At 48.2% G+C, this 70983-nt stretch overlaps 2 protein-coding genes across 2 annotated transcripts; both read right to left on the bottom strand.

Moving 5' to 3' along the window:
- Window positions 1–25404: 25404 nt before the first annotated feature.
- On the bottom strand, window positions 25405–38166 carry LOC142027990 (A-kinase anchor protein 1, mitochondrial-like). The gene is made up of 10 exons (XM_075022137.1): window positions 36795–38166; window positions 34605–34738; window positions 33038–33164; window positions 32362–32492; window positions 30336–30513; window positions 29496–29646; window positions 28794–28861; window positions 27342–27415; window positions 26488–26553; window positions 25405–26346 (listed from the first exon to the last, which is right to left on the bottom strand). Exons 1-10 carry the CDS (start codon window positions 37432–37434, stop codon window positions 26287–26289), a joined length of 1629 nt encoding a protein of 542 aa, XP_074878238.1. The 5' UTR covers window positions 37435–38166; the 3' UTR covers window positions 25405–26286.
- Window positions 38167–53810: 15644 nt separating this feature from the next.
- On the bottom strand, window positions 53811–56567 carry LOC142027991 (T-cell activation Rho GTPase-activating protein-like; the record flags this gene model as incomplete). The annotated part of the gene is made up of 3 exons (XM_075022138.1): window positions 53811–53948; window positions 56050–56286; window positions 56501–56567. Coding segments are annotated over 3 exons (442 nt in total), but the record flags the coding sequence as incomplete, so codon positions are not given.
- Between the last annotated feature and the right edge of the window lie 14416 nt (window positions 56568–70983).

Raw genomic sequence — 70983 nt, 5'->3', positions numbered from 1 at the left:
TGACTACCGTATGTGGTACACACACAGTAATTTCCCGAGATTCCGCTGCAATTAAGATGTCATCTACATATTGTAATACAGTTCCCTGTCCATTTTCTTTTCTCCAAATCTCTAATTCATTCACCAGCTGATTTCCAAAAATAGTTGGGCTATTCTTGAAGCCTTGTGGTAGAACTGTCCAAGTATATTGTGTCTTTTGCCCTGGTTCAGGATTTTCCCACTCAAAAGCAAAAAGTTTTGTTCACTGGTGAGGGTAGTTAGTAACGTACACAGGTTTGCAACAACTGGATGTATATCTTGTACTCTCTGATTTATTGCTCTAAGATCCTGGACTAAACGGTAATCTTTTCCGTTAGCTTTCTTTACTGGTGAGATAGGTGTATTATATTTTGACTCACATTCTGTTAGCAACTTATATTTTCAGAATTTTTGAACTATTGGTACCAAGCCAGTTCTCGCTTCTAATTTTAAAGGGTATTGTTTAATTCTTACCGGTGACGATCCTAGATTTAGATCAATTCTTACTGGTTCCGCTCTCTTAGACCTTCTTGGACCTTCTCCTGCCCAAACGATGGGGATCACTGCATCTTCTATTTCTCAAGGTATCTTGTCCCTTTTGGGGTTTGTATCCTGTAACAACAAGGCTATGGCTTCGACATATTTAGATTCTGGGATTAAAATTTCAACTTCCCCATCCTTGAATCTGATTTCAGCTTCTACCTTTTCAAGTAAATCTCTACCCAGTAAAGTTTTCAGAGAATTTGGCAAATATAAAAACTGGTGAGTAACCCATTGTTTTCCAAGTTTAAATTTCAGGGATTTGAAAAATGGCCAGGTCTCACGAGTCCCTGTCGCACCAATGACATTTATGCTTTTGTTACTTAAATTTCCTTCTAGTGTATTTAAGACTGAATACGTAGCCCCAGTGTTGACTAAAAATTGTGTTTCCTCATCTCCCAGCTTTGCTTTAACCAGAGGTTCTGCTGGGAGAGGTTGCTCTGGTCCCCATCAGTCCTCTCCCCCTGCTTACTTCAAAGGCTTCTCTCAGCACAGCCACAAATACACTTGATTCCTCTTTCCTTTAACATCCCTCTTCCTTAACCCTTTCCTCTTCTTGACCACTGTAGCCAAACACACTACCTCATCCATTAACTTCCCTGGTCATTCAGGGACATGTTTAGAAAAATATTTTTATTGGTGCACATATCCCAGATTTCCACAAGAGTAACATTTTCTTCTAGTGTTCCTTCACATTCTCCTTCTCTTTTTCTAGGTCTTAGTTCAGACCCTGCACCTGATCATCTTTCTTCCTAATCCTTATCTCACTTGTAAACTCTTTGCAAAAGCGACTGCCAATAAATCAGCCTCTTGTTGCTTTGCTCCTCTTCTTTTTTCTCTCTTTCTTTTTCTTTTTTTTTTTTTTTTTTTTTTGTTTTTTTGTTTGTTTTGTTTCTGCTATCAGGGGCCATTTGACCCACAAGGACACTAATTGCAAGTGCATCATTAAAATTTTGTTAGCAGAGCTTGTCTGAGTCCCCCAAAATCACTGGGACACTCATCAGGTCTCTGCCTGCATTCTTGTACTTTTAGTTCAGTTTACCAATTTACCCCTAGTTCTCCACATGCCCTAATGGCTTCTATTAAATTTCAGAGCCCTGTCTGACAAACAGCTCAGTCTCCTACACCATTATAGTCCCAGTTTTGATTTTTTTTTTTTTCCCCCTAAACTGTTGTGCTAGTTCTGCTCAGGGAAATTTAACATTCACCCTTCTCCTTTTCTTACAGGGACATGAGATCCTAGGTAGCAGCCGCAGCCTCCTCCAAGGAAGATATCCTTGAGATTTTTTTTTCTTTTTCGGAGGAAGCTCTCCCCTCCCGGATCCACCTGTGACTCCTCCCAGCAACCACGAGAGGCTTTTAACCTCCCTTTTAGGCACCTGAGATCCCGGGTAGCAGCCCCAGACTTCCCCAAGGCACCCACCCAAGATGATTTTTCTCCTTTGGAGGAAGCTCTTTCCTCCAGGGTCCACCTGAGGCTCCCCGGAGGCATCTCCCAGAGTCTTTTGGCCTTTTCTTATAGGGACCTCAGATCCCAGGTAGCAGCCCTGGATTCTCCAAGGCAGGTACACAAGATGATTTTTCTCTTTTGCAGGAAACTGTCTCCTCTGGGATCAACCCAAGACTCCTCCCAGTTATCTCTCAGAGTCTTCCGACCTCTGCTTTCAGTACCGGAGATTGCAGCTACCTGCCTCAGACTCCTCCAAGTAAGTTACTCGAAATATTTTTTTCTCCTTTAGATAAATCTCTCAACTCTGCCAGCCACCTGAGACTTCTCCCAGGTATCTCCCAGAGTCTTTTGACCTCTGCTTTCAGGACCAGAGATCCCAGGTAGCAGCCCCAGACTCCTCCAAGTACGTTACTCCAGGTATTTTTTTTCTCCTTTAGATACAGCTCAACTCCGGCAGCTGCCTGAGCCTCCTCCCAGTCATCTCCCAGAGGCTTTTGTCCTCTGCTTTGCCTACCTAAGATCTCTGGTATCAGCCCCAGAATCCTCCAAGTAAGCTACCCTTGAGGTTTTTTTCTTTTTTGGAGGAAGCTCTCCCCTCCGGGATCCACCTGTGACTCCCAGGCATCTCCCAGTCTTTTGACCTCTGCTTTCAGTACCGGAGATCACAGATCAGATTCAACAAGGGTGTAAAGAGGGTCCCGCCGGAGGACATTTTGGAATCAGTCCTCCCAAGAGCAGCGGATCTGCAGTCAGGGACTCCCCCTTGGGTCGGGACGCCGCCCGAGGTAACTCCTCAAGGTAGAGAGCCCTCAACTTTTAGGTGAGTGATACGCGCATTTTGAGTCATCATTTTAAATTCTTAAGTCGGCTGTGTAGTATTAATTCCCCTTACATCACTGAGCCTGTGGTTTACAAAATGTTACTGGAGTTCTAACTAACTTTTTACGAAAGAATAAAGCTGAGCTTTAACACCTGTTGGATTTGACTGTGTGTGCCTCCATAACATCCCTTCGAGTGTAGGTTAAAGCTCTGCCAATGAGCCCCGTTAGCTCGTGAGCCAAGACCCCCTTCCCCCTTTGAGAAAGGCGAATCCCATCTGACACCAGCAGGCCTGGGGCCGTGCCGGCCACCCCATTATTGAAAAACCCAAAACTCTGGCAGTGACACCAGCCGCGACCCACGTATTAACAGACCGGGTCCGTCTCTTTCTTCCAGTGTTGCTGCCCGCAGCTGGAAGGAGAGAGGGAAAAATAAGCCGTGTTCCAGATTCCCCTCCCAACCATCCCAAGGCCCCGAAGTCTCTTTCGATCGCCCTTGGACCACGCATTGCAGCTTCGTCGCCACCCAGGCGGAAGAGCAGTAGTGGGCAATAGCCCGTGGGCTGTCCCAGGCTGGGAAGTTTCCCAGTGCTGCCCTGAACCTGGGCCCCTGGGAGGCAGCAGGCTTCCCTAAGAGGAGGCTCTGTCCGGCATCTCGGCCCCTCTGTTCCCCTCAGAAGGGAGTCACCCACACCCCTAAGCTGTCTTGGCTTCCTCGGGGAGGCGGTCGTGATACGGGGGTAGGCCTTTCTGACCGTGGCAACACCTCTGGCGCAGCTGGCCCGAGCTCCACATCCTCCCTGGACTGGCCTTCCACCTCCGGAGCCTCACACCTCTTGTTGAGAGGCACCTGGGAAGGTGAGGAGGGGGTTTGCCTGCTGCCCCCAGCCTGGCCTCCTTTTTCTTTTTTCCTTTTTCCTCTTCCCTTTCCTTTCCCTTTCCTTTTCCCTTTCCTTTCCTTTTCCCTTTCCTCTTTTCTTTTTCCTTTCCCCTTTCTTTTTTTCTTTCCTTTTCCTTTTCCTTTTTCCTTTCCCTTTCCCTTTCCCTTTCCTTTTCCCTTTTTTCCTTTCCCCCTTCCTTTTCCCTTTCCTTTTCCCTTTCCTTTTCCCTTTCCTTTCCCTTTCCTTTTCCCTTTCCTTTCCTTTCCTTTTCCCTTTCCTTTTTCCTTTCCTTTTTCCTTTTTCCTTTCCCCTTTCTTTTTTTCTTTCCTTTTCCCTTTCCCATTCCCATTCCCTTTCACTTTCCCTTTCCTTTTCCCTTTCCCTTTCCCTTTCCTTTTCCCTTTTTTCCTTTCCCCCTTCCTTTTCCCTTTTTTCCCTTTCCCTTTCCCGGTCCCCCGGCTCTCGGGTGCTTTCTGGCGCCCGTTTCTGCCTCGGGGAGGGCAGAGCACGGTTCCAGCAGCCAGAGGCTCTCAGAGTCCCGGGTGCGCCTTCCCCTTCCTGCTGCCTCCCGGAGCTCTGCCGGCGGGCTGGGCTGAGCTGAGCTGAGCTGGGCTGAGCTGGGCTGAGCTGAGCTGAGCTGGGCTGAGCTGAGCTGAGCTGGGCTGAGCTGAGCTGAGCTGGGCTGAGCTGAGCAGGTCGTCCCCTCGGTCCCACCTCTCAGGGCTGGTCCCGCTCCTGCCAGCCCTTCCCAGGGCCAGGCTCTGGCACGCCCTGAGGCTGCGTGGGAGCTCTCTCTGGGTCGCCACATCCCTGCTGGCGAGCGCAGAGGACGTGGCTTTCTGCTACCGTCGCCTGGCTCCTTCCCCCGGCCGAACTCCCCTCTGGAGCGGGCAGGGGCACGCCGCCCTTCCCCGCCAACTGCCGCCCCCGGCTCTCTTTGCCCGCTCTGGCCGCGGCGCTCCCCAGGCCGCTTCGGAAAGGGGTGGGGGTGGCGCTGTTACAAATAATCTGGTACGTTAAAATTTTATATAAAGTGGGTTCGATCAAAAGGTGAAGACTGTAGAATACAGGGGTTTGAAGCTCGCAATGTAGTCGTCGAAACTTAGGAACGTACAAAATGTGCTGTATACAGTCATAAGAAATAAGTAGTGTCTAAGATTGGTTAACCATAGAAACTTCGACCGATTGGTTAGTTTGTAGTGTTTTGTCCTAAGAAACTAAGAGAGATCGTTGTGGACCTTAGTTCTGTTGCTTAGAAGCCCCACTTTGATCAAGGTTCCAGTTAGTGGCATTAAGTAAGATTAACCAATGAATGTTTTAGTATAAGAATATTGATAAGGTGGTGTGACTGAGGGCCAATCACTAGAAACGTTAAAGTCAAGAATTAACATTGAATGTCCTTTTTATGTCAATCTAACACATGATGGCGAAAATCGTACTGCGCAGAATCCCATAAGAGAGGTCAACTCTCGGACAAAGTGAAGACGACTACGGAAGACCACCAGAGGGCTCCTGAAGACCACCAGAGACTTCACCACGCCTGCGTAAAGGGACGTTTACATATGCTAATGATTTGTCGGACAGTTGATGATTATGTATGACATTTCCCAGGCATCTAGCGAATATGTATAACAGGTGTGTATTTAACCTGCATGGTCAAACCAGACGGGTGCACACACGAGGTGCAGTGATCCCCTGTGTGCCCAGCGCTGCAATAAAGGAGTGCCTGCTTCTTAACTTCTCATTGCCGTCAAGGAGTTTTATTCCGGATTTCGGCAACAGCGCGGCCCCCGGGCCGAGACCTGCCGCTCCGCTCCGCTCCGCTCCGCTCCGCTGCGGGCCGGGCCGGCTCCGGGGCAGCTCGCCTCGGCGACCGACTGCCAGCCGCAGTGACAGCCGGGCAGCGGCCCCAGGCTGCTCCAAGGAAGCTCCCGGAGACGAGGGCTCTCCTCTGGAGGAAGCTCTCTCCGCCGGGAGCCACCCGCCGCTCCGTCCGTCCGTCCGTCCGTCCGTCCGTCCTCGGGTCCCCTTGTCCCGGCAGGCTGCGCTGGTGCCCGGGAAGGGCAGCGGGAGAGCCCCAGGGCTGGGCCGGGGCCGGGGCCGGGGCCGGGGCCGGGGCCGGCTCTGTCCTGGCGGCGACCCCCCTGTGGCGGGGGCACGGGAGGACCCCCTTTGGTCCGCCCCGGGACTGACTGACAGCGCTGCCCTCACAGCGGGGGGGGACTGACTGACAGCGGCGTCACGCTGCACAAAGCCCTGGGGAGCTGCCCCGGCGGGGGGGGGGGCGAGGCGGCAGACAAAGGGGGGTCCCTCGCCTCCCCTGCGACACACGGCCATGGGGGCTTCCTCCCCTGCACCGCTCCGCTCTGCCACGGATTGCCTGGGGAGGGGGGGGGTGGGGGGGGTCCGGGAGGGACACGGACACTGTGCATCTAGCGAGGTGGCTCTCTCTCTCTCTAGTGCAACTGTAATTGCCAACAAGCCGTAACAGCAACCATCAATCGGAGGAGCACCGGGTGTCTGTGTAGTATTTTCATACAAACTTATCCTCCCCAAGAAAGTAAATCGCTAATAAAGCAAAGCCAGCAGCAGGACAAGCAGCACCGGGGCAGAGGAGATCCCCCTTTTGGGGAAGGAGCGGGTAAGTAGCACAAAAATGTCCTGCGGGAGGAGGAAAAACGGAGAAGCCTTTCCCAGTTCCGACTTCCCTCACCCACGAGCTCTCCGGCCTGATCACGCTGACTTCAGCAGCTAGGAGCATCAAGGTCCACAGTCACCAGTGCCAGCAATACGGGACCGGTGCCACCAGCCCAGGTACCGCTGGAAGTGCTGTCAGATACAGAAAACCCTGTGGTAGGTGAGAAAGTCCTGGTTTAAATTTAGTCAGTTAGCCAAGACCAGTCCGATCGGTTCTAGTCTTCCTGTTTAACGGTGCCTCACCTGGAGCACCAGTGCCGATCCCTTCTGCTCTTCCTCATGGATGGTGCGTCCCTCTTGGCAGGAAAACGGACCGCTGACCCGATACAGAGCGACTGAGCGGTCAAAGCGAGGAGGGGACACCTCCTCAAAAGACCACCGAAGGCCAGCCGAGACCCCCGCGCGTGCGGAGAGGGCATCTGATGCGTCAGGGTTACACAATGCTAGGCACATGCACCAGATAGTTTGAATATGTATTAGGTAGGAGTAGTTTAATAAATTAGATGCAATTGTTACCGTATAAAAGGGACACAACTGATGAATCCGCCCTGCTTGATTTGTGCAAAGTCCACGGAGCACCCTGCGCAGAATAAAACAGTATCTCCTCCGCCTGTGTGAGATTGCTCTCTTGCACACCGTGTACCAAATCCGCTTTTAGGACAACAGAAGCAAGCGTGTGGCTTTTTCCAGGGTTTATGGGATGCCAAGGGGAAGAGAGGGAAGAGCTTGCTTGTTTCTGCTTGTTCTTCTTTAAGTACCTTTCCTTTTCCTTTTAGAAGGCGGCCACTGCTTTAAAGAACAAGGTGCTTTCTCAAAGTTAAAAGAATGCCTATCCCAGTTAAAATAAAAACCATTTTTGTTTAGATTTCATTAACCCATGTTCTTTATCGTCTAAAATGATTTTCCAAAATGGATGCGCATCTTGCCCGTAATTCTGTAATGGCATTTTCCGGACTGAGACATCAAAATGTCTTTGTGTGTAGGTTGTAGCCTCAGCCAGCCCAGCTCTTGCAGGGTAAAGGCCCTTTCTTATGCAGCTGCATCTAAGATCAGGGAAGTGGGACATCCTCCTGCTCCTGACAGAACCAGTGCTAAAGAAGATCAACTCATGGATATCTTCCCTTATTTATGGCTTGTTCTCCATCTGGTCAACTCTCTAGCCATTCCCTGGTCCTCACCGCTGTCCATCTCATTGTACAGCCCCCCAGCAGAAGGGACCGAAACCTGGTGCACTCCGCCTGTACCACGGTTTGTGGGACAGGACTGAGGAGAACGCCGTAAATGGAACCAGTTTCTCAACCCCATTTCTTCTTGGAGGGAAAGCATTCTTTCACTGCTGATGGGAGCCCGGGAATGAATACAGAGGCATATAGGGTGGATAATCCGTGCATCATGGTGGGAACAAGCCAAACAGACCCCGTGTTGCGTTATCATCTGACTCTTTTAGAACATCGCCTCATTCTGCCAGACACGTTACCCCATCAGACGGCCACACGTCGCTACTGCTAAAGTAACCACCAGTAACACAGTGTTACGTGTTAGACCAGCATTGTGCGTGTAGGTGCTGACGGTGCCTCAGCTCGGGAGAGGGCTGAAGAATGACGGTTTATTGCAAATGCGCTAGCGTGATGGCAAAAAGCTGCCTCAGCATGCCCTAGGCGCGTCTGAAATCTTAACTCCCAGCCTCATCCCACTACCTATCAAAGGCATAAATAATTACACAACTTGTAGCAGAGTGGTAAAAGCTAATCCAAAACATTTTCACCAATTTTGACCTTTTTAATGCTGTGAAGCATAGGGCAGCAGTCCATCCAAGACGAGAAACCTCTACTTCTTCTTCTTGGAGGGAAGGAGTGCTTTCTGCCAGGGTAAGACTGATTAAAGTAACACACAGTGCCAAGCCGATGCTTGTTTTATTAGAGTCTCATACAATGATTTTCAAATGTAAAATTCCCCATTTATGACACTCAAGGATCAACATCGTAAAGCTTGTCGCTCTTTTTTCCAAAACCTCTAGGTTGTGAAGAAAAAGACATTCTAACCCAACATCTTCAGTATGTTAATTTGAAAACGTAAACAAAGTAGAATTTCATTTTAAAGCATTTAATAGCGGAGACAAGCCATGTGTAAAGCTGAATTACAAAAGAAACAATACAACCCGACATTCATGCTACAAGTTTACCTTTCCACAACCAGTAGTACTTCCAGGTCAGTTCTTTCCAACAAAGAGATGCTGTAGTGGCGAGAAGATTATGCTGGGGAAACAACAACAACAAAACCCCACCATGCTGTACCTAAAATACTTCTCTGAGAATTGTAACAACAAGGTAATTTCTGTCCACCAGAAAGACACATCCCCAGCACAAAATAATACAGAGGAAGACCAAAAAAGTAGAGGAAACATAGAGAACAACCTGTGCCATAACGGTCTAGTCTCAATAGTTAAGGGGACTGGCATACATTATGATTAACAAGGAGTTTTATTCCTTCCAAAACCAACCCACCTATCAAACAGTTACTGCCAACGTTCAACACGGGCTGTGCAGTGAACAGACCACTCTTGTTTCGACAGCTTTAGAGCACTCCTTTAGTCAGCAATGCCCAGCAACTGCTGGCGGGGCTACTTTCATTTCAGTTTAAAATGGTGTCTTTGGGAGTCAGTTACAAAGGCCACAGTTGCTAAGCGGGCAAATAAAGGCCATACTTGCCTTAAGGGGACTGAAGGTCCCTCCCAGGAAGGCCCCTCGAGAAGGGGCAGTGTGTAAAAGTCCTTTAGAAACCGGGCTGGAGACGGCACTCCGCAGCTGATAAAAGCCACATCCTGTGAGGGCTGTGACTGAGGTCAGTAACACCCCCCCATCTCCCCAACCCCAACCCCCCATGAGGAGTTTTTTCCCCAAAGACAGCCCAGAAGAGGAACGTTTCCTGGGAATGCTGCACCTTACCACAAGACAAAAGGACACCCCTGAATGCTCCTTTGCCTTGGCAGACTTTTTTGTTTAACCACAGAAAAGAGGGACCCATTCTTCAAGAGAACGTAGAATCACCTGAACTGCCAGAATCAGGCACAGCCTCGGACAGAGCCAGGACTGCATCTGCTCGTAGCTGCAGTATTCGTACCTTCTCCAGAACCTGGACAGACCCCTTCCTTCTGACTCCACGTTTCCTTTGTTTACCGTTTGGTCCAGTTGCTGCAGTAGCTGCACCGCACCCTCAGCCTGACCGGTTCCTGTTCTTTGTTCAAGGTTCGATCCCACAGGCGCCCCTGTCAGAAACAGCAGCAAGAACAAAAACACAAGCTCGCTCTCTCCACACTCCCTGCACACCCAACGGCAGACCCTGAAACCGAGAGGTCGGTCCAGACTCTGACTGACATCACGCCTGGGAGCTTTCAAAGCAATCACAGTGCAGACTGGTTGGAGGTAGGCTCCCATCTCACAGCCCGGCTCTGAAAGAGCTACGTAGCCTGGCTCTGTGGGTGGGAATTGCTTACAGCCAAAATCATTGCTGACCTACTGCTCTTTGGTGGTTCTAATTCCTAGTCTCACGTGCTGGAAAATACCAAACACCACTTTTAAAGGAAAACTATTACCAATGTCATCCTTGCGGCTTTTGACTTCATATGACCAATTCGAATGAAACAAGCCAGGAATTCCTTACTTACACAAACTCACCCGGTTACAGCCCACAGTAAGGGATGCTGGACTAAACTCACGCTCATCTTCTTTGGAGGAATTCTGAAAGGAAAAGGAACCCAAGAACTTTCACACCATGTAAAATTCTATTCTACAGGAGATCTTTGTTTCTTTGCTTGCTTGCTTGAAGAACTAAAAGGCAGGGTCTGCTCTCTTGTTCTGTGACTTTATTTTCTTTCCTGCTACTATGAGGACCTTCTTCACCAATATCTTTCTGCCCCTCCCTCCTCAGGACGTTCCCAGGCCTAACATAAAGCTGGAATTCATTGACTAGACTTTAATATAGCAGATAGTGAAAGCGGGACACCAGCTACGGCACAGACAGACATTTTAAAAAACATCGACAGAGGTGCTGTGGGAAATAACAGCCGCTGGACAATACAGGCCCCTAGACATCAGCCCTGCTAAGACACACTCATAGGAAGCAGAGTAACAGGGCAGGGACAAAAGTGAAAAGTGCCAGAAGCAAGAGGTGAGCCAGCAATACCCATTCACAAGGCTATCAGCAATACAAAGGACCACAAACAACAAAACCACCCCGTAAGCTTCTTTAGGAGAAAGTGAAACAACTCTGTCACAGAGATAAGATAAGCAAAGAATAGATCCCTCCCTGATGGTGCTTCTCTTGCACTAAGCTCAGGTTCACCTGAAATTCCAGACTTTAGATGGCCAGAGATCTTTGCAGTTTAGTCTCAGAGCATTAACTAAGGTAGGAAAATTATCTGCAGTGACAGGCTGAGCGTCTCCCACTTCTTTCTTCCTTGGACTTCTACTGGTGCTCTTGGTAAGCAGAAAGATGCACAGGCTCAACTCCAGTCACCCTGACCAGACAGCCTCCTGTCAAAATCACAGGCCTGGAAGGCATTGGGATGAGAGCTGAAAATGCAATCTGTTTAAAAGCCATGCAACTGCAGCACTCCCACGCTCCTCCTTCTGAATCGACTGCTGATGCTGTAAAGTCAGTCCTACGCGTACTAAGCAGACAGATTTCCTTCATGTTTTAACGAGAGCCTTCCCTTTTCGAGATGCACTCTAAAACACCAGCTGGATTTGGATCCAAAGTCATACACTGCTCATAAACTGAACAAGAGCCCTGGAGGAATGACCAGAAGAATCCTGAGAAAGCACAGGGCGCTACTGAGATGGTTTTTCCTAAACCTGATCTTTCTTCTCATCCTGAATACCAAAAGAAAACAAATGGAAAGCAAACCAAACGGAAGGCGTGTCACAGAAGCACCTGGCCCTGATCTCCTAAGAAAGCACACGAGGGAGAGGTCATCTGCTCAGGATTCCATGCGGTGCTCCTGACATCTGGTCTGGTATTCATAAAGACACCAGTTTGTGTCTGGAGCTCCCTCTCAGTGTAACAGTGCCCTGACTAGTGCAAATTGCAGGTACGAGTCATGGTGGCACAAGCATCTCTTCTGGAGAAGGTTCTTCTCACCTGAACTGGTATTTGCCGACTTGATGATTCACTCATCATAGTTCCAGATTACCTGGAAAGAGCTCAGGACATGTCCTCCCACATCAGTTAACATAACAGGAGGTTACGGTGATGTCTGCCACCTACCACATCATTTCTCAGGGTCCAACATTCTAACCCGGAGCTCCAGCTTCCAAGGACCCTAATGTTTGGGAAATTCAGCCACTGTACAAGGAGCGGAGGCATTCTGGGGACAGCAGTTATGGCAAAGCGGGGAATGAAAAAAAGCATCTTTCAGAGGATGACCCTTATCCCACCAACAGAGTGTTTGGAGCACCTGAGGAAAGAAGCCAGAAAGGGCACGCGTAGAGAGACCTGTCGCTAATCCTGCAAAGGTAAGCTGAAGGGAAAAAAAGGGATACAGGTTTTGGAGACAAATCAGCCTACTTGTTTTAGAGAAGTTCTGTACTGAAGGCTCCTGAGGAGTTACCAGACAGTCTCCTTCCTATCTTGAAAATCCAACAAACCTGTCAAAAACCCCTCTTCTGAAAGAAAGTTTTGGGCTTACAACAAGGTGAGGGCTCTTTCAATACAGGAGTTTACCTGGGCAGGCTGAAGGTAACCATGCAGCTAGCAGCACCTGAAATTGCAGGCCACTGTACATGCAGGGGATCCCTGCTGAGCAATTATGCCCCAAAGATTGGCCCTTTGAAACTAGTCCTACAGCAGCAAGCAGGCAGCATGCCCTGGCCAGCAGGCACCAAGCCCACAGACGATATTTGCGTAAAGGCTCAGCCAGTTGTGGAGAGGTCCAAAAGGTTTCTGAAATGGGGGCAGCACGTCATCATGCAGAAACACGCAGAAACCTGGGCATCTGATGCAACTCTTCCCCTCCCAAGGAACAGTGGGAGAAGAAGCTGTTCCTTTTATACCACCAGGCAACTTCCTTTGTGGACAACCCCAAGAGGAATGAGTTTGCCTCCTTTGAGAAGACTCTCTCCAAAGAGCTGGAGAGGTAAGGTGGCCAGGAAGGCAATAGTGTGGCAGGGGTTTGAATTAAATGCAGAATGGCTATCAGGATCCAGAAAATGGATGAAATGCACTGGGAGGATGGGCAACAGCCAAGAGGAGGAGAACAGGGGGGTGAGGGAAGACCCTCTTACCTAAAGGGTGTGCCTAACAGCAGCTCTGTCAGAGCAGCCTTTTAGCTTGTGGGCTACAAGAGAAAGAATCTTGCCCTCCTGACAAGGTCTCTGGAGAACAGTGGGTTTAGAAAGCAACTGCCAATCCCTCTGGGACAATCCTGTCGTAAATCTGCCTTCTGAGGACATAGCGAGAAAAAAACATGACACTGTTTCAAGAAGAGGGAGATGCCTGCAAGGCCATCTGCACAGAGAAAGGACACTGCTGAGGAGTGGCAAGTACTCGCACCGAAGCCAGCGTCAAGGTGTCAGCACCCACTGTTGGCCCTTCATGGAGTTCTGCACAAAGGAGCATGTGAGGTAAAAGAGGACTGGAGTCTCTTGAGGACAAGGCAGGGCAACCTTCAGGTTCAGCTGCGAGAGGCTAAGTTCACCCCTAGAGCTTGTAGCTTCACAGTCAGAAAAGCCTGTGTTGGTTCCCGGTAAAACTCATCCCGTGGCTAAGTTTGATGAGCAGGAATCACAAATGTCTCCATGCAGGTGATGCAGGTGAAAAGGGAAAAAAAGTTACCTGAAGGCATTTTTATGCTTGCCACTTTAAGAACCTAGGACTAAACAGATGCTGTTGTCTCTGAATATTCTGTAGCTTATCGTTTCAAATCCATGCTTTGCTTTACTCGTATGGCAAACGCGCTCGGCTCCAGTTCTGAAAATAAGTCAAACGGGTAAGAACTGAGTTTACCAAAAGTCACAAAAAGGAAGCAATCTTGTAAATGGCTGCTCAAGTATTTCATTAGAAAGCAGGGTTTTAGTACCTCCCTCTAAGCCAACAAGACAGGTACCCTTAATCTGTATTTGTACTCACGTTTCAAAGTCTCATCTAAAAAATGACAATAGGCACTCACTCCAGTATTAGGCTTTCTGCTTTTCTAGGAAGCCCAACAAGCAGTTAAAGAGAAAAACAGCGTGACGTGACAGGGAAAGGGGCATGAGCAGCAAGGTGAGAAAGCTTGCAAATCCTACAAGATTACTGACACAGGGAGAAGGGCAGGTAGCAAAGAACCATAGAAAGGTCTTACAAGACTCGGTCGTGGAGCAATAAAATGGCAGAGAGGTACAAAGTGGCGCACGTGGGGAAAACCAGTCCTGGCTTCACACACAAAGGCTCTAGAGCTTCTCAGCTGAACGCTTGAAGCAAAATTTCAAACTACCGTCAGTAAAACCAGCCTCTTTTCCCACTGAAGCACGAAATCCACGCGCGGCAGTGAAACAGGAGCGCTTTTTACAGCTCCCATTACTCGATGCTCAGCCCGTGCAAGCGCAGTAGCCCCTCGGAAGTGACCGCTTTCACGGTCAGTGAAAGAAGGCAGGAAAAGAGCAGCCCCCCCCGTCCGAATTTAGGGTCTCCTAGGAACTCACTGCTACCGGCAGGCACCAAACCGCAGGCTGTAGCTTCAACCTGCCGATTTTAAGTCCGTACACACGCCTGCCTGCATGAAGAAACCTGGTTTCAGGCGACCGACAGGTACCTGCTTTCGAGGACGTCCTCCTTTCTCCCGGCCTAGGGAAGGAAGCAGGAGAGCCAACGGGACGCGACTGCTCTGGAAACGCCGCTGCCGACCTCCCTGAAGCTTGACAGGCCTCTTGCCCCGGGGGCTGCCAAGAACGCCCGGGCAGGACTGCGTCGCAGCCCGCCACCGACGCCAGGCTGTGAGGGAGGGACGGACACCCCCGCCGGCTGCGGGTCCCCGCGGGGACAGCCGGCAGAAACCCCTTTCTCTCCACAGCCGCACGTCTCCGCGGTGCCCGCCGGCCTCCGCCGGACAGCCACCAGCGGCAGGCAGTCCCCTGCTGCCCCCGCAGCCCCGGGGGCGGCAGGGAGGGGCCGGGGCTGGCCGGGCCTGCGGGGGGAAGGCCGGGTCCCGGCGCCCCGGCCTGCCGCGAGGGGAGATGCCGCCACCGCCGCCGCCGCCGCCTCAGCCCCGCTGCCGGCCTGCGAGGCCCCCGGGCAGCCCCGGCGCTGGCGACCGCCGGGCAGCCCACCGCTCCACGGACGGGGAGGAGCCCCCGCCACGGCCACCGGCCCCGCCGCGCCCGCCGCCCGCCCTTGCCTCAGGCGGGGCCGGGCCGGGGCTGCGGCCGGAGCGGAGCCGAGGGCAGCCGAGCCCAAACGAGATGAGCCGAACCGAGCCGAGCGGAGCCGAGGGGAGGCGAGCGCCGCCGCAACGACATGAGCCGAACCGAGCCGAGGGAAGCCGAGCCCAGCCGAGATGAGCCGAGCCCAGCCCAGCCGAAGGGAGCCGAGCCCAGCCGAAGGGAGCCGAGCCCAGCCCAGCCGAGGGGAGCCGAGCCCAGCCCAGCCGAAGGGAGCCGAGCCCAGCCCAGCCGAGGGGAGCCGAGCCCAGCCCAGCCGAGGGGAGCCGAGCCCAGCCCAGCCGAGATGAGCCGAGCCCAGCCCAGCCGAAGGGAGCCGAGCCCAGCCCAGCCGAGATGAGCCGAGCCCAGCCCAGCCGAAGGGAGCCGAGCCCAGCCCAGCCGAAGGGAGCCGAGCCCAGCCCAGCCGAAGGGAGCCGAGCCCAGCCCAGCCGAAGGGAGCCGAGCCCAGCCGAGATGAGCCGAGCCGAGCCCAGCCGAAGGGAGCCGAGCCCAGCCCAGCCGAAGGGAGCCGAGCCCAGCCGAGATGAGCCGAGCCCAGCCCAGCCGAAGGGAGCCGAGCCCAGCCCAGCCGAAGGGAGCCCAGCCCAGCCCAGCCGAGGGGAGCCGAGCCCAGCCGAGGGGAGCCGAGCCCAGCCCAGCCGAAGGGAGCCGAGCCCAGCCCAGCCGAGGGGAGCCGAGCCCAGCCCAGCCGAGGGGAGCCGAGCCCAGCCCAGCCGAGGGGAGCCGAGCCCAGCCCAGCCGAGGGGAGCCGAGCCCAGCCCAGCCGAAGGGAGCCGAGCCGAGCCCAGAAGAAGGGAGCCGAGCCCAGCCCAGCCGAAGGGAGCCGAGCCCAGCCCAGCCGAGGGGAGCCGAGCCCAGCCCAGCCGAAGGGAGCCGAGCCCAGCCCAGCCGAAGGGAGCCCAGCCCAGCCCAGCCGAAGGGAGCCCAGCCCAGCCCAGCCGAAGGGAGCCGAGCCCAGCCCAGCCGAAGGGAGCCCAGCCCAGCCGAGATGAGCCGAGCCGAGCCCAGCCGAAGGGAGCCGAGCCCACCCCAGCCGAAGGGAGCCGAGCACAGCCGAGATGAGCCGAGCCCAGCCCAGCCGAAGGGAGCCGAGCCCAGCCCAGCCGAAGGGAGCCGAGCCCAGCCCAGCCGAAGGGAGCCGAGCCCAGCCCAGCCGAAGGGAGCCGAGCCCAGCCCAGCCGAGGGGAGCCGAGCCCAGCCCAGCCGAAGGGAGCCGAGCCCAGCCGAGATGAGCCGAGCCCAGCCCAGCCGAAGGGAGCCGAGCCCAGCCGAGGGGAGCCGAGCCCAGCCCAGCCGAGGGGAGCCGAGCCCAGCGCAGCCGAGGGGAGCCGAGCCCAGCCGAGGGGAGCCGAGCCCAGCCGAGGGGAGCCGAGCCCAGCCCAGCCGAAGGGAGCCGAGCCCAGCCGAGATGAGCCGAGCCCGGCCCGGGCGCCCCCTCCCTCTGCTCCAGCTCCCCACGCTGCTCTGCACTGGCTGCTGCTGCTGCTGCTGCGCTGCAGAGGCAGCTGCATTTTGGGGCTTGGAGCGCTTTGGGTTCCCGCGTGAGCCCCAAGCATCAGAGGAGTTGGCCTGTACCTCGTGGCAGGTCTTGCAGCTGCTTTCAGGGGGGTCTGGGCTCTGCCCAGGCCTCTCGAGTCAACGTTGACTCTGGTGCCTAATGACGGTATGCTGGCAGTGGCCCTGGTAGCTCAGCCCTTTCTCTCCCCAGTTGCGATGATGTCAACAGGTTTGCCTTTTCTTGGTCCAGGCACCCTTCACGCAAAGATTCCCAGAGATTTTTTCATCCCTCCCCTACACACACAGTGGGATTCCTGGAGGGCCACAGAAATGCAACAGCAGCAGCGTTAGGCTCTTCTGGGCTTTGGGGGAGGAAACACCCTCATAGATAGCTGTCTGGAGCCTTTCTGGCAGCCACCTTTTACCTCTCAAACAGACACAACCGAAAAGCTCCGATGGTCAGTGACCTAGCCGAGCGATGATCAAAAATGCCCCTTTTTACCCCACAAAAGCCTAACAGCGACGTTTGTAGGAAAAACTCCCGCGACACGGGAGTTCAGCCGAGACACGGGCCCGTCGGGAGGAAGAGAGACTTCCTTTGTATTGCCGGAGTCGGCCAGCCACTTCATCCACCGTTTGTCCCTCGCCTTTTTTCCAGGACATCACTGCCAATGAGTTGGCATACAACGCTGGTACGTGTTGTAGAAACTTCCGCCCCAGGGGTTGTGTGCATTGGACTTCATCTGGATCTGTGGGTGACTGCTCGTTATCCGGATCATTATAAATCACCTCCAGCACGGCTAATTCCCTCAGGTACTGGATACCTCTCTGCATGGTGGTCCACTTGCCTGGCTGACACGTAACGTCTTCCTTGAAGGGGTATTTTTCCTTCACGCCTGACGGAAGTCCCCTCCAGAGGCTGAGGGCTCGTGTCTTTTTCCCAAACGCCTTGTCAGTGGCCCCTTCCCTAGACAGGGATCTCACCTGCTTGCCTTCCCTACCCTCTAATTCCAAGCTACCGGCCCGTTACCCCAGCAGCGGAGCAGCCGGGTAAAAATGTGCTCACCCGGATGGCGGCCGAAATCCTTTCGCGTATCTTGCAGCTCACTCAGGGATAGGGATCGGGTGATTATCTCGGGTTCTGCCTCTTTCTCCTGTTCTCATGATGGCCCTGGCTCACCTCCATCCCTCGCTAAGTTGAACCGATTTCTCCGTGTATTTCTTTTTCTGCATAGGGGCGACTGACACCGGCAGAGGTTGGTTCTCTGGTTCAGCTGCAGCGCCTGTCGCCGGGGTTGGTTGGGGTAGCTGCAGTGCTTGTCACAAGGGCTGGAATAGCTGCAGTGCCTGTCGGTCTGTTTTCCCTCCCTTCCTCCTGAGGGTGCTGCATAATATCGAGCAGTGGTTGGTAGATACTGGCCAGGGCCCAGCACAGTGCGGTAAGTTGTGCCGCTTTGGAACAGGCACCGCATTTTCCTTTCCAACGGTCTATCGCTTCACCAGGGTCCTGTAGCTGTTTGGGAGTGAAGTTCCAAACCATTGGAGGTGAGAAGTCCTCTAGATACCTGCCCGTTTTCTCCCACATGCCACGCCACCCATGACTATTCAGCCTTGGGGCAGATCTCTGCGTGGTATTCTTAAAAAACTTTTTTGGAGCCCTAAACAAGACCTGAAACACATTCGGGAGACATAGCAAGACGAGCATGCTGGCTTGAACACCCCAGGGATCTTCAAACTTCTCAAAAGCTGCTGTAATTAGCCTGAAGGAGGAAGGGGAGGTGAACGAGCGGGGAGAAAGTACCCCCCCCAACTTCCCCACAGATTGGGTGCGATTACCAACAAGTTCCGAGAGAGGGCGCCCGAGGCACGGGAGTGACGTCGACGCCGCACGCAACTACCAGCTTAACCTCAGGACCCGTGACGTAATCATTTTGCGAGTCGACGTCACCCAGGACAGCAAAATGATAGTCCTGAGCCCGCGCCCAGAGGTGATAAACAGAGTGCATGTAAGAACTTGCACAACACCGCCACGGGAACAAAGGAGCCAACACTGGGACCAGCGACTATTCAACTAATCTAAGAAATGCGTACAACAAATTCGTTTTAACACGCTCCGGCCAGATCTGTCGTTATCTCAACCCTTCGTGCCCCACGTTGGGCACCAAAAAGGACTGTTGTGGTTTCAGCCCAGCCGGCGACCAAGCACCACAAGGCTGCTCGCTCACTCCCCCGCCGCCACCATCTTTGTCCAGAAACAGGAACGAAGCCTCTCCCCGAGACTAACGTCCCGACGGTGCTCCACGAAATCTGGAGTCCCCTCGGACGCTGGCGGCAGCAAGCTAGGAAAATCCGAGTGCCAAAGCCCACGGAGTTTCTGCTCTCAGCTCCAGGAAAGATTCCTGTTCATCCGTAAGAGGGAAGCCAGCGTCACCCTTGCGCGGCGGGAAACAAGGCTTATCCGATCGACGCCGGAGCGCCGCGTGAAGCCAGAGCGCAAAGCTGGACAAAACCGGGGGGGCAGGGGGGAAAGCCCGGCCCGGCCCCTTGGGAACCCCGAGGGCCCCTGGGGAGCGCAAAGCCGGGCAGCTGCCCTTCCTCACGCTCCCGGCCAGCTCCTCCCTGGAAAAGCGGGCACCGGCCTCCTCAGCCATCCCGGGGGCCCGGCCGGGAAGACCCCCGCCAGGGACAGCCCCGGGCGGTGCTGCCCAGAGCCCACCCAGCCCCGCCGTCCTCCCCTCTGCGGCACCCACCCCTTCTCCCAAACGGAGCCCGAGGGGTCACGGCCCATGGGCCGAGACCAGCGGAGAGCCGCCAGGGAAACCGCCGCCTCCGTCCATCGCGCAGACGGGAGCCGCAGCAGCCGGAGAACGCTGGTGTACTGCATGCATAATTGTATCGTGCCGCTCCCAGGGCAAGCCCAGGCACCGCTTCGCGCGTGGGACGTGCCGCCCCGAGAGCGGGGCTAGCCCAGGGGCGGCGGGGACAGGCTGGCCAGCAGCGCCGAGCCCGAGGCAAAGTCTGCCGTGGGTGCAGCCGAGGGCTGGCACGGCCGGAGTCCTGGCTGGCCCTCGGCGCCTCTGCAGAGCGCCGGAGCCACGAGAACCGGCTCGGTCCCTTTGCGTCGGTGTCCATGGAACTGACTCGGTCCCTTTGCGTCGGTGTCCTTGCCACCGGCTCGGTCCCTTTGCGTCGGTGTCCATGGAACCGGCTCGGTCCCTTTGCGTCGGTGTCCTTGCCACCGGCTCGGTCCCTTCGCATCGGTGTCCTTGCCACCGGCTCGGTCCCTTTGCGTCGGTGTCCATGGAACTGACTCGGTCCCTTCACGTCGGTGTCCTTGCCACCGGCTCGGTCCCTTTGCGTCGGTGTCCTTGCCACCGGCTCGGTCCCTTTGCGTCGGTGTCCTTGCCACCGGCTCGGTCCCTTTGCGTTGGTGTCCTTGCCACCGGCTTGGTCCCTTCGCGTCGGTGTCCTTGCCACCGGGGCAATCGCTGCCTTCTTTTTTACCTTCTTTTAAATCTATTTTCACAGGTGCTGCTAATTTTGATTTACCAAGAATATTTGTTTCCCATACTGTAGGGATCACTGCAGCATCCACCTCTGGTGGAATTTCCTGCTCCTCCACCTTTTCTTGTATCATCAGGATTTCTCCCGGTTTTGACTCAGGTATTTTTTTAAAAAAGAGTTCTCCATCCTCAAAAACAATTTGTGCATTTAATTTGGATAACAAATCCCTTCCTAACAAGGGTATCGGGCATTCTGGTACATACAAGAATTCATGTGTAATTATTTTATTTCCAAATTTCAAACCCAGGGGCTGCAGGAATGGTCTGTTTTCTTCCCTCCCTGTGGCTCTTACTATGTTTGCTGGTTTTGTTCCAATTTCTCCTTTACAAGTATTTAACACCAAAAATGTTGCTCCTGTATCCACTAGAAATTTAACTTCTTTTTCTCCCAGCTTAATTACAACCAGAGGCTCAGCTGGGTTCCCCTCCAGTCCCCTTCATTCATCCAAAACCATCATTCTGGCTATCTCTTTCTGAATTACTCACCTTTCCGTGGTATCAGGACGATGGATTAGCCAGGGATGCTTTCAGGCAATTTAGAAAGCAACAGGAAGCACGTTTTTCGCCCACACGTAATTAAGTCGTGGGACATATTGCCACAGGATGTCGTGAAGGTCAGAAGGACAAATGGACTCAAAACACCATTACACAAATTCACCAGAGGTAGTTTATATGTGTCTATTAAGCGCAACACTGCGTGCAGCATTTGGCTCAGAAGTCCCTGCACTGCTCACAGATGGAAACCAGGAGCGTGTCGGGGCAAAACCGCTCTGTAGGAGATCCCTCTTTTGTACCTTTTGCCCAAATTACCTGGACTGCCAGAGTGGGTATGGGCCAGGCAGACCTCCAGTCTGATCGCTGCGGTGACCGGTCTCACATAGCAGAGCCCCAGCACGTCTGTCCTACAAGAACCGTTCACGTTTCCCCTGGCAAAAAGCCCAAGCCCTGACACTCACCGCGGCTGCCATCATCCCCGCTGTTGCCCAGTGCAGCCGGATTTTTTTCCTCTTGCTTTGCATTGTGGCTGGTTTTTCTTTTGAAGGGGGTAGGGAAGGAAGAGGAGAGGAAACAGAGGTGACTGGAGCCAAAACACAGCCCCGAGGCAATAAACTAAATGCAAGACACATGTTCTTTAATTCTAGCTCAGCAGCCTCCGACACACGGGCTTCCTAGGGACAGCACCGAGACAGGACCCGATAGATTTGTGTCACACAGTAGAAGGGAAGTAAAAATAAAGTTTCCATTGGATTCTTTTTGTTTGTTTTTTTTTCGGGAAAACCCACTGCCAATGAAGTTTCCACGATGGAACTGCAGCGCCAGGTTCCCTGCCGCGCGGCGAGCAGGCTGCATATGTGGCCGTGAGAGGGAAGGGGCCGAACCGCTCCTCGTGCCGGTGCTCCAAGTGCCAGTATCGGACAGGGGCACCATTATTCTCCATCTGCTCCAAAAACACTCTCTTTGCTCCTCCCCTCCTCCCTCACTAAGGAGCCTTTGAGTCCACGTGCCGAAGGAAAATCATCTCCGGGCTTTGCCTAAGGACTGGCCCCGCTGCTCGAGAGGGTCTGCCAGGAAGGTGCCGCTTGCCCCGGGGAGAAGCTCCTGCTGGGCTGCCCAGGGCAGGACGATGAGGGGGCAGAGGCTGGGAAGCAAGGAAGGCTCGTAGGAAGCACCCCTCATCCTCGGAAAGAGCCCGAAGAGGGGAGGTCTGGGCTTCCAGGGGCTGCTCGGCGGGGGAATGCCGGAGCGTGCCTCGCGGCCGGCGGGAAGCTTTCCCTGCGGAAGTTATAAATTAGGCATCTCCAGAGACCTCATTCATTTTACCCGTAATAAAATTACCACTTTTCAAAGGGGAAAACCCCTTTGAATGGCTTCAGTCAAACTAACCCCACGGGACGGCTTAGCTCAGATGCACGTATGCTCAATCTCAGGTTTGCGGGCAAGAATTATAGAGCTGCTTTGGGGACGTGGCTGATATTACAAGCAGTGTGACCCCTTCAAAGCCCACCCCAGCTACGTTCCTGAGGTCTGATGGGGCACAAAGCACCACCACTGCATCTCGGAAAGGAAGATGCAAATACAGCTACCTTGTTTCAACCTCCCCTGTTCCTTTTCTGACCTGTACTTTTCCCCCTGCTCTTTTCCAAGCAGTCCATATCCAACTCCCCCACCTCAGCAATGCCATTCACCCTTGTCCATAATGAAAAAAACAACAAAACCAAAACCCCAAAACAAAAAAACAAAACCCAAACAAAAAACCCCCACACACCTGAAGCTATTAATGCATCAGTTCAGGCTGAGACTTTTGATTTTAAAGAAAGAAGGGTTGCCTATTTGTTACTTGCCAACACCTCCTTATTTTGGTTAATCTTACCCTACAATGTTCTATTTGCTACAGCTTAAAAAAAAAATAGGCAGCTTACAACACAAATAGGGAACAGGATGTTTTTCCATGCTGCAGAGCCAGAGGAAAGCGAGGGACACAGAGCAGACAACAGGAGCGCTCCCCACACCAGCTGCCAGCAGTTACTGCCGATTCCTGACTTCGACACACCCCTCAAAGCGAGGGAAAACACCAGCTTCGAGATGAGTTAAACTTTGTCGTGAACAATATAAAGTAACACATTCACCCCCATGCGCGCAGACTAAATAGTCCAGGGCTGCTCTAAGCTCTTGAGGAAAAAAACCCCACCACTTCCAAACTAACATGCGTTTGTTTGAATCTGATGACTATGGACTGTATCTTGGAAAGCTCTCTGGGATATGGGAATACAGCTGAGGGAGACCCATTTGCTTCCAAACCCTAAAACTGCAGCATCTGCATTCCCTTGGGATGGTGCTACCACCTCAGGACTGTCGTTCTGAATTTTGTTCTTCCTCTTCTACTTTGACATTCAGTAAGCAAGCCTCCTGGACTGCAGCCACCCTGCTCCTACATCCCACCGGGATGACAACAGCTCCATTTCACCTGTTCAGCGAGACTCCAGCATCGGGACAGGCTTCAGAGCAGAAAAAAAGTCTGTTCACAATGAGTCAGAAGAGCACTGGTGTGAGGTGGAGAAGGATAAGACAGTACCTGCACAGTACCATGCTCGTGAGGGACCAGCATCTTCCCAGGAGGGAGGGGGCTGCGGCGTTACCCACCCCGTGCAGAGCTGCACCTTCCCTGCAAGCGGCTCACCCCAGCGAAGCCCCAGCCCAGCCACTTCCACGCTTTTATTATTTTATACTCCCATGTTCTGGCCAGGTCGCAGCTAGAGAAAGCTGCAACAGTTCTCTCCTCCTCACACAACCACTGACAGTTTGTAGTTCTCCGGCCCAGCATGAATCTAGCCCCAGGGGACAAAGCTTCCCTCAGTAAAGAAAAAGCTGGGGAGACAAATTCAGAAGACATGCAAGCGAACTCCTCTGGGCACTGCACCTGCATCAGACTGACACCGGAGCGCAGGGCTCTTCATTTTCTCTTGACCTTTCATCTCCAGCCTGTCCACCACGCCAGGCACTGGCAGGAGAGAGCTACAAGGTCACACCGCCCTAAGGCTGAAACGCAAACCCTCCTCAGGAGGTTGGCTCCTGCCCAAGAGAACTGGTTTAATTGGGGGAGACCTCACCTAGCAGGGAAGGTACTCAGTAAGGCACTGTTGGAGCTGCTGAACCCAAGTTACAGAGCTGAAGGACAGACAACCTCCTTCACAGATACATGGCAGCTTTTTTCCTCCCCTCGGCCAGAAACTCTGTCCGAGGAAAGACGACTGGCAGGCAATTTGAAACAGCAAATCCAGACAGGCTGCCTGCAACCGTGGCAGAGAGCTCAGCATGCCACACACACACCCCACTCAGGTGCTCAGGCTATCAGTAACGTTAACCACCCACAGTGCAAGAAGCCAGCTACCAAATTTCTACCTGGGAGATCACGCCTGAGGGTGAAAGGCATCCCTCAGCGGATACTGGAGCCTAGCAAGGACTGAGAAACCCTGTGAAGTGAAACCTTCTTCCTGGGGTGAGAAGCAGTAAGGATGGACATTCTCGAACTGCGCTAACGTCCAGACCCACTACTCCCCCACCAAAACCCCCGATGTTTTATTCTTCACATATCACTTGCCTAAGCAGCACCAAGTTGTAGCCAGAGCATCTATGGGTTGTACGTATACTCTGCAGTGAACCCAACGGATTTGTTTTAATCCTTGAGATCTGGAAGACCAGTATGTGGAACTCTGAACAACTGTGTGCGCATGTGTACACATCTACAGACCACCAAAGCAGTACTTTTGAGTTTAACACACTTTGCTCTGTGCAGCCCAAGCATAGTCGGTCCAGCCCAGGCCTTTGCTTCTTTTCCACACAGTGGAATACATTCTACTGCAAGAGTAGACTTTCCCAGTTGCAAGGTGCTCCAACACCAGGGTGAGGACAAACTGTTCACTAGGACACCAAATTGCACTGCTTGGCTTGGACAAGAAACCGGTCAACATTTTAAAGAGGGGATTTTATAGCCCGCACAACAGACTCCCAAGTTTCACTTTTCAACACACAAGTGTGGCAAAAGGGACAACCCCAGTCTAGAGTAAATGAATTCCACAAATATATAACAGTTTCAACAGCCTTGAGTACCGGTGCTCAGACTAAGGCTTTCTAATAAGTAATTCATCATAAAAATAAACCCAGTTTTCAGCTGGAAGTAAAAGGAAACCCAGGAGATTTGAAGCTTGACCTTTCTACATCTGTTGAAAAGCCATCAGGATCTTATCGGACCTGTTTAGCCCATGGAGCTCCCTTCCCAACCCTACATCGCAAGAGGTCAGGAAATGAAGGCTCTCAGTCATCACAGTTTGATTAAGATGGCTTAAAATTCGAGCTTTAATTGAAAGGGAAAGAAACATTCCAAAAGGATATATGTTTCATAGACTCAACTGAGTTACCAAATTTAGGTTTCATTGGATGTTATTGCAAACATGAACATTAAATCATAAGCACCGAATAGTAGAGAACTCAAAAAAAAAAAGATATAACCATACCATATCAGAAGGGATCGGACCAAATGCTTTTGTAGGCAACTATCCAAATGTGATGCACCAACACATTAGCTCAAAGGATGTAAGGACATCCCTGAACCCACCAGAAAAAACTTCTGAGGACTGACTACATCAACATTTTCCTGGCAAGTATCTTCTCTGCCAGCAATAAATCCCAGCTCAATACATATCTAAAATGATATACATTAGAGGGCGTGTGTTTAAGAGTATTAAGTTGGCTTAAATTACTTGAGCAAAATTTTAAATATGTAATAGAAATCTAAAAAGGAACACAAAAAAATTGAGAACACCACTGCAATATTAATGCCAAGCTGTTACTTTTTTTTTTTTAAACAGATCTGTACAGCAACATAGCAAAGAATGCAGTGATCACAATTCAAGCCAGACAGCAATCTAAGGGAATACTAATCCTGTATACAGCAGAGCTGAAACACTCCCAACATTCAGATGCTCCAAGTATGTTGGCTACCCTAATGCACTCCAAACCAGTTCTACCTACATAGGACATTTTGGTGTGAAAAAGTTTCTGTAAAGTTCCCTTTGTTTCCAGTGTTTTTCTTGTACAAAATATTACAATGGTTTTTTATATATATGTTTACAGACTTGCACAGCTAGAAAAATATAAACTACAATTGGGCTTGGCAATCAGTTCTTTTCTTTAAATACATGACATTTCAGAGCAAAAATTGTAGTGGTAACATACCCTGCACTTCAAGCATCTGCACAGAAAAGCTTTCTTCCTTAAGCGTATCAAGCCTAAAAACCATGACTGCAGTGAGACATGTGCCACAGTAAGTGCAACGAATGCAATTCATCTACCTCCTGGCATAAGGAAGACACAAGATGAATGTTATTTGTGCAGGTTAGTGGCACAATATAGAAAAATCCGTAACTAAACATTAAATTCCTTAATAACATTCATTAATTTCATAGGCAGAGCCTGTTAAAAAAAGGACAACCGTTGTAGCTTTTAAGAAAAGCAGACGCTAAGTTCACGGGGCTTTATACATCTTGAACAAAAATGCAACCACAGTTAACATTTCGGGGCATTTGCTAGCTTCAAGCAAGCCCCCAGGTATTAAGGTTTTTTCCATTCAACTTTTAAGTAGAGGCCGGGGAGGATTTTTTGCTTTAAAGCTACAGTATCTGTCATTATGGCTTTTAACACCCCAGCTTTCACCCAGATGAGGTACATGTTTCTAGTGAAATGGTAACAGTTGAGCAGGATGAGTTTCAATGGACCACAAAAATCCACACATAGGTGTAAACAGGTTGTCTTATGAAAGGTTGCCAAACCAAATTGTAACAGCGCAAAACAAGATTTCTTCTTTTATTTTTCTCTGTAGAAAGCGTTGTCGAGGCATCTAGGACGTCGCTAGTAGTTAAGCCACTGAGCAAACCCTCTTTCCACCAGACTTCTGTTTACCGACACCACCTAAAAGGAGGTAAAAAAAAAAGTAGAAAGGTGAACAAACTACTAGCAAGAAGCATCAGCAAGTTCCTAACCAGCAATAAAAAGTCTGCATAATCATATACCTTATCAGTGTTGAAAAAATAGGCATGTTAACATACCCACCTCATCTCCCGTCAAGTTCCACAGCTGTATCAGTGGCAGACCTGTTGCGCTGTCATAATTTGTGACCTGGAAACACAGAAGAACATTAGCGTGCAGCAATTCTGGTCTGAGCCGTGCAGGGTGCAAGGCTAGCATCATTCACTGCATATCAGATCCTCAGACTCAGCGTAGGCTCGTGGAAATGTAGCTCCTGCCACCAGGCAGCTGGGACACCCTGCTGGCAAGTGCGCTCTGGTCGCTCAAATCCGTGCCCTTGCTAGAATTAGTGATGCATTTGAGCACTGCACTAAAACCCAAGGAAGCTGCGAGATTGAGCGTCACAAGCGCTATCGGCTTCCCACTCGTCCCAACTGCCTTACGTGGACAGCTACAGCCACTGTCAGAGGCACTTCGGAAGAGGCAAGTGCCTCTTCGCTGAGACCAGGCACTGCATGCAGAAGCCTTTGGGATGCCCTTACTTCTCCCTCCGGCCAGCCAGAGGCCAAGTCCTGGATGTCAGTCTTGCAAAGACTGTTGAGACTGGCAAAGCAGCGCAGACCCAGGTGAATATTTGATCCGCTGGACAACAGGCCACTTTGTGCTCTGTAAATCCATCCAGGTGCCCTTCCTCTCTGCCCGCATCAGTAACAAGAGGGAATACTCATCCCTTCCCAGCCAGGCAGTCCTGAGTGGTCCTGGTGCCACACAAGGAAGTTTTCGGCGCCCGAGATTGCTCGACGAGAATCCTGCCCAGCAGCCAGGCTTACAGGCTGTGGCTTTGTTTTCGATTTTAACACGCACGGTATGCGAGGGGGCAGAGAGGACAACAGCAGCAGTCAAATTGGCAACCAGACTTCCAGGCAGCTCTCGTGTACCTGTGCCACTAGGACTGCGCCTTTGGTCATCTCACTAACAGCGGCGTCGGCTTCAGGTGAAAAGTGATCCTCGTCTTGGGAAAGAAAAGAGCAGGAGAAAACAAATGAGATATATTCTTCACAGGCTTTAAAGGCCAGAAGGGACTATTAAGCTAATCTTGCCTGACCTCCTACATAAGTTAGGCCAGAGAATCCTCACCTACTGTTGCTGTACGCATTTGCTGAAACCAGTCTATTAAGCTGGAGATCACACAAGTATTGTGCCTGCTGTGTTGCTGAAGGGAAAGGATGAAGTGCTTTCTAAAGCCACTAGCTCAGTTAATGTGAACATAAGTGGCTGATGAATTAGGAGGCTTTAAAGACAGAAAAGTCTACTTCTGCAGTACGTTTGAGCTGCCATTAGTATTTTGATCCTTAATAAACTAAGCTCAGGGGCCTCAGGACATTACTGACCCTGCACAGAGTGCAATACTGTGAACGGGAACTCCGAAGCATTTGTATCACAGGCCGGCTGGCACCTGAACAGTGCCAAATGCACTCTTGGCAGCTCAGGTCTCTCAGCCTGCACAGCTTACGTGGGCACTGTTGCTAACTCCACACCTGTAATGCAGCAGGAAACTCTTGTGTCCCAGGCAATACAGTTACAATCTACACTGCAGACCAGACATTTCAGAAGTATTTTCATTTTGGAGGAAAGTTGCTTATTTCCTACCAAATCACTGCAAAATGAAGTTTCTCCTTTGTGCTCCCCACCCTGAGACCGCCTCCAGCAGCAAGTGAACTCCTTACAAATCCCGAAGGAGGTCGATTACCTCAGGGAACATGGAAAACACTGACTTCTGCAAGAAGCAGCTTAAACCTCGCCATCCATCTACAGTCTTGGCAGAGCCTCCTGTACCTCCTGGTTAGAGCACGCATCTCTAACACCACTAGAAAAAAGGAAAAAAAAAAAAGGGGGGGGGGGGGGCAAACCAAAGCATTTCTAGGTAGTGACTGACATTCTTCCAGTGCTTGGAGGGTAGTCTTTTGAACACAGAATTATACACATCAGTCATTTTAGTAGGAAAATGTCAGATATTCATCTAGCAGATTAAAAACTAAGTTTGCGTTTACAGCTACTCTATGACAGAAGAAGGCAGAGTAGTTACAGCTGCTTCACCTGTACCCTGCCAGTCCTGCCAACTTGCTGTTTAGGAGAGTAATTCATTCTCTCCTCCACCCAGGAAAAAGCCTGAACATTTATCATCTTTCCCCTGGAGCCTGACAGGTTATGCCATGCTAGCACATTTAGAAGAATAAAATACAATTTTTCCAATCTTGCTCTAGTCACATCAGAGGCTGCGCTTGCAATAGGAGGGAAAAGGTTTAGACAGAATCATCGCTTGTACACAGTTGGTATCCATTTAAACCTGCAGGGGGAGCACCAACGGTATGTCTTGAGAGCTCCATTACCTGGGAGTGGCACCACGTTGTCTAGTAAAACTTCTGCTCCTTGGAAAGGTAGTGATAAAAAATCAGACCTTAAAGAAAAGAGAATCAATCAGAGTAAGAACACGGCTTTAAGTTTCTCCTGTATTCTTTTAGAGCAATTGATTAATCAATGTCACCTTACAGGAATTCAGTTTGAAATTGATGACAGTAAAAAAAAAAAATCAGATTGTTCTCCCAGCAATCTAAGCAACAGCAATAAATAGTCTGATTAGCACGCCAAGTTGGATTGGGCTCCAAGCAAAAACCACCTCCATAATGGAAGCTGTACTGCTTTTCTCCCACCTCTGGGGCACAATCAAGTATTTAATGGGCTTGTCTAAGAAAACCCCCATCCAATACAGCTCTCCCAGCCAATGGGGCTGGGGCACAGAGAATCTGAATCTTCTTTCTAGCTCATCAATTAACTACAATTTAGGGCCTCCTGAAGGCATCCTTTCACTCAGCTTCCACGCTGAAGTGGCAGAAGTTGCAATTTCCTCTCCCCTCCCCTTCGAAAAAGCCTTGCAAGAGCTTGCTGTGCTCCCAAGGAATTCACAGCTGCTGCTGAGCCAAACCTTTCCACCGTTTTCCGCTTCAGCTGTGGAAAAACCTATAAGCAATTCAAACGGTATATGAAGATTCAAGCCAGATATTGCCTTAGGCCACAGAAGAGGAGCTAAAGACCTGATTTGTCTGAGTGTGTCAATCTTCACTTTGTCGTATCCTCCATAGTCCACGTATCTGAGCTCCACTTCACCGGTCTCTTCGAAGTAGCTAATAACTTGAGCCCGGAACCATGCCCCATCCAGGCCTGGAGCCGCGCAGATAATGCCAACTGCAAAACACAGGAGTACAGAGGAGAAAGGCTCAGCGTAAGTGGATTTCCAGAAATTAGCACTTCAGGCATCAGTACTTATCTACTGAGAATCAACAGCATTTCTTACGCTGCCAACATCTTCTTTCACCACCACCCACACCCCCACCAGACAAGGCCTGCAGCTGGGACGCAGGAGAAGTGGGTTTTACTCTCAAGTCTCTGTCTGCCACTTCCATGCTGTTCTACCCAGGTGTACAGTTCCCTTCCAGCCTTCGGTCACTAACAGTGAGGTCTGTCCCCAAAAAGGAAAGTTAGCGCTAGTAACCCCCTTCCATGTGATGCACCCTCCACTTTACACCACGTGCAGACTGTGACACTATGAAGATTTGGGAGTAGTTCCATACTTTGTCAGCAAAAATACACCAGATGCCAAGTTGATTAGAAATAGCCTGAGATGGACTTTATCTCATTCTGAATTTCAACATGCAACTAAGTGGCTGGGGAGGTACTCTAGGGATGAGTGGGGTAAGGAAGAGTAGAGCAGCATCTGTAGTCTGCCAGCGGCTTAAAAAAATATGAAATGACAAGTGAACTATCACATTCTCATCCACTGGGAAACTTCCCAAGCCTAACTCAGTGGCATCAGGCTTTCGTGTGACCCTAGAAGTTTCTCAGCTGAACAATTTGTGAGCAATCACATTACATGCCTTCTACTGGAGTTGGCAGGGTTGGAATTTCCAGTTGAGAATAGCAGGCGTACATCTGCTGGTCGAGGCTACGCAGACCATGGAAAGTGGGGTGCGTATGCTGCTGTAGAAACATGTGCCCTGCATCGACTTGGTTTGCCACGACGACCTCTACAGAGACTCCGTCTGGGAGGAAGAGCTGTCATGTGGAGAAAAGAAATTCTCATTAGCGTTCACTGCAACACAAGCTTCATTCACAGCAACTCCATGTTCCACCAGCAACTCCTGAGGCTTACAGCCATGGGTGGAAAAGCCCTGGCACTCCGGTATTTCACTTCCAAAAGCTACTCACTGTTACTCCCTGCTGCTCTAACAGAAATCAGACTTGAGGCGGGGCCCGCCTTGCATACAAAAAGACTATCGGCATGAAGCAGTCGGAAGACTTATTTACCCAAGGGATCCGGGGAACTACAGGCCTGTCGGTCTGACCTCGGTGCCAGGGAAGGTTACAGAGCAGATCATCTTGAGTGCCATCACACAGCAGGTACAAGACAACCAGGTGATCAGGCCCAGTCAGCGTGGGTTTATGAAACGCAGGTCTTGCTTGACTAACCTGATCTCCCTCTGTAGCAAGGTGACCCACTTAGTAGATGAGAGAAAGGCTGTGGATGTTGTCTACCTAGACTTTAGTAAAGCCTTTGACAGCATTTCCCACAGCATTCTCCTGGAGAAACTGGCTGCTCATGGCTTGCATGGGCGTACTCTTACTAGGTAAAAAACTGGCTAGATGGCCAGGCCCAAAGAGTGGTGGTGAATGGAGTTAAATCCAGTTGGCAGCCAGTCACAAGTGGTGGTCCCCAGAGCTCAGTTTTGGGGCCAGTTCTCTTTAATATCTTTATCAATGATCTGGACAAGGGGATCGAGTGCACCCTCAGTAAGTTTGTGGATGACACCAAGTTGGGCAGGAGTGTTGATCTGCTCGAGGGTAGGAAGGGTCTCCAGAGGGATCTGGACAGGCTGGATGGATGACCTGAGGCCAGTTGTATGCAATTCAACAAGGCCAAGTGCCGCGTCCTGCACCTGGGTCACAACAACCCCACGCGGCGCTACAGGCCTGGGGAAGAGTGGCTGGAAAACTGCCTGGTGGAAAAGGACCCGGGGGTGTTGGTCAACAGCCGGCTGAATATGAGCCAGCAGTGTGCCCAGGTGGCCAAGGTGGCCAACGGCATCCTGGCCTGTATCAGAAATAGTGTGGCCAGCAGGAGCAGGGCAGGGATCGCCCACCCAGGGATCAGCACTGGTGAGGCTGCACCTCGAATACTGTGTTCAGTTTTGGGCCCCTCACTAGAAGAAAGACGCTGAGGTGCTGGAGCGTGTCCAGAGAAGGGCAACGAAGCTGGTGAAGGGTCTGGAGCACAAGTCCTATGAGGAGCAGCTGAGGGAACTGGGGTTCTTCAGTCTGGAGAAAAGGAGGCTGAGGGGAGACCTTATCACTCTCTACAGCTACCTCAAAGGAGGTTGTACCGAGGTGGGTCTTGGTCTCTTTTCCCAAGTAAGAAGTGACAGGATGAGAGGAAACAGCCCCAAGTTGTGCCACGGGAGGTTTAGGTTGGATATTAGGAAAAATTTCTCCACTGAAAGGGTTGTCAAGCATTGGAACAGGCTGCCCAGGAAAGTGGTTGAGTCACCATCCCTGGGGGTATTTAAAAGACGTGTAGACGTGCTGCTTAGGGACATGGTTTAGTGGTGGACTTGGCAGTGTTAGGTTAATGGTTGGACTTGATGATCTTAAAGGTCTTTTCCAACCTAAATGATTCTATGATTCTACATTTCTCAGCTCAGGCAGAATGGAAACTGCAGTGGAAGAGCAGGTAGGCAAATCTGATCTGTAACAGTTACATAAGCTGGACAGCAGAGAGCCACACAAAATCCAACTGGTTTTGAGGGCATCTGTGAACCAGCCACGTTGACGTAGCATACTATGACAGCAGCGACCAACAACAGCCTTCCACCCTGACATCAGCATAGCCAGCAAGCTGGGACTTACCCAGGCAGTCATAAGGAGGGAATGAAGCGTCAGTGGTGTTGGTGGAGGTAGAGCGTAGATGTTGGTGAGACACAGCTCTTTGAACTTCTTGCCAATCAGGCTCAGTACTTTTTCGACTTGTTGCGAAGAGCCTGGAAGACAAAAATCCCACAGAAAGTCTGTAGTACAGATATGCTGAGGACACCCCCACCCCGTGAAGTGCCTTCTGCGCTACATCAACGATTTAATTTTTAATAGATTGGCCATGTAACCTGATATCAGACCAACATGAGCAACTCAGGCCCCAGTTTCAACAGCGTTAGCCTCCAGTATGAACCCAATTCACTGGCAGATATTTTTCAGCCACAATTAATCTAACATCCTTCACAGTCAAGACCGCACTTGCTGATACACATCCCATAGCTCCTCCTTCAAGCCTGAAGGGATCCTTCAAAACGTGTTGGTTAAACTACAGCAGCCGAAGATGTTAAAATGCATTCTCACCTCTAGAATAAGAGGGTTCAAATGCCAAGGCACAGGCAACTTGGCATACACCTCTACTGTAACAGCACCGATTAGAAAAGTTTTGTAAAGCACTAGGCTCACAAAGCCACTAAATCTGTTTAAATTCCTTGCCCATCTAATTAAGGCCCCCAAGCTACATATTAGACCATGAATAAAGAGACATTCCGCTTACCTTCAATGTGACAGACTTGGGAGTCACGGAAATAAGGTAGTGTTGAGACATAAATTTTGGCACCAGACGATTGCCTCAAGAAGCTCATAAATTTTCCTTGTTTGCCGATCAAGCGGCCAACTAATTCCTTTATGAAAGTAACAAGAAAGCAACAGTCAGGAAGAGAAACATAGATCAAACAACACCGTTCTCTGTGGCTTATTTCACCCACATTCCCAGTTCCTGTAGCACAGGGCCAGGCAGAATAAGTATAAGGGAATGCTGGACCAGCGCAGAGTTCAGCAGGTCTATGACAAGTCAAGGTAGATACAGATCAGTAAGCACAGCTTGTTTTGATAGATCCGTCTTCGTATCTTGTAGAATGACACAAAGACACGATGGTTTTTACCAGGCCTGGTAAAAGCTACTGTCTTCCTACAGTCAAGTGAAGTCACGTCCTCTCCCAATCTCCTACCATTTCTTGTTTTAAAAAAGCATGCTACATGCCTTTTTCATTCAAATATGAAATACTAAGTTTTAGCAATTTTTAAACAAGCTAATTAGATTAGATAGGGAGTAGACAAATTCATGGGAGAGTAAACCAGGCTATCATGCCCATTAGACTGCAGAGTCCCAGGACAGCTGTGCGGGATGATGAAGAGATGTCTTTGCATGCCCTATTACTTCTACTCTTTCACTGGCACCTGCCACCACCTACTGTCAGAGACCAGGTACCAGAGCAGAAGTGTTGGGCCCAAGTCAGTATGGATAATCCTATACAATGTAGAGTTGGCTACTTCAAGAAAAGTGACAGCCTGTCTTCATGAAACACTGAAACATATTTTTCTGCTGTAGAACTGCTTCTTTAGCCTGTGTTTTACTGGTCCATTAAAATGCACGTTACACGTCTTCCCTGGGCTCACAGCATCCAAGCACTCGAGGCAGCATGCTTATCCTGCCGGGAGCTGCTGTCTCACATTACTGGCTGTCATTATTCGGGTCTGCTGAGCAGCAGAACTGCAAGAGCGATGCTGTGCAGGACAGCCACAGATGATTTTGCATACACAAAGCAGGGAAGAAGGTATGAACGTAGTCCTAAAAACACAGTCTCTCTCTCAACGCAAAAGAAAGCTCACTATAAAGACAGAGACACAGCAGCTCTACAGAATAGCTCATACGAGCATTCAGCTTGTGAGGAAGGGTTTGGACAGGCAGTTGAAACATAACCCTCCTACATAGCAGGGGAAAAAAAAAAAAAAAAAATCACCTGCCCTTAATAACTGTGTACCCTCAAAGCCTTCTGAATGCTTTCAGAGCATCGGACTAACAGATTGGGGTGGAAGATAATGGGGAATAATGAGTCCAGCAACCAACATTACCCTGGGCATAACCCTGACATGCCTCTTGTTTACAGGTGTGTACTGGCTCTTTGTTCCTGTTGAGTCCTAACGGGAGCTAAATGCTTAAATCCTCGTTGATTTGTTGTTGATCTCTCTGGGATGGCACTGAGCCAGTACCAGGCTGGAAGAACCAGAAGATGGCTATGTAGGGCAAGGCAGGATGCGCGAGCAGGCCAACGGCTGGTTACCTTTGGAACCTCTATCTCCCAGATAACGACGCCGGACTTGCTGGATTCTCCTCTTAGCTTAGAGTTCTGCCGACTCACTGTCTTCCTCATGGCACAGCCACTGTCCACAAAGTCCACGCTATTTACATCCAAACCTACAAGACATACAGACATGTCAGTATTCAGACAACCCACACAATCCAGCTACCAGACACAAGGCCATGAAAATATATAATTTCATAGAGAGGTGACATTGAGCTCTTCCTATGCATTCAGTTGGGATGATCCTGTATCAGGTTCTCTGGTATTTCAGAAAGGGTAAAGTCCCATCACACGCGGCCTGCTACAAGTTTCCTTTTATTGCTGGAGAAAAACCTGCACACCTCTGGGAATGCAACAGAAGGAGGCCCGAGTTCAGCAGGAGTCCTTCAAACATGGTGACACCTTATGCAGCAGCAGAGACAAGACACTTTAAGTCAAAAGTTACCAGCTGAACGAGAGCTATGCTAACACCAACACTGAGCTGCTGCTGCAGCAAGGTATTTTGCATTTTCCCCACATGGTTTAAACAGGGCTTTTCACAGGGAGTTCAGCATGCAGGGAGGGATGTGCAACCTATTCGTCTGCTCTTTGCATTGACATTACATTCCTGCCCCAACGAGGGTTGCACGGTGACCTGAGCACCAGCTGTGCCCACTACTAGCTGTGGTAGAGGATTGTCTCTTGCCCAGATTTGTCATATGCTTGAAGAAACAAGGTGCCAGAGCTGAGCTACGTTTTGTTCCCAAACCATCAGCCGATACCAGGAACATTCGTACTTGGGAAGGGGACAAACTCAAACAGCTTCCTCCTGGTCAGATCCCAGATACAGTCAGTGTAACAAGATCAAGAACAAGAACAAGGCTGATCCTTCCTCCAGATTAACAAGCAGAAACATGAAGATCCTCACTTGCTTGCAAGAATTCAGATTACCCAGTACAAGACCGAAGAGAAAAATAAGCCCAACAGCTGCCTCACATTTGCCACATCTTAATAAGTAACACAGCACAGATGCCTCGAAAGTCAAAGGCAAGCAGTGCAGCTGTTTGCAATAGACTTGCTAGACAAGGATGAGGATTTAAGTCTCACAGCCTGGGTGCGAAGGTCAGCTGTAGGACCTCTTATCCAACACAGCCACATTATCAACTTTACCTGCTATACGCCGTCTCCCTACCTGTCTCCCTGCAGAGCTTTCAGCCCTTGTCATCACCAGGCTCCACAACACACCGTTGTACCTTCTCATCGCACCAGCATTCACAACAAGGCAAAACCATTTTCCTCCTGTGGTTACTCTCACTAGTGAAAATGTTTTGTGGGTTTAATCCTTAATTGTTGGCAAACTCACTCCCCATGTCTCACAACAAGCAGCGTTCCAACTACTTTGTAGCAATTACAAAAGACATCCTGTCATTAAGGGCTGTTGGCGCCACAGGGTCCTATAAAGGATTTTAACATCCATCCCCAAGGTCACACGGGTTAACATTTGCTCAGACAGCTTTGTATTCTGCCAGGCACACATCATCCAGGATCTAGAAGGCAAAAGCAACGCAGAGACAGATGGGGGAACTCCACGAACATTGCTCCCTGTTGGGATTTCTTGGCATGCACCTACCCTTCCAAGCAAAAAGGCTTCAGGGTAATTGGTCTGCAACCAACTGATTTTATCACAGCTCGTCAGAGCACTTCCCTGGTTCATCCAACAGCACCTCAGAAACCTGCCTTACAGCCTCCTTTCAGCAGCAGCCCACAAACACAGATAAGAACCCAGTCCTTACTAGAGGCTGCCCGAACTGAAGCAGAAACCATTTGCATTAGCAGGTCTCAAACCAGCAAGGTGTTCAACAGCCTGGCCTACATCCAGACACAGCCCATTTCACTGGGCTACTCAAGCACATGCTTCGCTTTAGACAATAAGCTTTGTGCTGAATGCAGACCAGTCTGTTCAACCTTTCGTCGTATACCCTGAAGATCACCCAGCTAACACGGGATCCTACAGGGACGGGAATTCTGAGAGCAAATGCATACCCACCTGCACACGAGGCCTAAATATTCATCTACTGGCAAAGGTAAAGATGAAGAGGACTTATCTGAACATGTTCTGAAGCAGAAGGGTTACAGCACATAAAATATTTGTTCACCACATTTTCATGGGAGCATTTTCAAATCCCTTACCTCCTGAGCGATCTCCATCCACCTCTGCTGCCCTGCGACGCTCATGATTCAAGCCTGGACCATCCTCCACGATTCCCAAAGACTCTCGTGTCAGTGTCGCTGATGCTGATGGCCACTGATCTTGGTTTGCACTAGAGCTTGAATCCTGTACAAGGCTCAGCGCAGCACTGCCGTGACACTCTGTGCTCTTTGAGATCAGAGGGAGAGAAACACAAGCAGGGACACCGCTTTCATCTTGAGATCCTGTCGTTTCTAGTTTTTCACTGTCGTCCTCAAGGGTGCTGGGCTGCGTTGTCACTACTGACAGGTCTGGAAGGTCCTGTGAGAGATCTAGCCTCTCGTGAGTTTGAGACAGAAGAGAGGGCGTCGTCGACCCTGCTGAGAGCAGGGAGGTCGAGGTTTCGTTCTCTCGGCATTCCTCTTCTGACGAGAGAGGCAGTCTTCGAGGAACACATGCTTCTGTTTTGGGTGGTGAATCATTCTCTGGCGCTTCTTCCTGCTGCTCTTCTTCAGTGGCTATTGCTTGTTTATCGTGATAGCTTGCATGCTTTTTTCTACGGGAATAGATCCACCAGCAGCCAACAAGTGCCAGCACTCCAGGTATGGCATATGGGATAATATTGCGGAAACGTGAAGCCATTTTACAGATCCTTAGCAATTATGTCTAGAAGAAGAAACAAAAGCCATGTTACAATAGTCACAGGAAAGGTAACAGCAAGGCTAAAGTTTCATAAATGCCTTGAGGTATTTCTATTAGCATGAACAGACTCGTTTTCTAGCCACTCCTTAAATTCACATCTCTGCTCCACCAACAGACCACAGAACAAGATCCTGACCTAAGACTAGGAATATCTGGACATTTCTCACCATTACGCTCACCAATTTCACCTTATCCCACCTTTACATGTAAAACAATTTCACCTTCTTTCTCCTGCCTCACCTTCGCAGGTCAGTACTACACACAAGGACAGCATCCGGCACTGCAAGTCTCTCCAGCATCAGGCTGGGTTCACAGCACAGCGGTACCACCAGCACTCCGAGACACAGACTTGACACGCTGCAGGTCTCCCCACTTCTCTGCTTGAAAGGCAGCACCACATTCCTGAGAGTTTCATAGGTTGACAACACGCACTTCTCTAAAACATAATAGCTCAGTGAAGGTGAAGTGCTTTGCAAATGTTCTCATCCACAGCAACTGCGAGAGGCTGGTGAGCGGGCACACGACAGAAGTCTGCAGTTAAGTAGACGCTAAACAGCAACACGCAGCTACTCCATTTACTTTTATACACACAGTGTAGGAATTCCTAAACAAAGAACAGCTACAGCCTGATCAAGCAAGTGCCTCCCAATAACCAGAAGTGCCTCTACAAGATTTTGCAGCAGTGAAGATGGGAAATCTGCTATAGCGCCCTTACAACCGCAGTATTTATCTAGCAAAAGCAGCCCGGATAGGGACACTACTACCTAGGAACCCAGCTCCAAAGTTTGTTCTACATTACTATGTTGACAGCTGCTGCTTCTCTGACTTTCCAGAGTCGAAAGCTGTCTCTCTGACTTAGAAAGTGTGTGCACCCTTCCCCACCTGCACACCGCCGAGACTCATGTCCCAGTCATGCTCCTCCATTTACAAGCCTCACCTGGGTTATCCGAGGCAGGGCTGACATGCCTTTCCTTTTCCTTAAGGAAAGTCTACAGCTGGAACACAAAGCTAAACAGTTACCCACATCCCCAAAACAGCCTTGCTGCAAAGCACTTACAGTTTATATTTTCACTGAGCAGGAATTAAAGCAAAACATCACATGTCTGGTGATGCTTACACATGACAGATTTTTCTCCAAACAGGCCTCAAGAGCCTGTTTTTGCCAATGAGCAACAAAAATAAAGATTGTTTTCAGGAGATAGCAAAGTCCTAGAAATGGGAACCACGCACTGGAAAAGAGCATTATCTAGCTCCTCTTTAGAAGCATAATATTTCCGAGACAAGACAAGGCAATCAAGTCATTCTGTCAACTATGCTTAGTCTGTCTCAACCGGAAAAAAACTTGTTATCAGAGCAAGCCTCCTGACCACAGCTTCCAAATACAACTCTCCTTTAGGGCCTTGATTTTCACGACAAGCTGATTACATTCTAGCCGAGGGACAAAAACATGCCTCCCTCAGGCTCAAACCGAGCATCCAAGCCTCAGAAAAATTAATATTCTCTCCAGATTTCTCACCTCCTCCAGCCACACCCTCCCATGCCACAAGAGCAAATACACAACTTTATCCAAGCTAGCTCAGACGCCAGCCTTGCTTCTGTACTGTTTACCACGGAGTCCTAACGACCGAGGCAAGTAAATACATGACTGGCAAAAACAGGGACTAGAAAATTTCTTGCTTAATCCCAAATCAAAGGTCAGCTGCAGACATGACTTAAGAAATCCAGTAATATCTCCAGTATATCACAAAAGAGGTATTTACGTTGTTCTACAAAGAAAACTTGAGTGTGTGTTAATTGGACATTCATAGCTGCTTTCTTCTAAATCCAAGTTACTTCCAGCTGGCTTTACACAGTCAGGTAGCAGGGCTCACTGCTGAGGATGAACTTTCAGTTAACGGCAACATCTGAGATTTGGAATTTAAAAAAAAAACCAAAACCAAAACCAAAACCAACAAACCTATGCAATAATTTGGATGTTTGGTTTTTGGAACTTGGTAAATGGAAAGGGTGAAGTCTGTACATTCCCAAGACAAAAGGTTCACATTTATGCTCTCCAGCACAATGGCACATTGTGAGCCACTGCGAGTGCTCGTCTGCTGTCTGCTTAAGTTGTTATAATTAATGCAGAACCACCCTACAAGCTGTCTCGCAGGCGTACCACAAACTCAAATTAAAGTAGCTCACATAAGTCCATTCCGAGCAAGCTTTCCTGATTAAACAGACAGCCCTATTATTATCCGATTCCCTATTAAGTTGCACCAACTGTACAAACAATAGTCCCACACAATTCCGCAGCGCAGGAAGGCAGTAGCAGGATGCCCCACAGAGGGCCAGGCCTATCCCAAAGCCTGGCAGACAAAACAGTTCTAAGAGTCATTTTCAACATTAATATAATTTAAGATAAAGATCTTCACTCTTCTGTGATATTTAGATCAGTGGGGACTGGTGGATTAGCTGACTGCTCCTTGTGAAGCTCATTTAATTTCATGTTTTTAATTTGACTAATTTTAGCAAGAGCTGCATTATACTATCAGTGATCGTGTTAAATGGGAATTCCACATCCTTCCATCAGCTAGAAAGGGATGAAAGGCGGTGGGTCTGTACAAGATGCCAGCAGACACCCTAAAGCACCGGGTCGGCTAGGGGACAGCTAACACCAACAAACATCTCCTAACGTAAACGTGATGGGAAGACTTCATTGGCCTGATTTCGATACGCTGGTCACAATGTCACTTTTTACGTGATGCCTAGAAGATGACTGATTTTTAACCTGCTCAACCAAACGGTTGTAAGATGCAGCACATACTTCTCTTCCATTGCCTCCACAGGAGAGCTCCTAAAGCCCACGTGCCTTTTCCAACACGTTTAAGAGCGACAAAACCCGCTCTCCGCTGCCAATTTGACAGCCAGTTCAGGACTGCAGGGGCAATAGGATCATTTAAACACATGGGGGGAAGAAAGCCTGCGATTCTCCTGCCAGCAGCAGAACAGAACGTGGCAACTTGTCAAATCACATGGCTTTAAACACTGCCAAACTGGAGGGAGCCTGGCCCGACAGTCCTCGCACTCTCCAGGCAGGAGGAGCCAGCTGGAGAAACGCAGCAGCTCTGGAGGCTTTGGACCGGAGACGATCGGCTCGTAAGAGCCAGAACCAGTGCGAAGGGCTGGATGCCCCAGTGCCGTTTCCCAACACGCAGGGCCCCATGCAGTCCCGCACCAAAAATAGCGCGGAGCTCGCACACTGTATGCGCTCACCCCGCACCGCCAGCCACTTCCACTTCTTTCTAGCATGTCAGGAATCCGGTTTAAATGTCACACCTTCTGTCAAGGCAGGGCCAGAGAGCTGCAGCTAGGACATGAGACTTTTCCAACTTGCTAAATAATCCCCACGGTAGGTCAGGATGGGATTAAGACAGCAAGGGGAGAGTAGGGGTCAGTCAGCTCTCCAAATCTCTATCCTGACTTGATTTATGGAAAGCTCCTGGTAAAGACCAGGGAGATGAGAACAAGAATGAACGCACACCCTTGCCTACCTTAAAAAAAAAAAAAAAAAGCGCCAAGGACAGTCAACTTATTCTACTTGTTCACATTAGGGTCCCAGAGCAGTTTTAAGCCACCTTGTTTCCCTAGCCAGGACAAACAACCCTTCAGTATACACATCCTTATTAGGTTAGAAATGTTTGCAGCATGAGGTTCAGAGAAAAGCCAGATAATTCACTCTCAAGGTTCGAGAGGAGACTTCAGCAAGCACTTGCTCCGGATTTTCAGGGCTTTCTACACACAAGGAGGTCTGTTCTGGGGGCAAGCTGCTTCAAGTCTCTACAAGAAGAGAGACAAGTCCCAAGCGACTGAGCCCCGGTGCTCTGCAGGGACATACCCTACACTGCTGCCAGTCCCTGCCTCCTCCGCTCCCCTTCCGCCCCAGCGCTGGAGAGGTTACACTTCCAAACCCCAAAAGCAGTGGCAATCCAGGCTGGAATTAAAGGCTGTCCTGAAGGACCACAGAGCAAACGAGCAGGCAGCTAAATTGGAAATGTAGCTTCAACAGCAAGGCCGGGATGCCTCCCTACAAACCCTATAGTTAGTGATACAGCACTCAGGAAATAAATACTATCTGGGTGAAAGAGAACTGGACAAGGTTGGCACAGTTAAAACTAAATGGGACCACGTGGGCTCTTAAAATTTTCCATGCTAAAAATAACCAGTAGCACATGCTCTGCCTTATAGGAGACATAAGGAGTTGACAAAAACCTAAAGAACTGGAGGCCCTACCGTTAAGATTAAAATAAGAGAAATTACTGCAGAGAAACAGACATAGACTTACTTGATCTACATTTGGCGTAAGGCTTTTCTTTTTCCATTGAAAGTCCAACTGGCATAGGGTACTGCAGTATCTAAACCACAGCTTCTTTGCTTTTTCGTACAAAGATAAAGGAGGCAGACAGTCAGCCACAGAGGGACCACCTGCTGCTTCCTCTCTGGAGAGAGAGCCTCTCCAGAGTGAGGTTCAAACTGGAGAGCAAAGACAACTCCTACCCACTCAGGTTTGCATCAGAGGCTGACCTCAAGGGACACATCTGTGAAGTCACAGTGGCCTGCCATGTCACGGGGCTGCAAGCCCTTGCATCACGCACTCCTGATCACCAGGGTGTCAGTCGGCCACAAGACTTTGCAGCCTTTCCCGCACTCTTTTCCCAGGCCAGCCTGGTGTACCACCATCAAAACCACCATCACGCAGAGGTGAGAGCTGGCAAAACATGACTCAGTGGCTACAAACCTCCAAAGACAGGTAGGAGCCAGGCAAGCAAGATCTCAAACCGGATGGCGCTTATTTTAAAAAGAAGTGAACAGGTAAGTTTCTCTATACTTAAGTAATTAAAGTGCTCTGCAGCAATTTCTGCTTCCAACAGCAGCCAGCAGCACTGAAAGACAACAGCAGCAAGAGATACCCCTTAAGCAATACCGCCTTTTCCCAGCCCAGTTAACATGGGCTACAGAGCTCCAGAAACAGGCTCCTCTGAATTCAGAAAACTACTAATAAAGTCTCTCCACAACCTTAAAATATTTGAGAACCAACAGTCCTATTTGCAGCCGGATTAATTACAACATCAGTAAAAGGCTGAAAAAGCTGGTTGCTGTAGAGCAAAACAAGAGCTCTGGAACAAGAAACGCCACCAACACCGGACTGTCTTTTATCTCCAAGATAAAATCTCCTTTCAGTGTAATCAGCTTCACTGGTGTTCCCACAACAGCTCAGTCCCCTCCTTTGCAGCTGAAGCTGCTACACTGATGGCCCAGGCTTTGTTCGTATTTCATTTTACAGTCACGGCCAAACAGTGGCCCAGCACAGCTCCAGCAGTACCACTTCTGGGCCAAAGCAGGACTCAAAAGAGTTTCTATTTACACTGGAAAGCATGGGTTTACAATAAAAGTATCAACCTAGCCAAACTGTAGGGGTTTTTTTTACAGGTGTTTTGGAAATCACCAAGAAGCTCATATATATACAAACACCAACCACCAGCAACCCTCAGCACCTGCACTGCCTAAAGGATTAACGCAAGGCCCTGGGCTGATCACTCCTGCTATGCCATAAGTCACAGGTTACACTTTGTAACTAACATTAACCCTATCAGATTATCAAGCTCCTTACTGTACTTTATATCTTATTACCTTCCTGCTCCCATCGTTTCATTATTTATAGTTTCCTCAACCAAGCTAGAGGATTCACAGGGAGAGACACCATTACAGAGGAAGGCAAGATCAATTCTTCGCCGCTTTGCCAGAAAGGTATTTCAGGTACAGGAGCAAATTTCAGAAACTGCTTCTGTACCACTTTACCAATACCACCTTTACCTTTCGTGGCTATTCCTCAAGATACGGTGGAGGGTTGGTTTGTTGTTTTGTTTTTTGGGGGTGGTTTTTTTTCCAGTTTTGGAGTCTGCTCCAGAAACAGAGCCAGACCAAATGTTCTGCTTCTTCGAGCAAGCCAGGAGAGTTTAGCGCATAAGCCAGAGGCCACACAACCTTTCTATTATCACCCAGCTCCAAACTGCAGAGAAAGTCCTCTGATTCAGACTAACCCACTCTGTGCACAGGTATCCCTGACTGGGGAATGAACACTGCTTTTACAGCCAAGAGGCTAAGACACCAGTTGTTGCGATTCTTTCTTTCCTCCTTGACACACTTACCAGTCCAGATTCAACTCTTTTAAAAGCATTTTTCGTAGAAGACTAAAGAGAATCAGTCCTCCACAGTACAGGCAAAGCAGCTTTTATTACCTTTATAATCTACCAACACATTACAAAAGTTTTCCCCAAATCCAGATTTTATTGTCTTTCATTCTTTCTGCATTTTCACCCAGGTTGGAGAATAGAACAAGTTACTTTCCAGAATTTCAGAAAAAATACATCCAATACTTAGTATTTTGTGTTTGCTTCTACACCAATGAAGCTAATGCAGCCCTTGCTATGGGCAATGCTAACGAGTGTAGTGTCCACTACCGGTGCAGCTTAAAAATTAAAATTTAAAAGCAGCCAGCTAAGTCAAATGTCTGGCACCTACATCAATTGCCACAAAACAGGCATGTACAGCACTCAGGAGCAGAGACTAAACTAACCAAAGGCTTCCAATATACTCTGCACATTAAAAAAACAACAACAACAACAACAACAAAGAAACAGACCTGAATTTTCAAGGAGACAGAACAGTGAGGTTTACATCACGACACACTGATACTGCTGCAAGAGACAGTGAGAAAAGAGGCAGCACTGAGACCAAACAGGTATCCGGAGAACAGCATCAAGAGCTGTTCACTGGGAGGTTTACTGTGCACAGCAACAAGACCTTGATAAGCAGCTTCTCAAAACAAAAGCTGGACTAGACTTAAACAGAAAAGCAAAAAGCAGTGTTGTTCAGTTGGAAGCCTTGAACCCAGGGCTTGGCTTGCTGAGAATAAGTTGCAGAAGCACACAGAGAGGAAGAATATCAAATATTTGTGAAAAAGGCACTCCACGTTCATCTGCACCAGGAAGGAACAGCAAAGATTTCACTGAGAGTCATTTAGACTGAACGAGCAGAAAGATAACTTGTATGCATTAACAAGCTTGCAACAAGAAGTCACACAACATATTTGAGACCTAATCAGAGAGAGAGACAGGCTTCGCTTTGATCTGTGTTACAGTAGCACTGGCAAGCCCTGCCCAGGTTACACTAAGGGGCTGTTCTACACAGAAAGGCTTCCCCCAAAGACTGCAGGCTGCCTCAATTTTTTAAATCCAAACTGTGGGATAAATTACTATTCTGAGAATTTATAATTTTTTTAAAAATTGCTGTTGGCTTGTCAAAAATATGTTTTTCATACAGTGAAATATTTTCATTCAGATGCACCAGCAGCATATAGTAAGAGTTAGGGCGCAGCAAGTAAGGATCTTGGTTTTTTTGTTTGTGAGACTGCATATTAGGAATCTAGAAGAAGAAAACCAACCAGCTGGATAGAGAGGATAACTGGTAACATTTGTTTGCAATAAAGTTAAGTCTAAAATCCATTGGAAAAACCCCCGCAGTGGTTTGTTTTAATCCCTTAGTAGAGAGAAAAAAATGGAAATCATGTAGAAAGGTAGGAAATCCTGCTTGAAAATTTGAAATCCAGCAGATGAATTCCTCCCCAAAGTAATAAATATGTTAAAAGTAAGTTAACTGAACAAGAAATTCTTTGAAGCTTTAAACTGAGCTTCTCCTGTCTCTCTGTTCTTCTTCAAAATTGTATTTGAAATTTTTCAGTTTACAGAGAGATTGTAATCATTGTCTCTGAAGACACAGCCTGAGGCTGGAGCTTTAGGCTAAGATTTTATTTTCTATATATTAGCATTCAGAATGTTGGGGAGAAGAAAAATACCATTTTCAAAGTGTACATTCAACGCCATGTATGCAATTCCTTTACTGTCCACTGGTTTGTATAGTGTTAATTTACTGGCAAGTGATCAATCAAAATCATAGTGCACAAAGAAGGATGGAATCTTTTTTACTCTCTTCTACCGGTGCTGGAATTAAGCACTTCAAAAACTTTGAAAACCTAGAAAAGCACTTTTACAGCTTTATTCAGTAGGGTGAACAAGTAAGTGTTACAGATATAAGCATATGTCATATCTACTGAGTAAAAACATTTTTTTTGTTTTTCCTGGTCCTGAGAGGAAAGATATTCTAAATATACTGCTCACTAGTGTTGCCTATTCCGTAAAGCTCACATACTTTGTTTTCCACTAATATTTTTAAATGACACAGAAGTTACTGCTCTTCAGTCATATCCCTGCATTCAATTACACAAGAACCTCATTCATTAGGTGGTTGAGAAAAGCTTTGTATTTTAGACTGTGAAATGATGGTAATTAAATGACAAGGATACAGGAGAAAGTTTATGTTTGTATCTCTACTCTCTACCTTCTTTGTAGAGCAAATAATTAAAAATTAGAGCCTAATTACATACAAATGAAAAAATCCGAAGCTTTCTGCACTCCAAATAGGAATGCACTGAAATATCAATAGCTCATTTTATATAGCTGAAGTATTAGCCTCTACTTATAGAGCATTAAAATAAAACACTTCAAGCAGTTTGTGCTCTATTTGGCAGTCAAAAGATAGCTTTCTACATTGTTGATTAATAGGCTGGGATTCAACTATACAACTTGAAATATATTTCATTAGCAAAATATACAATGGTTTGTCTGTAACAAGAAAAGAAAATCAACAACAAATGCTGAACGGAAAAGCAAAATAAATATATTCTCTTTAATAAGATGTGGCAGGAAGAGGTAGGTCTAACACAAGTGTATAAAGCCCAAGAAGCTGGTTCTCTGCAACTTACTTGGTTCCAGACCCCTTTGCTTGTGTACTTTTCTCCTTCTCTTATCCTGTTTTATTCGCAAATAGTACTTTTTTTCTGTGAGCACTACTCCATCTGCGTAGGGCAAGTACATTCCATTACGTTGCTATCTCTGCTGAAAGGCTTTGTTCTTTTTTTTTAATGTGTTTTGTAACATTCTGTTACCTAAATGGGCACTGACACGTTTTTGATAGTGAAGGGGACATTGCAGTGGAGTACATTTTTCATCAGATGAAGTGTAAACCAAGAAGAATGCCTTTCCAAATGAATTTTTTTACCTCATACAATTTGTAGGTTTTATGCAGAAATTACTCTGTAAAGCTTTGTGGCCAGTGCTGGATCTGGAGCCAGACCTGAGAATCGTAATAGTCCCCACTGACTCTAAAAGCTGTGAACTTCATTTAATACAAGTCATGGACAATTTAGCACCTGGTGATATCTTTATCTTTTCTGCCCCACGTTGAATTCAAACTCGTAACCTGGAAGTAAAGACCCTGTTGTCAAATGCCTGTACCCTATATTCAGTGACTCAGTGTGAAATTAGATGCTTTACTTAAATTTTTGTATGATGCATGTAAAACATTTATATGGAATGCTACATCTTCCAAATATGCCCTGAGGAGTCTAAGAATAATGAAGTATAAATTGCTTTTAGCTTGAAATACCAATAAGAAGAAAAATACAGATATAATAGAGATTTTAATAGTAACTAGAAACTGTGGTGATTAAAATTGACATGACCTGAATGTCTCTATAGAAATGTATTTAAATTCACAATATTTTGCACTGCTGTGCCAAGGAATTAAAAACAATCTACTAGAGAATGATCCAACTTTTGCAGCTCTTGAATACTAAGGATTATGTTTAAGAAAACTGTGGCAAATGGGATTCTGTATCAAATCTGCACCTGCACATATGCTATGGCATGATGCTTTAAAAGCTTTGGTAAAAGTATGGAAATTTGGCTTCATTCTCAATTGACACTAAGGCGTGGTCATGTCTTGGAAGTGAGAAATATTTGGATGAGGTTAATAAATTCGTCCCTACTTAGAAACAGATTAAGATAAAATGGGAACATACTATAATAAGAATGGTGTTGTCACTAGCTTCATTTGATCCGAGGCAGTTAAATTACAGTGTGCCTTTCTTTATGAGGCAATTTTGCCAAGATAAATATTCTTAGTTTAGAATGAATTGTGCAGAAATTTGAATACATTGATCTTTGTTTTGAAATGAAATTACTGCTACTTCTAACAACAGAATCAAGTATCTTGTGCTTTCTTGTTAAAAACAAAGTAGAGTGTATGAGAATAATGTTAAAGCAAATTAATCGTGTCTGGTGGAGTAATTTTCCCTTTGAAGATGCTCTTTGTACACAATAGAAATGTTTCTCAAGACTGTCAGTTCTGTCAAAATTGTCAATGGAATTCATGCAATCAGTAGTAATAGCCAAAACCCAGAAATTCCATTTTGCAAGAAATAGGGAGGTTTGGACATCTGAGTCCACTTCAGATCTGATAACATTCAAATGTTTTCATGGAAAAACAGCACAGTGTTTGAGAGACAGATTTACATCTTTGTAACATTTGATGTGGTGCCAGAATGAATCTTCCATATTTTTAATGAGTGCCCTAATAGCAACTGTTGGCTCAGTTGAAGAGAGTCAGGCTCAGTCTCTGTCCTCTTCTACGTCCTTCTAAGTTTTTGGAGGATTAAACTTCTTTTGTTTACCCAACTGTAAAAATATGGTGTATGGTTTTATGTCCTCTAATAGTGCATAAACTCAACCTCCATCATAAAAAAATCATGCAGGTTAATTGTCATGTTATGATGGTCACCAAAATTATTACTATTATTTCCCTGATCCATTGCCTTTTGGACAAACCATTGCCTAATCCAAGATTCAGCATTTTCTCTCTTCTCCTTTGTGGGCTGCAGGAATGCACTTAAACTTCAGGCTCCAGCTTCATATCACTATCCAGATCCTCATTTTTATAATTAAAAAAAAAAAAAAAGAAAAAAAGTTTTATCTCTTAGACATTTTCTAATCCAAGGCAAAAAATTACGTATTTATACCTATTTTCATAATATGATTCTGTCATAAGAAAAAATTCTTACTCAAATCTGACCCAAAGAAAAAGTTGTCATTTCCAAATAAAAGTATGCTTTTTCTTTTTTTCTCTTCCTCCTCTTTCCTGAAAATTTGGAGCCCTAAATGTGATAACCATATGAAAATTTCATAATCCAGTGGATTATGTATTTTTAATACAATTTTCTTACCAGAAGCTTTACCATTCAGTGATTATCACTTTCCATAATGTCACTTTCAGAACTGCGGCACTCTGGCTGTGTTCCAATTTATAAAATTGAAGTGGCCACAGTTCACTAGTTTTTCTATGTAGGAAAGAAAGTTGTTAGATGAAGATGTGATAAATGTTGCTAAGTAATGGATTACACTGTATAAACCAAACAATAGTTGTTTTATGGTAGTTATTAAAACGTTCTATAAGCCTGTGCCCAGAATCAAAGTTGAAATCATGAATATTTTAAATTTTGCTGTTAATTTTAAGAAATCCCTGCTTATTGCTAGAGTACGAGAAGTTTGCTGAAAATATTCTGAAAAGAATAATAATAATATATGATAATATAAACCTACTTTAATCTTAATACCATGAAATAAATTTCTCAAATTATATCTATACTGGAAATGTGTGTTCACTGTAAATGCTACAGAAACATGTTTTTTTCTTCAGTTTTAAATTAGCATTTTCTTCTTCTAAGTAATAATTACAGGGGAGGGTTAATAGCTTTTCTTTTAAAGTATTTATATTATCCATATTTGTTGCTGTATTTCTTCCTTGCATGTTATGTTAGTTTCCCAGAAGAAATGTATTTTCTCTATTGTCCCATAATGTTTGGAGGGGTTTGGGTAATTGTCATCATCTCGTGCAGATTCCTTTAGCTGTAGCTTGAAATTATTTTAAAGTTGTTCATAGTATTTTTCGCATGTTTTATTGCACTGTAGCCTTAGTATGTGAATAATAACATGTGAGTTAAGGCAAAGGACTGATGCAGCGTAAATAGCAAACCATCCAGAACAGTCCATGAGGAGTTGATTTTGCCAACATGATGCTGCTTGTTGTTTTTATTTAAAACAAAACAAAACAACCGCAAACCCAAACAAACCCCAAAGTATTCATATGTGTTAAATTTTTTCACAGTAGCATGTTGGAGTACGTAGAATCTCTCCAAGTCAGACTTGCTTAAGGCCGTCCTCTGAATCGTAGTTTTAGCAGTATTCTGACGTGCAATACCGCACCTTCTGCTGTTTTGGGTGGTTTAATGCTGTGCAGTAGGAGATTAATTTCAGCTCTGAGGAGTGCTGAATCATAAAAAAATACAGGCGCATATGATCTTTGTCCTGGGTTCAGCTGGGATAGAGTTAATTTTCACAGGAACCTGGATGGGGCACAGCCAGGACAGCTAACCTGAACTAACCAAGGAGCTATTCCATACTATGTGATATCATGCCCAGTATACAAATGGGGAGTGGGCTGGGGTGGTGGCCCCCCAAAAATGGAACCTTGTGGGTTGAGATAAGGACAATTTACTGGGACAACACAAAAAGAAAAGTTACAACAACAACAACAGTAGTGATAAAAAAATATACAAAAGGAGTGACGCACAGTGCAACTGCTCACCACTCAGAACCCGACACTCTGCCACTTCCCCCCCCGGAAAGCCCAGGGCACCCCCCCAGCGTATACCCCCCGGTGTATAGTGTTACGTTTTGGATTTAGTATGAGAATAATGTTGATAACACACTTATGTTGTTAGTTGTTGCTAAGTAGTGTTTAGACTGAGTCAAAGATTTTTCTCTTTCTCCTGGCCAGCCAGCAAGAAGGCTGGAGGGGGACAAGAAGTTGGGAGGGGACACAGCTGGGACTGCTGACCCCAACTGGCCGAGGGGGTATTCCCTACCACGTGACGTCATGCCCAGTATATAAACTGGGGGGAATTGGCTGGGGGTGGATCACAGCTCAGGAACTAACTGGGCATCAGTCAGCAAGTGGTGAGCGATGGCATTGTGCATCACTTGTTTTGTATATTCCAATCCTATTATTGTTATTATTATTACTATCATTATTAGTTTCTTCCTGTTATTTCTTTCCTGTTATTGCATTCTGTATTCTCTCTTTGATGTCTTTAGTGTGTAAAAATGATACCCTCTTGTAAATTAAGAATAGTCAAAATATGCCACTGTGTTCCCATTTGAGTCACAAGATAGATGTTTCAGTATCGTGTTTGGTTCAGGCTTACGTGATGCAGTCCTTTGTCTCCTGAGGGTGCTGAGATACAGTCAGCAGAAAAAAACCAACCCCTGTACCTTGACATGACAAAGTCCCCATCAGTGATTCTCCTATATAGCATACTGGTATGGAGTTATTTGGAAAGATGCAGGAATGTTAGTGGAGGTACCAGGGAGAAAATACATTGAATTTCTCCCTTTTCTTACTAATACAAATAAGCTTACATCCCTGGAAAATATGATGTCTTATATTTATTACCATCAAGTAGTGAAATAGTAGCATGATGCCTACCTTTCTAGACTTACATGTAATATCCTTGAGGAATTTGTAAATGCTTTGAGTAAAAAAAAATCTGAAACAGGAATATTGCCTCAGTCATGAGGGGTTTAAATTTGCAAGTTTGTTCTTAATGCAGTAAAAAGATAGACCAGAGAGAACATTTTGTACCCATTTGAGTCATCTGCTTGTCTAGCTTTTTGATTTGTTGTTGACACTCTCCTTTAGTTAGAGATAATTTCCAGGCGATTTAAAAGCCTCTTTTGAATATTCAAATATTTTGAGGATTTAAAGGGTGAAAGCCCTGGAGGGTAGAGGAGGCCGAGAAAGCTTCTTAGTATGAAAGGATCACCTCCTAAGGGCCACTGAGATGATGAAGAGACTGGAGCATCTCTCGTGTGAAGAAAGGCTGAGAGGGCTGGGACTGTTTAGCCCGGAGAAGAGAAGGCTCAGGGTGGAGCTTATCCATGTGTGTAAATACCTGAAAGGAGGGTGTAAAGAAGACAGAGCCAAACTCTTTCTGTTGGTGCCCAGTGATGGGGCAAGATGCACAAACTGAAACACAGGAGGTTCCCTCTGACCATTAGGAAACACTTTTTTTTACAGGGTGCCCAGAGAGGTTGTGGAGTCTCCCTCCCTGGAGTTATTCAGAAAACATCTGGACATGGTCCTGGGCAAGCAGCTCTAGGTGGTCCTGCTTGAGCAGGGGGTTTGGACTAGGTGAGCTCCAGAGGTGCCTTCCAACCTCAACTATTCTCTGTGATTCAGTGCTTTAGTTTTACTCATAAAGCCTCTGAACACATCCCTGATGCCTGCCAGGAGGGATTCTGGGACGATGGATGATCCCAAACTCCTCCACTAGGATTCATCACAAAACAAAATCTACCTATTCCAGAATATCATACGGCAGACACAGTCATAAGAATAAAAAATATAATTTTGTTGTGGACATCAGCTGCAGGATCCCAGGAGGCCCAGTGGCTCAGCCAGGAAATCCAATCAGTAACAGAATATCAGCACCTACAATGATAGAGTCAGAAAGCACTGACAAAACCATAAAGGCAAGAATAGGCATGATTTTGCTCCCCTTTCTTCAGGAAATACAGTTGTGAAGGAATTGTTTATAGCCCAGAGGAGAGAACTAGCACTGGCATTGACTATGAGATTGCTTTGGCACCTTACCAACGTGGGTAATAGCCTGTTTAGAGACCTGTAAGTTTACAGAGGTTTACAGAGCCCCTTTGCTACGCAACAGGGCTCGACAGGGAGCCCCTGGATAGCTACGATATAGTTATTTCCAAACTCTGCACAGCATCATCCCTCCTTGTCCCTTCCAAGCAACCCAAGTTTGCAGGCAAAACACGCTCCCTTGGGCAGAGCAACATAGCTGCCTGGTATTGTGTTGCTTCCAGGACTTCAGTCACTCTTTCTGCAAAACACCATGCTGAGCTGTCTGGTTTTACCAGTTTGCACCTAAGACATCCCAGACGGCTTTGCTATCTAGTGGGCTGTGCATGGAAAAAAATGTGAAGGCACCAGACTAGAGCCCTTCTGTATAGTGACCAGATGTATTTGTCTTCTCTTTTTTGAATTTTTTTTCCCTTCTAACTTACCTCAGGTGAAATTTGGCCTTTTAAAAAAGTGCCAATATCTTAGAGTCTAAAGTGACTTGGAACAAATCCTTGCTGTGTATTTGGGATTCAGATAATACAAGGCAGTGTGAGGATTGCCAACTGACACAGACAAAAAAGTGAGACTTCATTTGCGTCTTTATTTAGGTAGCAGGTTAAATAGCTCAGAATTGGGACTTTCATGACCTTGCCAGGGTGTGCGCTTACCCTTGAGCAAACAGAACTTCAATAAATACAAAACAAAAACTGCAAAATTGGGAACGGCATTCTCCTCCTGACATACTTTTTTTCCAGAAGGCAGGTGCATGCTTCCTTTCTGGGGCCATCTTTGTGTATCATAGAAATAGTTCATATACTTAGACCAGTCTTCAGAGTTTTGAAAGATGGACAGAAGGGTCAAACAAACACCTAGGATTCTTGACCTTCCTGGATTTTTTCAGTTGTTGATAACCAAAAGCTCTTTTTCTCTCCTCCTCCTTTTCTCTTCTGGTATGCTTTCACTCTCCTCTCCACAGGCCTGTTTTCTCTTTCTGTTTCTTCGGTTTTCATTTTCCTTGGAAGACCCTGCAAGCCTTTATATTCCACAGTGCGATTAGATAGGTAAAGCCACGATCCACTGGAGTCAGTTCTTACTTTAACCAAAGAAAGCTCATTTTACCTTTCTTCCTCTGAAACACTTTTCAGTTCTTCTGGACATACCAGGAATTCTGCTGTGCTCTCTGGGGTTATTGGAGGCAAAGGTACAGGCACCTGAACCAGAAATGTTGAACTTAACAGGTAGCAAGACGCCTGGAGTAGTAAGGTACTTTTTTCCAAATTGCTAACTTAGCTCTTAAAATAAGATCCCTTTGGTTGGTTTGCATTATCCACATTTTGCACAGTCCCCTGTCCCAAAATAGACTTCATGAAGCTCTGATGAAGTAGGATCTTAGCCAAACTCCTCTGAAGTTGACAACTACACCCATGGCTGCTCAGCTGAGCAAATTCTAACAAACAGGATTGTCTCACAAAGTGCGATGGCAAACCTGCACGGCACTTAGCCTTAATTTTCACAGAGCTGCAGACTGACGACCTTGCTGTCCCTTTCAGAGTATTTTAGACTGTAGCAAGAATGACGTCCTTTCTTCAAAGCTTGCTTACAAACACAGTTTTCACACGGGTGTATGACACAGTTAATTTGTGAGGGCCATTCAGCTGGGAGCCTGCAATCCCGCTCGGGGCTCACAGGGGCTGCAGCAGCCACCGCACATTCGAGCCCTGGCATCCTGATGTGCAGAAGGAGCTGACGGGCTGCTCCTTGCAGGTTGGGGCACCACAGACTGAGGGGCCTCTGAGGGTAGGATAGAGCTCAGAGAAATGCTGGGAAAGGAGAGCAAGAAAAGGCTTGCCAATTTCTTTCTGCTGGGGTTTCTTCTGCCCTCCCGAGATGTAGTTCTGCTGCTATTCATTTGGCAGCAATACCAACTTCTGAGGTGGGAGCCTTTTCTTTTGAAATCTGCCTTTTTGTATTTGTCTTCTAGTAGGTATTTAGTTTGATTAAGTACATGCCTAATGCAGATTTGAAACAACCTTTCTGGTTTTTCTTATGTATCGTTCTAGAGTGAAAAAAACGCCCACCACCACCCAAGGGATCTAATGCCTGGAAGAGGCACAGCAGCTGCTTGGACCTGTCAGAAACTACTCTCATACATGAGAAACGTCACAGCGTTTGTCGACCTGACATACCTCTCCTGTTTCCGATTCCACTGCCATATCTACACCTGCTTCTTTGGGGAGGACAAGCAGAGACGGTGGTGTGTCCAGGAAGGCTTTTGACTGGTCCTCTGCGTCTGCTTCACCTGCAGGGCCACTTTGGTCTTCCAAAGGCAGCTCTGGAAAGCAAAAGCACGTGCAGCAATGTAACTTCTTGGAAGTGGACAACAGGTAAAGCAAAACCCAGCCAAAGCCTTACACCAGCTGTCTTCTTGGCCCTCTGATGCCCTGTTTTCTGTCACGTCTCCTCCATTGAATGGAAACGATTTGCAAAAGGACATCTCTGTCAGCAGGTTTCTGAACTCAGAGCTTCAGCTCATCTTGCAGAGCAAAGTGTTCCTGCCCCGATAGACAGTGTCCAAACAGAGGTGATGGGAGAAGCAGGGCTTAAAAGACAGAACTCAATGCCCAGCCCTGCTAGAAATGATGCTGAGGTAGGAGCAGCATTCGCAAAGCATCTCCCTGATGCAAGTGCACGTAGAAGGGCAGATGCTGAACGTCAGCAGTGATGTTTACTGTATGAATACCATCACTCTGGTCACGTGGGAAGCCTAACAATAGGAAAGCACTGCTGTCAAGTCTTGAGTGCTCGCAGCTCCCTCCATTTGCACAGGTGTCCACCAGGAGCACAGTATGGAACAGGAACACAAGTCCCCACCATGTGACAGCCCTCAGTTCCTCCTCATACCTGTGGCTCCGTCCGTGGGTGCTGGTGACTCCCTGGCTGACGGACAGGAGCGGCCATCCATCTCCTCCCCAAAGATGTCACTGAAGTTTTCAATCATAAACAGCAGCAACACGTTCACCTGCACACATCAAAGCCTTGGTCTCAACCCAGGTGCCTAAAAACGTATCACACAGCCTTTCCCACTGCTGACCCTTGCCTCTGCGCAGACGGCTGTTGCTGTGGGGCTGCTCTTGCAGGCAGCCACCCCACCAACATTTGTTGGGGAGAGGAGGAAACCAGGGACCTCTGAGCAGCCAAATTCTGATGGGCCGGCAAGGCTGCAGCCGGCTGCTCGATCCAGCGTACCTTCTCAGTCACCGCCAGCATGGCCTGGAGCGGGAGCAGGTCCTCATTAGGTGGGCTCAGGAGGTTTGGCCCAAGGCAGATGGCCAGGTTGCTGGTGGTCATTCTGCTGGTGGAGGCGTTGTGGCCGATGTGCTGGAGGAGGGCCAGCAGCTGCTTGAGGAGGAGGAGGTTGGCTCCAGGCAACTTCTCGGCCACCCTGAGGGAACAGGAACTCAACGTTAATAGAGCAGATGTTGCCCACAGCCATCCCCGAAGCTTGCCCAAGGCAGGTGGGAGCCAGTGGGTGAGTTGCACAGATTTCCAGGTGCTCTCAGCCAGCGGTCAGTGCTCCTGTGCCTCAGGAAGGAAGCACGGCGTTCCTTCCTAGATCCTGATTTCCCCCAAGCCCAGGCAAGGGAAGGCTCCCTGTCCATGCCCTTTCCCCCGAAATCTAAGCCCACCGCAGCAAAAGCAAGCTGTCAGAAGACACAGCTTTTTAAGGAGACCGTCCCTTTCCAGGCAAGTCCCAGGCCTCTACCAGTCCCTCCTCAACAGGCAGGCTGCTGCCCACACTTACGCTTTCAGCTCTTCAACCTTCTCCTCCTTGCCGCTCTTCTGCATCGCCGCCATCCAGTCCTCGTAGAGGTCTGTCACGAGGAGCTTGGCGGGGATGCTTCGGAGGAAGTCCTGCAATGCCAGGGGCTCCAGGTGAGCCTCTGAACACTCCAGGCCAGGCAGGAGCTCTTCCAGCTGCAGGTCAGAAGCGCTCACCTTCAAGATGACGGCCAGCAGCAGCGCAGGCTGGCTGCCCAGGTCGACGTCGGCGCCGTGGTCCATGGCCTCTCGCAGCTCCCGAAATTCCGTTCCGCTGGCAGCTCTTCGGAATATCCCTTCCGTCGATGGTCCTTCCCGGTGCAGGACAGCCAGCAGCTCCTGCAGGAGGGGCAGGAGGACAGTTGCTTGGCTGAGAAGCTGCCTTCCAACAGCAGTGACCAAAGCGCTGCCCCACATCCTGCTCCTTGCCCCCCAAAGCATGGTCTGGGGGTGAAGAGCCCAATCCCCCATCCCCAGAGCTCCTGGGGACAGCCACGTCCCCTCTGGAGCAGCGGGAGGGAGGGCTGGGGACCCCCTGCCCAGGCTGGCTTACCTGGATGGGCCGGGGCAGGGAGCCGTCCTCCCCGCAGAGGGCTGCCAGGGGCTGTCCAAAAAGCGCCCTGCCACAGCCGGAGCCCGCCTGCCCTGGCGCCTGGGCAGCGGCCGGGGTCCTCCGCAGAGCAAAGGGCCAGGGCAGCCCCATCCTCCTCCTGCTCCTCCTGCTGTTTCCTCCTGCTGCAAAGGAAAACAGAGCAAGAGCCCGTCAATGGAGACTGCCAGGCCGCTGCTCCCGGAGCCTGCCCTGCCTGCAGCGCGGTGCTGAGCAGTGAGGACGAGCAGGGAGCCAGCAGCTGGAACCGCGGCTCCAGCTCAGCGGCTCCATCTCGCAGGCTCCTGAGAGCCGGCGTGCCACCGGGACAGCCTGTCCCAGCCCTCGCCCTGCCCTCCTCCAAGCCGTGGGCAGCAGCAGAGGCTCCGTGTCCCCGCAGAACCACGTCCAGCGGCCGCTGCCCAGCGGGTGTCTGTGCTCGTCCAGGTGATGTCCTGCCTTGGGGTGCCGCACCTGCATGGCGACACTCAAGGGACAAGTGAGCACAGCTCAACCATTCGCAGGAGGTTGCCTTCCTTTCCAAAACTCACCTGGTGAGCGGCAAAGTCCGCCTCCCTTGTTCCCAGATGGGGCTGTCGGTGGCCCTTGCTTGGGATGATCCTGCAAAAATGAGATTGCGCTTAGAGAGCATCCCCGCAGCAGAAAGGGCCGCCGGCGAGCTGCCGCCCGGCACCAGCAGCCTGAGCTCAGCAGAGCTGGGACCCTGTGCCCTGTGGGGCTCTCTGCCCTGCATGGCAGGATTCCCCCCAGTGCCACCAGTGAGGATGTGCTGGCATTCCTGGTGGCTCCCCAACCCTCTCCACTCCCCGAGTGGCACCATGAGACCCTCCCCACAACCTCTCCCCACTTGCCGCACATGCCGGCACAGCCAGAGGTGGGCGAAAGGCAGCCGTTCTCACCTCTGCCTGGCCCTCGATCAGCCTCTCCAGGCTCCCGGCGCTGAATGTCCTCCACTGGGCAAGAGAGAAGGAGCGGAGGAAGGTGAGCAGCGATGCCTCTGCCGCTTGCTCGGCTGGAGGACCAGGGCTCGGGGACAGAGCCCAGATTGGGGAGACACTCACGGCGTGGCGGCGGCTCAGCTGCTTCTCCAGGGGTTTGAGGGAGGGGAGATGGGTCACCCGGGCTTGCTTTGCTCCTTCTGGTGTCCTGTGGACCGGGAAGGGACAGGGAGAGAGCTGGCTGAGTCCCGAGCTGCCCCTTCTCTCCTGTCAGGCAGCTCTCCCCGAGAGCTCCTGGCAGCTGCGAGGGCACCTCTCCCCAGCTGGGGAGCTGTGTTCTCCCATCAGGCTGCGCCTGGAGCATCCCCCTTTGGCTTACCCCAGCAGCGTGCCCACCCACAGCTCCTTCAGCGCCTGGGAGCTGCAGAAAGAGAGGAGAACCAGCATCAGGCCCCGCTGCTTCAAAGCCCGTGGGCAGAGGCGTGTTTGTGTGTAGCCCTGCGCCGTGGGGAAGGACACAGGGGCAGGACGAAGAAGCCCCGTGGGGCAGGACAGGGACTCTGCCCAAGCCCTGGCTCCCTGTGTCCTGCCAGAGCAGGACTTTTGCCCTTCTCTTCTGGGCACGGTTGGGAACCTCTCCCACCCAGCCACGGGATGTGGCACCACGACTCACCCAAAGGCGACAACGCATGAGCCGGTGGGCCAGACGAGGATGAGGATGTCCTCGTCGCTGCCTTCCTCCTCCTCTTTTTCCTCCCCTGCTGCCTCCTTTCTGCTGCTCAGCACCCACAGCTGGTCCAGGGCCAGGCGGAGCTGTGGGCGCAGGCTGGTGCCGCGTCTGCAGAGAGCAGAGAGGAGAGGCAGGCGGTGAGCTGGGGGTGTCCTCCTCGGGGTCCCCCCGGGCCGAGCCCTGTCCCCCACCTGCCCTTGGGACAGACATCGATGGGCGCATCCAGCACCAAGGGGCCGGGGCCTGGGGCTGGGGCCGGGGTGTCCCGGGGCTGGGGCCAGGGCCAGGGCTGGGGGAAAGGCAGCTGGGCTCTGAGGGTCTTACTGCAACTTGGCGATCACCAGTTCCTCCTGGAGGAGGAGAAGGCGTCTCTCGCTCCTCTTGCGGCCCCGGGTCAGCCGCACGTCCGCGCTCAGCACCGCCTCGGCGTCGGCGAGAGCCTCCCTGCAGAGCAGAGAGCGGCGGGCATGAGAAAGGCCGCTGCCACCGCGGGTCCCGGCCGTGCCCCCGAGGCACAGGGAGAGCTCACCTGGAGCCGCAGCAGCAGTTGGCCTGGCCCATCCTGCCCGGGAGAGGAGGACCCTCGCCGTGGACCGAGGACGCGGGCCAGTCGGCGACAGCGGGGATGGGAGGCGAGGTGCCGGTGCCGGTTCGGTGCCGCTCGGTCAGATCCTGCCTCCTCCCAGCGCTCCTGCGTGCCAGCACAGCTCCGTGCTGCTGTCTCTGGCGGCCGTGGGCTCCAACTGACCAACATTCCGAGCCCAGCGACCAACATTCTAAGCCCAACGACCAACATTCTAAGCCCAGCGACCAACATTCTAAGCCCAACGGAAAGTGGGAGGGGCACTGGGGGGAGAGTTCTTTCCAATGTGGCCGTCTCTGCCTGGCACTGGGGAGCCCAGGGCTCGACAGAGCAGAGGGGAAGGGCTTGGGACTTCTGCGGTCTTTCTTGCTAGGACCTTCATGCCCCAGAACTGTGCATTTCCCTAAGCCACTGTGTCTTAGTCACAAGTGTGTGGCTATCCCTGGATTCCCCTTGCTTGTCTATGTAGCACCCTTCCCATTCCCGCCCTTCATGCACATCTCCCTGTGCCACTGCGATGAGGATTAGAATTGTGTGGGTTTTCTCTAGCCAAAGCAGTGGTCAAATTGGGGAGGCTCTCTCTTGGCATGGGACAGTGAGAAAGAAGATGACCATGCTGATAGGGTGCAGATACAGTTTCCAACTTGGTAACGGTAACTTGGTGTTTTGTGCTTTCTGCATTGCTCTGTGTGCCTCAACACTTCACACTGCAAGAGAAAGGGAATGTCATGGTCTGGACCCAGACACCAATATGGACCTCCCTCCCCACGAGAGGGAGAGTCTGTGCAGCATCACACTTTTGCTCTGCCCTCATTAAGACGAAAACCACTTTCACCCTAGACGATTCGTCCCTGAGAAAGACAGCTCTCAGACCATGCAACACTAGCTGGGACAAACATCCTCTCCTGGATAGTGGCATTAAGATAGGCTGTGTATTTTGAACCGTCTGAAGGTCATTGAAGAATGGCCTTGTGAGAAGGTAATCTTGGTGAAGCTGTTGACGGGGCTTCTACGGACATGGGCTCACACACTAACAGACATAGCCATGTGCCACTTATTCTCTTGATCAGCTAAAATATATGATCCATTCGTGAATTGATCTCTTCCTGAATAAACCTCAAACTTCTAAAACAATGACCTAACCAGCTTGAAAAGGCCCCAGGACAGAAACTGAAGCCATAGTCTTAATGGTCACTTTCCTGAAGAGAGATACTGACTTTACAACCTCACTCTGGTTATAATCACAGGATTTATCTTTGCTGCTGCTGCTGCTTTCTCCTCTGAGGCTGGGATTTTGTTAGAGCTATTTTAGACCAGGTCCATGTGATGCAATGCTGACTCTGGTCAGGACTATTCCATGCTCCTGTCTAGAGGCTGCTGCTCACTGTTTGGAGGGAGGAAGGGAGCCTAAAACTTCCTATTTTATCACAAAACTGTCTTTTTATTGGTAGCCCAAAATATTATTGTTTTATGATCTTCTCCAAATAGAAAAATCCCTTACATAAGTCATTTCACCTGCAGCTGGTACCACTTTCACAGCCCTCTCGATCCTCTTCTGTGAGTGCATTACAGGTACGAGCACGTGGCCATCCCGTGGGGTAGCATGTGAGCAGACAACAGAGGGCTGAAGTCTTTGAAGTGGTTTGTTGGCAGGCAAAACAAGCAGGAGAGGCTTTCCAAGCGCTCATGGTGCTGCAGTCAGAAAAGCGTGTCAAGAAAATGTGTGGAGATGAGCTGCACGGTGAGCGTGGGGCTGCCTGTTCCCGTCATACCCAGAAAAGTTACTGTAATTTGTGGTTCTCCTATTCTGGGCCAGTGGGATGAAGCTGGGGTATAACCTTGAGAACTTAACTGGTCGGGAACACAGAGGAAGCAGTCAAGCACAGAATCTGAGAGAAGTGTAGTCCTGAGCATGTCCTTTATCAAGGTGCCTTGAAGACATTCTCATAGTACAGCACACAAAAAAAGAATTGGGCAGCACGTGGAAGAAGACTCAGAAGAATGCCAATAATACTGCAATTTACCATAAGAAAAGTTGCAATTTCAGCATTTCTTTCTGTTCTCTGTTCATTCTAGCACTGTTCAAGACAATCTGGAATGTCCAAGAAGTGACTGTGTCTGGTCCCACAGTTAGATGAAATCTCCCAGCTGTAAAAACAGCTGCTGCTGCCTATTTATCACACAAAAACATGATTTCTTGATGGTAAGTCTAGTTCCATGTTGCTCTTTGCTAATGTCAGCAGATGTTGATGTTAATATATACAGCATCAGGAGCAACAGAAGGAATCACTGTGGCAGCTGTATTTTTTCCTCTGCAATGAAGGGCATTCCTGCCTTTTATTTGGACTTTGTCTTCAGAAGTAGAAGCAATGCACTACAGTGTACAGGTTAACATCACTTCAGTAGGCTTTTGTGAGTAAATAACAGTCCCATAAGCTCTAACGACATGAGAAATGTGGGATGTGAACTAAATATGATAAACCACTGAGTACAATTTTTTTTGGTAAAGTACTTACACATGAAAACACCATGTTTTGGGATACAATTGACATTTTCCAGCAGGAAAAATTCACTGTGTGCAGCAGAGTTCCTGCTAGGATAGCAACAGTGCACACTGCGGTTACTCTTTGGACAGTTCATGCTAGCTCATCCTACAGAATGGCCGTCTTGCCAGGATGATTCTGACTAAGAAGTTTTACTGCCTGCATGCTCTGTTAAGTTAGCCCATATTTGGGTTTGTTTGTTTGTTTTGGTTTTTTTTTCTTGATGTTTGCTTGCAGTTGTGTTGCATTACAAGTTACAGGAGCCTTACATTGAAGGGAAAGAAAAACAATGTTAATGTATGAAGCCCTTTTTGTTACTCTAGTGAGCACTTACTTATGCCACTAATCCCATGAAGTTGCTTGCATAATTATGCAGCCAAGTTAGAAGTTACCCACATGAGTCAATTTACTCATGAAGGTACATCATTGCTAAGGACGATGTTGTTGTTCCAAACAAGGCAAGACAGTTTGCTTTCTCTCTCAGCACCTGCTCCTCAATAAATAGAAGAGGGCTGATCTGGAGTGAGAATTGCAATACAAACACCCAACTACCTGGAGTTTTGTTCTGCAGAACTAATGTTAAAATCGGGACTCATTCTAATTGGGGTCTGTCAAACAAATAGAAAGATAAGCCTTGCTTTTGTAAGACAAACATGAAAGAGGTTGATTATCAGGCCCGATTTCCCTTAGATAGTTCACTGCATCCCAGGTTACATACATCTTTTCACTTAGAAGTCTGGAGGTGAAGTGAATGCTTTTTTGTTTATTGCATGTGCAAGTTGCGTGTGCTTTTTTGTTTATTTATTTTTAGTTCTGTACAACACAATCATCTCATGTGGAACCTTGCAGATGGCTTTGCAATAGATTGTAGTGGGTATATACCCCCTTACTCTAGTCTCACTTCTAGATTTCAAGTTAATTGTTCTTTTGTATTCAGAAGGAGAAAGCTTGTTCAAATACCAACTGCAATTGCCGGGAAACTGGCAGGCAGACCTGTTGCTTTCTTTGGAGGAAAAAAAAGCAGCTAATTCTTGTATTCACAGGCAAAACATTCATAGCTTTTTAGTAGGTGATTTTTAAACTATAAAGACGTTAGAATTAGGTGAACACATCTTTGTTTTAATGTGCCTCACTCAACACTTTGTATTGTTATGTGTGAGGGATACATTTTTCATGGTCAAATTTCAGCTATGTTGCATGTAAATATAGCAGCATTTGTAAAAGCTGAGAAACACAGCATGTTCAAAGTTTCGTACAGATATGTGATGGTAACCTACCTTAATTGTCATTTTAATCAGTAAGTACATCCTCACGTATCATTCCTGAAGCAAGTGAAGTGAGGTGACAGTTAAATAACTCAGGCAATTAGACATGAAACACTGTGAAGTTTTCAGGTGGCTGCTTTTGTTTCATAAACCAAAATATCAGAAATCCATATATCCAGTCAACAAGATTTGATATAGTAGTTATTTATAGTTTATAAAGGGAAAATGGGGTTTATATGGAATATACACTTTAAGTGAATTCAAGGCACAAAAAGTTTAAAAAAAATTAGCAGAGGAGCTATAGGTATGTTACCGATGGATAAACAGAAAGAACATACATAGGTTTTTCCCCTTCATTTCTGAAGGAAGAAAACAGCTACAGTGCAAAGAAGGATGCACCGAACTAACTTACAACCAAGGGAATGTGGAATAAAGCAGCAGGAAAAAAACGGCTTTGTGAGACAGGGGTAGCAATCATCTTAAACGCCTAAGCATTTGTATGTGTTCCCTACTTTTTGTGGGTAATCGCTCATAGTGTAATAGTGTGTGTTCAAAATTCTATTCATCTTGTACTTGCATTTCACATTTTAAAAACTCATAAGCAAGAAGTTTTTTATTGTTCTCCTGCAGTAGAGGTGAAATCCAGAGGCTTACAAAAGTCAGGAATCTCAGCAGGAAAGAAGAAAAAGATCATTTGGTTGTAGTCTTTAAAACTAGAGTTATTCACTAAAGCCTTTTTATAAGACAAGCATCTAGAACACTTTTGTTTCACGGGAAAATACTAAAATCGGTAGAAGAATGGAAGTCTTTCAAGAAGGAAAGAAAAAAGGTGGTGTTGATGTTACCCAGCAAAAATTGTGATTTCTATCTTGGATCTTGTGGTGTTTGGTAGGGTGTTTTAGTCCTGGTTTTTGTATTGCTCAAAGTCTGTGAAAAAGCTATCATCTTATCTTGAGATACAGGCTGAAAATATATTGGCTATTGTAAAATCTCTCTTACCTCATTACATGTGGGATTGGGGGTATGGGTCTGATTTGCATTTCATGAATGTTTGGGGTTCTTTGTGTCAGGACAATATCTCACAAGGCCTTTCATGCTGAGTGCAGAAGGGAACCTGACTCACAGGTTCCTGCCCCACGGGGCTTCATCGTCCTGCCCCTTTGTCCTTCCCCTCCTCCTTGTCCTCATCCTCGTCCTCGTCCTCGCCCTCGCCCTCGCCCTCGTCCTCCCCCAGGCAGGCGGCCATGAGGCCTGCGGGGGCCGGGGCCGGGCCGGGGACGGTGTCCCTGCAGGGTCAGGCAGCAGGAAGGAGCGCCCCGGGGCATGCTGGGAGCTGTAGTCCTGGGGCACGGGGCTGCCGGGGGCCCTGGTGGTTCCCGGGGCATGCTGGGAGCTGTAGTCCTGGGGCACGGGGCTGCCGGGCGGCCATGTTGGTCTCTGCAGTCTCTGCTCCAGCTGCGGCCCGGCTGAGGTGAGGGCTGGGGCTGCCCGTGAGGCGAGCGAGGCCCTTGGGCGGGCGTGGGGGTGTGGGAGCCGGGCCCGGCTGAGGGAAGGAGAGAAGGGGCAGGGTGAGGGGGGTCGCAGTCCTGGGTTTGTGGGTTTCACACAGACTCCCTCTTCAGAAAACACAGCCTCTGTGTGGGTCAGCGGTCCCTGCAGAGCTTTAGTATTTGTAGCCGTTTTTATAAATACACAGCGGGCTCACACGGTGCTGTGCTTCTTGTAAACTGCATCGCTTTTATCCCGGCTACAGCCTGGAGGGAGCAAGTGCCAGCCGGCAGATTAAGATGGAGATGAATGCAAGCGATACACTTGCGATGGTGATCCTGCCACAAGGCACGCTGCGTCTTTGTTATAAGTTACGACGAAAATTTGTATGCCAGCCCGGGGATAAACCAATCCAGGTTTATTGTAGCAAGCAACAAGCAGGCAAAACAGCGCTGGGTGGCCGGGGAGTCTCCGCTCCACCAACGGCACACACCTGATGTGGTCACGTGTTTGACAGTTAAACAGTTAAGTGTTACATATGTATGGGAGTTGCAGGTACGCCTATACATATGCATGACCTATTCCCGCTTTGCATTAAAATTAATTCCAAGAGGTATTACAATTAGTTCCGAGAGGTATTACGATTAGTTCCAAGGGGACACTCCCTCAAGTTTATCTATCCAAGCCACGGAATCGGCCTTGGCCGGTTTCTGGGACCAGTTCCTTATTTTCTCAGAAAACTGCTCTTGAGGAGCTGTATGATAAGGTAATCAAGACTGGCTCATCCTGCTTACTTAGCTCAATATCTAGTTTCTGCACTTGTTACTGTGGTTATTACAGTTAAAAGCAGCTTAGTTACTAAGTTGTAGAGATCAATATATTTTAACAATCAACAGGTTTGATGAACAAATTGGTTATGCAAAGTTTATTACAATTCCCCCTTTTTGTTTTTCTTATTTTGTTCCTCAAACTGGGCAAGAGCTTCTCGAGCTAGGGAGAGAAGGGGAGTTTAACAATTTCGTCTTCTTCTAGGTGCTTATAGTGTCTTCTTATCAACATTAGGTGTACAGCTTCTAATCGATTTTTTATCAATCCAGTAATTCTATTCAATATACAAGGTGCAAAGGTTAATATTAACATTATGAGAACTAGGACAAAACTAAAAGCCTAAGTTATGTAGACATGGGTCTCTGGGTACGAGTTGACATAACGATTGATTAAAACTTGGGGCCCCGGTAGCAATTACTTGCTGTAATATCATTTGATCCTCCCACCTATAGAGCGTCCATTTATAAGGTTGGTGGGGGTTCCCTTTACCCTGGGTTATCCCTATCAGCATTAGTAACAGTCTTATCATCCAAATGCTTAATCTTAAGTTCAAGAAAAGTGGTGTACCCTTACCCTTGCGACAGGTATTCCGAGGTTGTTGATAATCATTTTGGTTTTTGTCTTTACCCCTGGTGAGAGATGGGAGACTTCGGGGAAGCTCTGAGGACGTTTTGTTTGGGAGTAATAAGTCAAGAGGCTCCGTGAGCCTTCTCTGGAGGTGGTTCATCAACTTTAATCCGAACAGCAGTACGTCTCTGCCTTCTTCTCTGCCTACTCTGTTGCTTAGAGCAGTGAGGTGTACCATCTTCTCGGCAGCAGTCGTATTCTTCAGGGGAACCTCCTTTATATTTGATTCGCTTTGACTTATATGCGTCCCAGTTTTTATCCTTCACTTTCTAAGCTCCCCACCCCACTCTGACCACTGTTCGTCTGCAAGATATTGGCAGTATTTCAGCCTTCGTTGAACACGGCTCGTTGGCGTAAAGACAACACCTCTCAGGGTTTATGCCTTTAGCAAAAATATCCCACCACTCTTTGGAGTCCTTTGTAATTTTCCCGGTTGATACTCCCACACGTAATGCTTGCTCAGTTAATTCCCGTTTGTAATAATAACATTCGTGGCAAATACCACTAGAGGGGAATACCCATAGGAGCAATGTGTGCACCACTTTTCTCTACAGAGTTTACACCTGTAACATACAAAGGGATAACATATACAGTGAGGATCTTTACAAAAGATAGTCTCACTCATCCGCTTTTCTTCGGAACTTAATTTTCAAGCTGTCAGGGTCTCTGGTCGCCTCCCAGTGAGAATTCTGCATTGGTCTTTTGATTCTGCTTGCACGAGTCCATGCTCTTTTGGCAGTCCGGACTGCAGGATCTGTAGTAAGCAGAACAAGAAACGGTCCCTCCCAACAGGGAGTTAGAGATGATTCTTTCCAAGTTTTGATCAATACCTTATCTCCAGGCATAATTTTGTGTATTGCAATATCTAATGGTGGCCTCTGCACTATCAGTCCCTTCTTTATTAGTTCTTGCCGTCTCTTCATGAGTTTAATGATATACTCCTGTAAGAATTTTTCTTCTATCTTTGGGTGTTCAATCGGCATTTCTAGGTCATAGGGCATCCCCTATAACATTTCAAAAGGAGAGATCCCAGTGTTTGCTCTGGGTTGCGTCCTTACATTTAATAGTGCTAATGGTAAACATTTTATCCGGTTCATTTTAGTTTCAATGATTAATTTAGTCAAATGTTTCTTCTACTATAGCTTGTAGGCAAGTAGGCCATCCCCTACTAACTGGATCTAATAATTTGGAAAAATAACCTACAGGTTTCTTTCTTCCAGCCCATTCTTGGGTTAATACCCCAAAGGCTGTTCCTCCTTCTGCATTCACAAACAAATAAAACGGTCGTTTAGTATCGGGTAAACTTAATACCGGAGCATTTACAAGGTCAGCTTTGAGGCTTTCTAGACTCTGTTCATCCTTCTGAGTCCGTTTTATTAATCTTACTCCTACTAATTTCTGATACAAAAACTTCACTTTGTTGCTGTAATTTTCAATCCCTTGTCTACAGTACCCTAAAAGTCCTAACAACTGCCTTATCTGTCTCTTGCTTGTTGGTGCCTGGAGGGATAAGATACCATTCACTCGTTCAGGATCTAATTTCTTAGTTCCCTTACTCAGCCAGTGTCCTAAGTATTTTACTTCCTCTTCAGTAAAGTGTAATTTAGACTTTGAAACCTTGAACCCCTTCAGGCTTAAAAAGTTCAATAATCTAATGCTCTCATTTCTAACAGTCTCTTGATCTTCCCCAGCTAACAACAGATCATCTACATACTGCACTAAAGTTACCTCTGAGGTTGATTCAAAAGTTTCTAGTACTTGTTCCAGAGCTTGCCCAAACAAATTTGGTGATTCTGTAAATCCTTGTGGAAGTACAGTCCACCTTAATTGTTGTTTCCGGTGGGTTTCTGGATCTTCCCATTCAAAGGCAAAATAATTTCTACATTCCTCCTTCAAGGGGCAAGCCCAGAAGGCATCTTTCAAGTCTATAACACTGTACCACTTCAATTCCGGGGAAAGTTGGCTCAACAACGTATACGGATTAGCTACGACTGGAAACCTGGTAACAGTTCTTTTGTTTACTTCCCTTAAATCTTGAACTAAGCGATAGGAGCCATCTGACTTCTCTATGGGCAGAATGGGGGTATTGTGTGGTGACATGCAAGGTTCTAATAATCCCTGCTGTAACAACCTTTCGATTACAGGCTGTAATCCATGTCTACCTTCTTGTGCCATGGGATATTGTTTGACTCTAATTGGAATTTCCGTGTTCTTAATAGTGACTTCAAATGGAGCAATGTTTAATCGTCCTACTGACTCTGGAGTGTACCACACTTCGGGGTTAATTTTAGCTTCATCCTCCGTTGTCAAGACACACAATTTTACTGCTATTTCTTTGGTTTTTATTTCCAAATTAATTTCCAATTCAATCATTAAATCTCTTCCCAGTAAATTAGATTCTGCTTCAGGTACCAACAAAAAGGATCCTATTCCAAGTCGAGATGGAGCTTCTATTTTTACTCCCTTTATTAGTGGTACCTGAAACGGTTCCCTTTTTGCTCCTATTACTTGTAATTTCTCCGAGGACAGTGTGCATCTTCGGGGCACTAACTGGACACTAGATCTCTCTGCCCCAGAGTCCACAAGGAACTCTACTTCTTGATGCTGGGGACGTAATTTTAATTTTATCAAGGGCTCTGTTTTCTTAGGGGTCCCCAGCAAATAGATCCCCTGACCCCCCTAATCTTCTTTAAGCATTTAGTGGGGGTCTCATCTTTCTTCTGGTGTTCACTAAATGCTTTATTAATATTCTGTCCTCGAGGAACAGATTCCTTAATGCCTTGAACAATTATAATGCGCAGATCTGCCATATGAGTTCTATGTTCTGCATTTTGGTTATCCCAGTTTGGCCGCTGTAGTGGCCATTTAATATCTGCGCCTGGACCGTGTTGGTGCTGCTGATCCCAAACTCTCATTCCTGCTCTTCGAATCATTTCCCTTTCCTCTGTTGTGAATAGTATACTTAAAATTGCCTGTAACTCTTCCCAGGTATATATATATTAGGACCCAAAAACTGGTCCAACCTTTCGGATACTCCCAAGGGGCCTTCTAAAAGGTTCCCCATCTCCTTCTTGAATTCCCTTACATCTCCGGAATTCAAAGGTACTGACACAAATCCCATGCCAGGCTGTGGACCCCCTATAGCTATTTCTCTCAAGGGGTATAATCTTTCTTCTAACTGCTTTTCTTTCTGGTCTGACTCCTCGTTATTCCCCTGTTCTCCTCAGGGGAACTCGGAGGGTCTAAGTCTGGGGCTGGGGCTGTCGGGGAAGAGGAGGAAGGGGGGGGTTGGGTCAGGTGCGAGTGTAGGGGGAACATAAGGGGGAGGAGGTGTGGGAAGTTCTTCGGGGTTTTTAGTTTTTTGTTTTTTTTTTTTTATGGTTCTTTTCACTTAGAGCAAATACATGGATTTGGGTATCTAATTTTATCCATAAATGAGCATATTCACTCTCTTCTAAACTCAAGGGTTCCTTAGAATTTACATATATGTTTAAGGCTTGACATATCCAATCGTCAAACGTCCCCAAAACAGGCCGAAATACCTGATCTCCTCTGATTTGTTTACCACCCCACCCCTGTATGCATTAATATATCATTTTCTCTCTGCTTTTGCCCTGTCTGGGCAGCCAGTCATCCCAATGGGCAATCATTACCCTAAAGGACTATCTGGCGGTATCATAGGGAGACTGACCTTAGGATTCCCTATGGAGTCATCCCTCTTCCCAGGCGACCTACACCCCGGGGAACCCACCATGGAGTCAGAAGGCTTGCTTTTCTTCTGCCCCATCTTCCGAAGTGCCTCTCTCTCACACACACACACGTGCCCCTCATTCGTGGCTCATGCCCTCGTGGGAAATGAGAACCGCACTACAAGAGGGTCCGCACTCACTTCGCTCCTCTCGGGAGCGTCTCGTTTATGCACACTTTGGGAAACCCACCCCGACTGAACGGGAAACGCTTTCAATACTCACTTAACCTGGAGTCTTCGTCCGGATCCTCGTGCACGAAAATTATGGGGTACTGCAGTGTTCTTTTGCCTGCTTGCCAAATTTAGAGTTCGGAGGTAAGGGTCTTGGAAAGGATATCGTCCACTCCGGGGCCATCCAAGGATGGGGCGCCTCCCCAGAGTTTAGATTCCAAACGAAGTTAACCTTATCCGAGTCACGGCACCAAATTGTTATAAGTTATGATGAAAATTTGTACGCCAGCCCGGGGATAATCCAATCAAGGTTTATTGTAGCAAGTAACAAGCAGGCAAAACAGCGCTGGGTGGCCGGGGAGTCTCCGCTCCACCAACGGCACACACCTGATGTGGTAACGTGTTTCACAGTTAAACGGTTAAGTGGTTTTCAGTGCCTGCTTTGGGAAAGAATATCCTCAACTAGTCTAAGGTACAGAGCTATTAGAGGAAAAGGAGTATGAGGTAAGGAGCATCATGCTGCATTTATTGCTAAACGTCTGCTTTCATTTCATTCAAACTAGAAAGTAAACAAAGATTGGACCTGCCAAAGAATTTGTTTCCCAGAGTGAGCATTCAAGCACTGGGGAGCAGTTTGCAGGATCAGAACTGCAGCCTGCTCTGGGTGATAAACCCTCAGGAGAGGAAAGAGAACCCCCACTTTTTTAAATGCATCTCTACTTATCTTAATAGTTCTTCTTGTTAGATTGTGTTGGCGGTCAGACTCTAAGCACGTGACTAAACTGTCAAAAAAATCAAGATATTTAAGGATTATTTGCTGTATTAAATGCTCTTACAAGCAGTGCACTCTATTGCCCTGTGGATAGTATAACGTCATGACTGGCAATTTTCCTTTTTTAGTACAAGGACGCATGTGTGAAGGCAAATCGAGGGTACAAGTGGTGCCCCACAGCAAACCAACCTGCCAAAACCCAGGCATCCACTGTTACAAACGGGAAGAAGCTATGGGCCTTTGCTTCAGACTCTGCAAAGGCTTTACCAAGCCCGAGGAAAGTGACAAGAAGTGACGAAATGCCACAGCGTAACTTCAGGATGGCAGGTGAGATTTCCATCCATGTTCCTCACACGTAGCTGCCTTGTTTTGTTTGCGGACGCGGTGTTGGAATCGAACTGCAAGACCAGTTTCCTTTACTGCACCTGGTACTGTAGTGCAAATACCTTTCATGTCCCAAATTGAGTTGCCAAGACTCTAGTTAAACCTCTGCATAACAGCCTCAAATTTCCTAAGTGCATGATTGCTTTCGATAGTCGAGTCCAGATGTGTGACATATCATAAGCCGTACCCTGTTTGGGGTCCAGATTTGATTGATGTTTAGTTCAGGCTTTATCTGCTGTTAGAGCTTTTCATAGTCATAAAGGGAAATGCTGATTGTGTGCATTCTTTTTGTCTTTCATAGAGTGTTGTACTATGTTTAGTAATTTGCTGTTGACAGAAATAATTTATG

This window comes from Buteo buteo, unplaced genomic scaffold, assembly GCF_964188355.1.
Source record: "Buteo buteo unplaced genomic scaffold, bButBut1.hap1.1 HAP1_SCAFFOLD_102, whole genome shotgun sequence".
NCBI classification, from domain to species: Eukaryota; Metazoa; Chordata; class Aves; order Accipitriformes; family Accipitridae; genus Buteo; species Buteo buteo.
Note: the sequence above shows the minus strand (reverse complement) of the source record. Positions and strands in the feature narration are given on the sequence as shown.

What these genes read in the sequence shown, in the direction of transcription:
- LOC142027990 (XM_075022137.1), bottom strand. Translation starts at nt 37,434, where the DNA reads ATGGCTTCACGTTTCCGCAATATTATCCCATATGCCATACCTGGAGTG. An exon ending in GGATGGAGATCGCTCAGGAG is followed by an intron (nt 34,739 to 36,794) that starts GTAAGGGATTTG and finishes TATGTCTTGTAG; the next exon opens with GTTTGGATGTAAATAGCGTG. An exon ending in GGGAGATAGAGGTTCCAAAG is followed by an intron (nt 33,165 to 34,604) that starts GTAACCAGCCGT and finishes ACTTTCATAAAG; the next exon opens with GAATTAGTTGGCCGCTTGAT.